Source organism: Peromyscus leucopus, chromosome 12 (assembly GCF_004664715.2).
Source record: "Peromyscus leucopus breed LL Stock chromosome 12, UCI_PerLeu_2.1, whole genome shotgun sequence".
Classification (NCBI taxonomy): domain Eukaryota; kingdom Metazoa; phylum Chordata; class Mammalia; order Rodentia; family Cricetidae; genus Peromyscus; species Peromyscus leucopus.
Window position 1 is genome coordinate 73,952,986 of NC_051073.1, and position 72,089 is coordinate 74,025,074.

Below are 72,089 nucleotides of genomic sequence, written 5' to 3' on the forward strand. Positions count from 1 at the left end.
GGTCCAATTAACTGACTGTGAGCTAGCTGCACCCATTTCAATACAATTCACCTGTACCTTTTTTTCTTTAAAATGCTGGCCAGCCTTCTCAGGTGTCCCTCAGCTTTCTCCCTTCTTTCTCAGATCTCCGTAGGAACCTCCATTTGTAGCGGTAGCGCCCGAGTTACCGATACCCGTTCACCATGTCTGAGCAAGGGGCTGAGGATTAAAAATAGAGAAAAGAGACAGCGAGTCATTCACCATGGCTGAAATGCCAATTGCTTTTTATTGAAAGAAGGCGGAAACCTTAAATATAGGCTTACAGCACAATGGGAGAAACCCAGAGGGCAGAAGTTCGCTATTGATGTTTACAATCTTGCATCTAAGCTGTTAATGCCCAATATGCAAGATACACAAACAAGGAACTTCCCTTAAGCATTCAGAAAGGTGGATACTGGCAGGGAATTATCATAGGGAGGACATCTGGTCAAGGTCGGCAAGCAGGCAATGGCTTTACTCAATAGGGGAGGAGACCAGGGCCCTACACTCAGGAACTAGCAACTGCTTTACTATTGGTGGAGTGGAATATATATATAAAGTTTCAACTGCTTCTAAAATACAGAAGTGACATCACTCCCAAATCAAAAACAGGAGCCATGAAATAGACCCTTAAGATTACGATCTCTTAGGCACCTTCCGAGGATACTGTATCCAGATGTCATCCAGTAAACACTGCAAGAATGATGGTTGAGCTTTTTCTCAAACCCACCCAGCTGAACTTCTCTGTCTCTTTTTCAGTTTCTCAAATGTGCTTCTGCCTGCTTTCTGCTCTGTGGGTCAACTGTTAACTTACCTTTCAGTCATATTCACCACTGCTCCTCAGAAACTCTAGTGAAGCCTATATCACTCCTTCTAAGATTTTGATCCTTGTGGACCATCAGAAAAGATACAGGCTTCAGAATCACATAGGCCACAACTCAAATCTTAGCCTGTGGTATGATGTTGGGTAGTCCACTTTCACATCATTGATACAGGAATTTAATTTTTTTCTTCAAAGAGTTGCTATTTGTATTACACAGTATCAGTCATATTGGAGAGATTCCTTATGTAGAAATTATTATCATTACTATACAATTATGCTATTACAGTTGTTCTCCAATAAATTCAGATTCTCTGACCTTCAAATTCTCTGACCTTCAAAGACTTTCCAAGGGCCACCCACAATGAGCTCATCTATGACTATTGCATGTTGTGGGATAATCTTTTTGTACACTGTAAAGATGTGTCTCTGCCAAGGCACCTTCTGATTGGTTTAATAAAGAGCTGAATGGCCAATAGCTAGGTGGGGAGAATAGGCAGGAAAGAGATATGAACTCTGGGTTACAATTTGGTGCAGGGAATTCACCAGCAAAACACTAGGGAAGTTGGCAGTACAGTAAGGAGAAGAGGTAATGAGCAATGTGGCAGAATGTAGATTAATATAAATGGTTAATTTAAGTTATAAGAGCTAGTTGAGAACAAGCCTAAACTAAAGCCAAGCTTTCATAATTAATAAGAAATCTCCATGTTATTATTTGGGAGTTGGCAGTCCAAAGAAAGTCCAACTATAATTGCATTCTTTAGATAATGTGACTCCAGCAGAAAACTGCTCAGTCATTCTGCCTATTGCATATTATAGATACTGTTTTTCAACTAGACAGCAAACAACTTGAAACCAGATGCCATATATTACGCTTGAACTTTTCTTCAGCAATAGAACAGTCTAGACTCTCAGTCTTGGATTGGTTGCTCAGCATTTTTATTTTTATCTAAATGACCCTGGACAACTCAATTACTTCTTTACAAAATGAGAATAGCATTAATAACAGTAGTGTTCACATAGGGTACTTGTGGTACTCTGCTGGAGTAGGAAGAGCACCCAGAACATACTATTTATTGTCCATTGAAAGAGTTGACGCACAGATTGGAAAGCAGACAGTTATTGAGGCTCAACTGATGGGCACAAAGTTACATTTTCAACCCTAGTGCAAGTTTTGGGACATAAACTTAATTCAGTCTTTTGGCCAACAGAATAAGGTAAATAGTTGTGACAAAAGTTGTGTGCAGAGAATGACTAGTGATTGGGCTAAAAGCTGAACATCAATCATCAGAAGAGTATGTGCATGCTTCTCATCCGGTTCTCAGTCCACAGACAGATCGCCGGCATCTTGTCTAACTAATAGAGAAAGGAAAGATGTCAGGGAAAGGTTGCCTTTCAAAGACTGTGGGTATTTTCTGTGTCCTTGGAATGTTTGTTTTGTAAAACTGAGTGTGACAAGGTGTGCTTACCTTCACCCTACAACACAAGAAACCGAGGCTTAGAGAGTTGAGATCAGGCTGTGCCCTGCTCTAAGCTACTCCACATTGTGTAAAATCGTGGTATTTCAAACTGTGCTTTGCACTTGAGAGACCCCCTTTCATAAGCAGCTTTTGACTCTATTTTCAGGATAGATGGTGATGGCACCACCCATGTGGCACAGAAAGATAAATGACTTATTCCTGGAAATAAAGGGGGGCACTTTATACATTTATTAGGGTGAACTGAGATAATAGGGGAATATGGGTATAGTAGAATCATATCAGAGAAATAATACCCAAGAGCTTATTTTGCACACCAGACCTAGGGAAGAGTTTAGCTTCTTTTCCAAACTCCATAAAGAGGTGAACTTGCAGCTCTGCAAAGGCTCTGTTCCACCAACCTGCCTTGTAGCCCTGCAAAGTCTCTGTCCCACCAACCTGCCTTGTAGATCTGCAAAGGCTCTGTCCCATCAACCTGCCTTGTAGCTCTGCAAAGGCTCTGTCCCACCAACCTGCCTTGTGGATCTGCAAAGGCTCTGTCCCACCAACCTGCCTTGTAGCCCTGCAAAGGCTCTGTCCCACCAACCTGCCTTGTAGCTCTGAAAGGCTCTGTCCCACCAACCTGCCTTGTAGCCCTGCAAAGGCTTTGTCCCATGAACCTGCCTTGTAGCTCTGCAAAGGCTCTGTCCCACCAACCTGCCTTGTAGATCTGCAAAGGCTCTGTCCCACCAACCTGCCTTGTAGCTCTGCAAAGGCTCTGTCCCACCAACCTGCCTTGTAGCTCTGCAAAGGCTCTGTCCCACCAACCTGCCTTGTAGCTCTGCAAAGGCTCTGTCCCACCAACCTGCCTTGTAGATCTGCAAAGGCTCTGTCCCACCAACCTGCATTGTAGCCCTGCAAAGGCTCTGTCCCACCAACCTGCCTTGTAGATCTGCAAAGGCACTCTTGTGCCCACCTGCTGTCTGACAACCTGCTGTGTGTGTGTGAAGGATCTGCAAGCAGAGAACTCCCAAATGTCCCAGGGCTTCTGTTTATCTTAGTCCTCATTGTTGATACGGCTTTCTCACCTCTGTCTGTTCCCCTGTTCACTCATCTGGTTGTGCTCTCCATCGGTCTCCTCATTCCGTTATCTGGATTTGGTCCTGGTCTCTCACTTCAGTAGCTCTGCTCAAGTTTTATCTTCTCTTCCACACCCATGGCACTCACAGCCACCACAACTTCTCTACCTTCCTCCCTATGTCTCAGCAGGTCCCTGTCTTACCAACAGGAACTCTGTTTACATTCCTACAATTTACATTTAGATCTTGTCTCTCCTCTGCCCGAAGGAGTTTACGACTTTGGTCTCTTCCAGGACTAAGCATATTTGTTTGGATCTAGCATTTGAGGCTTCTGCCCTTCACCATGGAGCCATCATAGATGTTTAACCCTACCATGAAACCAGGATCTCTTCATGTGTCCTGAGAACAAAATTCCTCTGAAGGTTCAGAAGGCCCACAGCCAGAAATGTTAGCAAAGGACCCGTGAGCTGATGCTCCGCTCTAGCACCAAGCTTTCTTCCCCTCCACCAGAACAGTGCCAGACTCAGGACAGAGAGAAAGAATTCTGTGTAAGGTTAAAGGTGCCTTTTCCAGGGAAATTACTGGACATTGCTGTCAATGTAAAATCCAAGCAAAGTTGGAAAGATTTTTGTGGGTTGGCAACAAAGAAATGCTGGTCTTAATGGAGACCAGAATGAAGAAAGAAGGGCTCCATCCAGATGTGCCTGTGCTTTTGCTGCTTTTTGAGACTGACCTGCACAGCAGTCATTTTGATAATCCGTGTGTGAGTTCTCTGATGCATTTAGCTTCTTTCAGTCCTCTGGTGCTGGGATCTCTTCCTAATTTGTCCCCAGTGATCTGTATGGAATATGCAGTTTGAAAGCATGTGACTTCATTATACCTTCATGTTTTTATGTAACCCAAAGAAGCACAGGTGAGTCTCAAGTATTTTGTGATTTTAGAAGCCTCAGGTATGAGATGAAATTCAAGAACTTGAAAGAATATAAATGGAATTTAGGGTAAATTGGTTACAGGGTAAAAAGTAGAGTATATCATTGGATTTCTATTTTTTAGATACTTGCAATAAAGGCAATTTTGTCATTTTAATTTTTAGCAATAAACATATAGAACCAATTAAAATGAAAAAAAAAAATTCACTTCCAAAAATTCTTTAACTCTGCTGTGACCTCTTAGCTTTTTATAGATAATCTATAGTCTATGCACACACACACACACACACACACACACACACACACACACACACACACATGCACACACACCCATACACACACAGTGTGGTGTGTGAGTGATCTGAGTTAATATTAATAATTAAGATTGGAATAAAAGAACCCATGTCCCCCTCTGCCAAGCAAAGCAAAAGTATCTAGCAAATAGCTACCATGAACCACTTGTGAATTTATTGTTACCTGATAGATCCTAACATTTTGAGAAAACACAAATTTGTTTGTCTATCTTTTGTTTTGTTTTGGTTGTTTTTTTGAGACAGGGTTTCTCTGTGTAGTTTTGGTGCCTGTCTTGGAGCTCGCTTTGTAGACCAGGCTGGCTTCGAACTCACAGAGATCCGCCTGCCTCTGCCTCCCGAGTGCTGGGATTAAAGGCGTGCGCCACCACTGCCCGGCCGTTTGTCTCTTTTTACATTAGTATACTCACAACAAAAAGTCACCAGTGTAACTCATCTGGTGAATGGCCAGACACAGACTCAACTCCCCATCTCCCTAGTTCCCACAAGATTGCAAGTGAGGTAGCTATGAACATCACACCGGCAAGCCTCATACTCAGAGACAGCTATTCTAGAAGGACTGGCTGACAAGGATTTACAGAAATGGCCTCAAGCTGTTACATAGAGAGGAGACCCAAGTTATAAGGGAAGGAGCTGCCATGGATCTGCCACCCTTTTTGGAGAAATGATTTCTGTTGCCCTTCACCATATCCAGCCCCCACCCACACTTTCACCTCCCACAAACACTCCAGGAAGAGGCAAGTGTTTACATTCCCTCTGTGAGCTGCCTGTGGTTTCTCTCATGGTGCAGCAAATCCTTAGCTCTATTAGCTACTTGTCTTCGTGTAAGTGAGATCAGCTTCTCTGTCACAAGTGGATGAAAGGCAGGGCAGTTGGTGTTCCTGATGTTCTGTGAACCTGCTCTGACTCCTTTCCTGCCGTTCAGAAGGCCCACCTGTGCCCAGCCAAGCACACAGCAGCAGCAGATCAACCTCGCCTGACATGTCTGGGCGGCTCTCTGCAGTGGCCGTGCTCTTCCTGTCCTTAGCTGGTAAGTGGCAGAGCCCACTTTCTGTGGTGCCCAAGCTTTATCTAGTTCTCTTAAATCTAAATGCTCACTTGTGCCCTGGACCTAAGGCGAGGCAGGAAGGGCTATAGATATGACTTCTGTTACTCCAGGTATTTAGTGTGAAGACATTTAAAACCTGTTGTCTTACATAGATAGGGACCACCTTCTATTTTTCCCAAGGACCTTTATGACTTGAGTTGAATTTCTGGAAGTTAGAATGGGTATCAACCCCAGAAGCCATTGCCTCTGGCAACCATGTTAGTCTGAATACTATATATCGATGTGAGTTTGTGAAAATCACCTTAATCTAGGAGAACTGAGCCATGGCTTAGGAATTGGAATTGTTATCTAGTCACATACTGCATTCTCTGTTTCTCTTAAATGTGAGTGGTTTATTTTATGTAAACAGTGATGTTCGAAGATACATCAGCTGTCATCTGACCAGTTAAATCGTCTCACAAAGGTGTAAATTGAGGCATCAAAAAGGTTATTAAAATACTGCTGTTCCACAATCAACTCAGAAAGGTTGCTTAGAATAATTATCGGCTGTCTGAAGTACCTACTCTTACTTGAGTGTTTTTCACATAAGATATTGAGTTCCATAGGGTTGTTGTTCTATTCTGCTAGCAAGTGTACCGGTTAATTTCCAATTCCTTCTAGAACCACTAATTTAGCTCATGAGGCCACTGACTCAGTCTACCCTGCACTGCTGAATACTCTAGTGGAGGACATAGAGGCCTTCATTGTTATATGAATCTTGTGGAAGCTGGGTGAAGGGTCATGCAGCTGCCTTAATCCAAGTAGTTTTTGTTTGTGCTGTTCTTTCAGGATTATAATTTTATGTTCTCAGAAGTACAGAAAAGAAATGATTTGGGGATATAGTGAAATGGTAGTGTTGGCTTGGCATCAGATTTACTCACTAGCACTATAGGAAGAAAAACTCACAACTTATCATTTTAAGCTAACATAAAAAGTAAAAATTGCTGCCTATGCACATACTCTCATCCAGTTGGAAGTGAAAGCAGGATGACTTACTCCCCAAGCACAGGCTCAGTTTACAGTCAAGGTTTCATTGCTGAGGAAGAGGCTGGGCTTTGGAGGCATCACCTTCCCCTCTTTCGTTTTGTGAACACATTAGTAAACATTTTGTCTTTTTAATTACCATTTCATGTTCTCTTTCCTAAGTGTTTCACTGAACACATCTGTTTGCTTACGTGTATACATTATTGGCTAGTACTCACAAATGGGGGATGGATTTTTTTTCTTTCTGAGATAGGGTGCCACCACTTTCTTTTTTTCTTATTTAAAACAGTTTTAAAACTTAAATATATTTTGATCATATTCATCCCCTCTCCCCAGTTATTCCAGATCATCTCCTCCTCCCTACCCACACAAATTTAAGTTCTTTCTCAAAAAACAAAAACCCAATATAACAACAACAACCCCAAAACAAGTAAACAAAATAAAACCACAGCCCAAAAGAAAAGCAAAACAATAAAAACAACAACAAGAAACCCTCCAAACTATAACCAAATGCAAGCACAGTACAACACTGTGCAATCCATGATGTGTTGGTCAACTACTCCTGAACACAGGCCTGTCCTGGAGCGGTTAATATACCCAGTGTCACTCCAGAGAAAGAACCTTTCTTTCCCTTTTCCAGCAGGTATAAGTGACAGTTCAGTTATTAATCTTTACCTCAGTGGCTAGGTTTTCAGTCATTCATTCATTCACTCACTCACTCATTCATTTAAAAATGTGAATATAATATAATTAGAGAAAACAAAGACTACCACAGCAAAGTTGGACAAGGTAAATCAACAGAAGGGAAAAAAAGACCAAGAGAAGATACAAGAACTGGAGAAACTCTCCAGGAATCCAATAAAACTACTAAACTGAAAGCCATAATACATCCTCAAAGGACCTGATACCGACCCATGCAGGCCCTGTGCATGCTGCTTCAGTTTCTGAGTTCATACGAGCTTTGTTTGTGTTGATGCAGAAGGCCTTGTTTCCTTGTCCTTAATCCCTTCTGGCTCTTATATTCTTTCCACCTCCTCTTTCTTTTCTTTTTCTTTTTTTAAAAAGATTTATTTATTTATTTATTTATTTATTTATTTATTTATTTATTTATTTATTTATTTATTTATTATGTATGCAGTGTTCTGTCTCCATGTATCCCTGCAGGCCAGAAGAGGGCACCAGATCTCATTACAGATGGTTGTGAGCCACCATGTGGTTGCTGGGAATTGAACTCAGGACCTTTGGGAGAACAGTCAGTGCAGTCAGTGCTCTTAACCTCTGAGCTATCTCTCCAGCTCTCAACCTCCTCTTTCACAGGGTTCTCAGTGCCCCAGGGAAGGGATTTGATGGAGGCATCACATTTAGGGCTGAGTGTTCCAAGGTCTCTCACTCTTTACAGATAGTCTGGCTGTGGGTCTCTGTATTTGTTTCCATCTGCTGCAGGAAGAAGCTTCTCTGATGATGGTGGGTGAGCAAGGAACAGATTTAAGAGTATAGCAAAATGGCTATTAGGAGGCATTTTTATTGCTACTTTTTTTTAGAACAATAGTATTTGATTTTATCCTAGGTCCCTATGCTGTCTAGTATCTGGCTCTTGGTCACCCAAGCAGTGTTGGGTATGGGTTCTATCTCACGGAGTGGGTCTTTATTATTATTATTATTATTATTATTATTATTATTATTATTATTTATATTATTGTTAAGAGACTTTCTATTCATTTTACATACCAACCACAGATTCCCCTGTCCTTCCTCCTCCCACCCTCCAGCCTTCTCCCCCAACCCACCTCCCATTCCCACCTCCTCCAGGCAAAGTCTCCCATAGGGAGTCAGCAGAACCTGGTACATTCAGTTGAGGCAGGTCCAAGCCCCTCCTCCCTGCATGAAGGCTGCACAAAGTGTCTCACCATAGGCACTAGGCTCCAAAAAGCCGACTCATGCACTAGGGACAGGTCCTGATCCCACTGCCTAGAGGCCCCCTAAACAGTTTAAGCTAAACAGCTGTCTCACCTATCCAGAGGGCCTAGTCCAGTACCATGGGGGCTCCTCAGCTATTGGTCCACAGTTCATGTGTTTCCATTAGTTTGGCCAGCTGTCTCTGTACTTTTGCCCATCATGGTCTTGATGTCCCTTGCTTATAGAATCTCTCCTCTCATTGGTTGGACTCCTGGAGCTCCACCTGGGACCCGGCCGTGGATCTGTGCATCTGCTTCTACCTGTCACTGGATGAGGGCTCTATGATGACCGTTACGGTATTCAGTCATCTGATCACCAGAGTAGGCCAGCTCAGGCATCCTCTCGACCATTGCCAGTAGTCTAAGGTGGGGTCATCCTTGTGGATTCCTGGGAACTTCCCTAGCACCCTGTTTCTCCCTATTCCCATGGTATCTTCATTTATCATGGTATCTCTTTCCTTGCTCTCCCGATGGAGTGGGTCTTTAGTCAAATAAGATGTTGCTTCGTTACTCCCCCACACAAGCTTTGTGCCACCATTGACCTGCATATATTTCAGGAAGGTCAACATTGTTGATCTAAGGATTTGTGGCTGGGTTGGTGTTTATGTTTCTTTTTTAGTTTAGTGTGCAGAGTAGTGTCCTGTACCAAAGATGCTAGCCCATGGGGTGAAGGCTCTGTATATGTACCAGCTTGACTTCTCCATGTTCAATGAGTTGTGTAAGTTTTGTCTTCAGCCATGGGGCTTTACGATCAGTTTGTAGAGAGAAAGCTCTAGTCCTGACAATAGCTTGGATTGTTTGGAGCTTCCCATGGGACCCATTTGGCCAACAGCTCAATTAGATGTAACCCAATCCCAGCACTGGAAACTTCATTTGTGACAATTTCCTTTTGGGGCTCTGTCTCCTGATATCATTTAGATCACCTTCATACATATGTATGTTTTAGGAAGTTTCTACTGTATTAGGTTTCCATCCTACCTCTCAAATTGCCCTTAATTTTAACTGTCTCTCCACAAATTTCCTCCCCTTCTCTCTTTCCCCACGTGATCCTCTTGTTCCAGCCCCAATCCATCCATCCATCCATCCATAACTATCCTATTTACCTTCCCTAATGAAATCTCTCTGCCTACATTAGTCCCTTGTTCTATACATATCCTCTGTGGTTCTATGGGTTGTAGCTTGGTTACCCCTGACTTAACAGCTACTATCCAAATAAATGAACACATACTATATTTGCCTTTCTCGGTCTGAAATACCTCACTCAGGATGTTTTTTTCTAGTTATATCTATATATCTGTGAACTTCATGTTTCTAGTTATATCTATATATATCTGTGAACTTCATGATTTCATGTTTTTCAAAGGAGTAATACTCCTTTGTGTAAATATACCACATTTTCTTTATCTGTTCTTCTGTTGAGGGACATCTAGGTTGTTTCCAGTTTTTGGCTATTATAAATAGAGCAGCAATGAACATGGTTGAGCAAGTGTCTTTGTGGTAGGATGAAGAAGAAATACCTTTGACTCGAAACCACCATGTAGTAAATGTCCAGTAATTAAGAAGTTTTAAGGGTATGTAGTACAGTGCTTGCCTGTGATATACACAGCCTTGAATTTGGTCCTCATAGCATAAACACCAAGGGGTTTGTCGTTACCTATTAACACGGAAAAATTAACCACTCAAAATATACTGAATAGAAGGAGACCTAAAGATATTTATAGACTATATTGACTGTAACAAACCTGAGGATTTCATAAATACTAGGGTAAAGCCATGCCCCTTTTTCTCTTTGCATCTTTTTTCAAGTTTCAGCCCAGAGCCAGCAACTACAGCATAAGTATCTGAGTAACTGCAATAGAACCAAAGAAGCTTGAAGAGACTGAGCTGTTTCCCAGAACACCCCATCAAAGTGTTTCCAAGGGCCAGTTTAAGAATTTTGTCTACTCTTCTGGGTTTATTTGTGCTTAAAAAGAGGCAAGGATAGAATCTGGATGAAAGAGAGACAGAGGTCTTAGACTCTCTAAAGGATATCCTTGGAGAGAATTTGTGACAGCAGCAGACACTATGTACTCAATTGTCCTGAAGGTTTTCAAAGAAATCAACTTATTTGAGTTGTACAGTAAGTCTAGAATGTCTCTAAGGCTATTATCCTCCTTTACTCACTCATCCAACTCAGCTATTGAACACTTTCTATGCACAAGCACTTGTGGTGAAAACTATGCACATAATTCTCAACTTTAGGCTTTTAATCTAGTGAGTGAGATGCATAACAACAAATAAACCAACAAGTAAACATTTCTTCAAGGATGGAATTCTACTCACACCTACTGGCAATGTGATCATTAAATATTTTTGATACTTTTCCCATATGTGAGTACAAGAGTTGATACATGAAGCCAAAACAATGAATATATCACTGAGATGGAGAACCATGGTGATTGGGGAAAAGGGAAGACACTGTGAAGAGCTAGCATTTAAACCAAAACATGAAGGACCAGAGCAATTATACCCTGACTTTTTTCTTAGTTAATAAAGACTGGATTGCTCAAAAGATTAAGAAGATACTAGAAGTTGGTCTATATTTAGAAAAGATAATATGGAAGGGATTATCTTTTGAGAAAGTAGTCTCTCATCACTGGGAGCAATTAAGCATAGATTGCATGAATATATATCAATTAAGCACAATTTACCTATTAGATTACTTGTTAGACTTATTTTAACTTGGAATTACACAATTCCATGAAAAATACAAACATCCATAATTCTAGTGCTGCCTCAATCTATAAAATAATCATAGCCACTGTTCACTCCAGGGTATCTTATGAATTCTTTTTGGTTTCACAGTTGAACATGATCACTTTGGTGTGCATTAGTACCAAAACCTATGTAGATGAAGGGATTACATGCAGAATGCCTGGCATATGGTCATAAACATGTAAAGAACACATGTGCAAACCAAAACATTACAGTGATGGCCTAGTATTCAAGTCTTTGGTGATCTTCACTTCATTATTGCAACTTTTGAAATTTTCCCCAAACATGAAATTGTGCACACCGGTTTACTTATGAGCACATTAAAGTGGGAATAAAAGAGGGACCTTGTAAGCATTTGGTCAGTGGTTGTAACATGTTTGCTTTCTTAATTTGCAGTAATTTTACATAGCCATCAAGTAAGAGAAAAAAAATTTACAAAAACCAGAGACTATCTTCAATATGCCTCAACAGCAACAGGACAGACCACAACAAAACCTCTTCTACAGCTGACTAACCAAACACGCCATGTAACTTTAGCAGCAAGATCAAGGGATGATCACATTCAAATGACTGCTGAAACTTCCACCTCTGAAATCACAGATCACACAACAATCAAAACAATAATCCCAGGAACTACAAAAAGCCTTCTCAGTAGACCAGTTAGCTACACCTTTGTTACACCTAATAACTCACACATGACTGCTTCATCTACTGAAGGTACCATTGGCCCTAGTTCAGTGGCACATTTACCAATTCATACAACTGGAGCGAGTCCATCCACTGTCAATCAAATAACTGGGAGAACTCCCCAACCTGGTGGTCAGACTACCCTCTTCAAAACATTTTTCACAGCATCACACAAAAGCACAATCAATCAGAAGACAACGCCACCCACCCATGTCCCAGGAACATCAGTACCTACACACAAGGACAGCTTGACAACCTCCCCTGCCCCCATGGTTCCTGGGCCCACTCTTGAAACCCGGTCATCACCAGCCAAGACTGGAACTTATGAAGTCCTAAATGGAAGCAGTCTCTGTATAAAAGCAGAGATGGGGATAGAGCTGATCGTTCAAGAAAAGGATTCGGTAAGTTGGAGTCATATGATGATAATGCTATTTTCAACGTCTGACCAGAGTTGTTTTGCTAAGAATGAGCAGTTCTTGCTGGGTGATGGTGGTGCATACCTTTAATCTCAGCACTCACGAGGCAGAAAAGAGCAGTTCTCTACAAACTGTCTAAGTGAGACAGGTAGCTAGCTGTGGGTTCATCTTTCCAGTGTTCTCTCCCATAAAAGAATGTGTTCCAGAAGAAAAGTTAAAATGGGGAAGGCAAAGAGAACTTCTGCATGTATACGTCTCACTTGGAGCCAGCATTGGCAATATTAGGGATGCTGAATGACAATAACAGCCTGGCCTTGTCCTTCTCCATGACTTCTCAGGCCCAGTTCCTCTCTAACTTGAGATGTTGGAACCTGATGTTCCCTATGGTTCCTGTCCGCTGTGACGTTCATAGAAAAATCCAAGTTAACAAGAATATATCTTTATTTTACTTATGAAGGAGCCATAATAAATTATTTTCTTTTTAGTTTTTATCCTACAAAAGAACTCACATATCTGTATTTGAGGCAGAAGTACCTTCAATACAAGCTCCTCCCTCTATCACCTTTCCATACATTGAAATGAACAAAATTGAATTCCATGCAGTTTGCCTCCTATGAGTTACCCATTAAGGAGTCCCTATCATGGGGAATTTCTTCAAAGAAAGCTTTTAGGCACTTGCTTGGGTGTGAGAGGGTGCCATCCACCAGGGGAGTCTGTGGTATTCAAATGAATATCCATTTATTTATTACTCAATTAATAGTTTGTACTTCTGAGTCTCTGGCTTGAGTTTCTTCTGCTCTCTTAATGAATGAATCTATCTTATTTGGTTTAGGATTTTGCAACTCAGAGACACTTCAACATTGACCCCAGCCTAACCCACGCATCTGGGAAATGTGGCTTCCAAAAATCCCACCTCTTCTTGGATTTCCAGGGTGGATCAGTAAACATCACATTTATTAAGGTGAGGCATGAATTTCATCACACTGACTTGTGATGTCACTTGGCCTCTAGTGTCAGTACTTCAGTGCTAAATTTCAAGCTGAGGCCTGGCAGAAGTATCTAAGAACCTCTCGACATCTTTTCAGATAAGAATAAGGAGCTTGGGAGGGAGAGGAAGGAAGTGTTGACAACATGTTTGCCTTCTTCTCCTGCAGCCTCCTCTGAGCAGTCCAAGAAGGGCTTCAGTGCCTCTCAGGAGAGTCGTAGCTTTGTGTGTGTGTGTGTGTATGGTTTAGTCACCAGTGCCCTTTGCAGATTGCTCAAGGAGGAAGTAGCAGGGATGAAAAGATCTGTAGAAATTCCAAGTAGACATCAAATACATTCTAAAACCAACATCAAATACCAGAATGGGTTCCTTCCAATCCCTGAAGGTAAAACTCAAGGACTAGGAAGACTGTGAGTTTTCCTGACAGGAGTTAGAGACAGCTAAGTAGAGTGGAAAAGGCTTGGGGCATTGAGGTCGGAGTCTGCTGTAAATTTGACTCTGTCCCTGATTTGTTTTGTGGCAGCAAGCAGGCAACCTTAATCTGTTTAACTTCTATTTTTATTACTTAAAAAATGAGAAAAGAGATTATTTCCATAAAAGCATATGCATTGTAGAGAAAGCGATGATTATTCAACAGCTACCTACAATGGGCAGATATCTGGAGGCAGGGCAAACAAATGAACTTGGTCATCCCACTGTCTGAAAGGAACTTAGCCCACTGAGGTGCTGAAAGGAACCGGTAGAAACAAATTACTCTGTTGGGAGGATGAGAAGTGTGCATATAAACTATTTAACACAGTATTCATGTGTGCATGGAAATGATTTAGCTTGGAACATAATTGTTAAGGACAAAACTTAATTAACTTTTAGTTGTGATTCTGGATTGACTAACACTTCATTTTATAAGTTGAGGTGGGGGGATGAGCTCAGCCTTGAAGGTTAACTTGATAAAAAAGGAGGTTTCTCAAACTGGTGGGAACTCATGAAGTTTAGATCAACAGCTGTGGAGCCTGCACGGGACTGGACTAGGCCCTCTGCATAAGTGAGACAGTTGTGTAGCTTGTCTGTTTAAGGCACCCCTGGCAGTAGGATCAGGATCTATCTCTGGTGCATGAGCTGGCTTTTTGGAGCCCACTATCTATGGTGGGACAGCCTTAATGCAGAGAGAGGGGCTTGGACCTGCCTCAACTGAATGTATAAAGCTTTGCTGATTCCCCATGGGAGGCCTTACCTTGTTGGAAGAGGGAAATGGGGGGTGGGTTGGGGAGGAAGGCTGGGGGTTGGGAGGAGGGAAGAGAGGGGGATCTGTGGTTGGTATGTAAAATGAATAAAAAATTTCTTAATAATAAAAAAAGAAAATGAGGTTTCTGGGGGAAAGCAGAAATAAAACATGAAATGGATCCTACATTTAAAAGTAATTTTCCTTATAAAGGTTAAAACAGAGGGAGTTTTCATATTGTGCTGGCTAAAAGTGGCTATGTAAGGATTTGACTATTATCTCTTTCCTGATTTCTAGGCAGGTCAGATAAACCAAGCCACAGGACAAGCCACTAGCCTCCTTCCTCTGCATTATGTTTAACAATGTTAATTTGTTCAATAAAATGTGGTGGCTGTAACTGTTGTTATTAACTTGGTCTCAAGGGCTTTGTACTTACTTTTCTCTGTAAGATGGAAATGCATTTGCGAATTATTTTCCTGTCCATATCACAGTGAAATGCATCTTCCTTCTCACTCAAAGCTGCTTAGACTAGAATAAGGACTCTATCCACAAATAACTGACATAAAACCATACAAATGTCAGGAAATCCTGTAAAAGTCACTTTAGAAAATTGAAATATGCAGACTAGGGAGCAATGCCTTGTTATGGACTCAGTGCCTTGGAACTTGTCCATATGCCTGTAGGAATAAGTGCCAGTGGGAAGCAATGAGCAACAGCTTTTGTGAAATGTGATGGCCACTGCCCCAGACCTCAGGGAGAACTGCTGGCATGGGTCTATCCAGTGCTCTCCTGCCCCCCCACCTCTATCTCATGTATGTGTTTATCTATCTCTTTTTTTCTCTCCATCTGTTTCTTGATGCTCCTAACCTCTCTTTTTGATGCCTTTGGGATGGACAACTTGACCAGATTCCACCTAAGTCTTGAAGCCCTGCCTTTCTGAAAACCCTATATGCTCCCAAATTCTGTTTATTCTAGATGAGTGGACAGGTAATCATGATTCAAATGGACTTTCAATTGAATTCAAATGGAGATTGAAATGTCTCCACCCAACATCCCAGAGCAACTTGCCAATGGTGGTCTGAAGCGTGGCTTTGGCTCCTTTGCTGGAGTATGAAAAGCTAAGCATCTTCAGTCACTCAACTCCCCAGCATAAGTTCCTCAAGTAACTGTTGAGGTTCCAGGACAGGAGAGAAGCAAAGAGGCTGCTGTGGGATGGTCTGTATGTCAAATTGTTCTGATTGGTCAATAAATAAAACACTGATTGGCCAGTGGTCAGGCAGAAAGTATAGGCAAGACTAACAGAGAGGAGAATTGAGAGAACAGGAAGGTGGAGGGAGACACTGCCAGCCGCCACCATGACAAACAGCATGTAAAGATGCCGGTAAGCCACGAGCCACGTGGCAAGGTATAGATTTATAGAAATGGATTAATCTAAGATGTAAGAACTAGATAGCTAGAAGCCTGCCATGGCCATACAGTTTGTAAACAATATAAGTCTCTGTGTTTACTTGGTTGGGTCTGAGCGGCTGTGGGACTGGCAGGTGACAGAGATTTGTCCTGACTGTGGGCCAGGCAGGAAAACTCTAGCTACAAGAGGCTCTGAGCCTTTGTCTTCTTGCAGAGTTTCTGCATCTCATAGAAACTGTTTAAGCTAAATGAATGCACTTAAACTCAAAGTTGTAGAAACTAAACATGATATAGTAGAAGCAGACTAGTAGAAATATTTTTTCTCTTTTGATATTTTTAATTTAAAGACACTTTAAATGTTTTGATGAAGATTAAAACTGGCCTTTCCTAGGACTTGGAGAACTTGAGCTGGATCTGACCTGGAAGTCTCTTCCTTGAGGAGCAGATCTCACAGTCCCAGAAGATGCTATGTAAGCAGCCACATGAGAAAAGCAATCAGTAGTCCCACCCGGCTGTGATGCATGAAAACCACATAATGAACAGCATAGCAACACATTCCCAAAGAGGCAATAGTTATGCTTTTGTCTTGGGGTAATTGACAGCCACTTAATTGGATTTAAGGCCTTCTCTGTAGGGAATTCATGTCTGATGCTATAAACCTAGACAGCTACCCATACTGGTAAGGCTGTGGAACTTACTGCCAATTTCTTAAATCAGTATGATTTATTATTCTAAATACTATTCCTTCAGTCCTCATCAAAGAAGAGTATTTTTGCAGCAGAGACCACTACCCAACCACAATTGGTAAAAACACAGAGAACAACTGACCATGGATTTTCCAGCCCCAATCAACACAATTATAACATCCCTTTCATCTAAGGCTTAGGAAGCACCAAGAAAATGGAGAGGGAAGACTTTAAGAGCAGGAGGACCAGGACATCTGCTGTGAGATTGTGTCTTCTGTGTATGACAGGAAACCTGCATCCCAGTGAAATCCCAATAATATATTAGCCTAAGAAAGACCTGAACAGTGACAACATCAGTTGACATGCCAACATAAACCTCACAAGACTATCTCTTTTTGGTGAAGAGCTACAAGCAATTAAGGGCTTCTAAGGGAGGTGGGTTCAGTGTTTTCCATAGAGAATCCCCTAATAGATTATCCAATCTCAGCTGGCCAGGCCTAAACACATCTTCATGCAAGCAACTCAACAACTATCATCTCAATAACAATTAAAGAAAAAGAGCCGCAAATGTGAGGGAGCAAGGTGGGAGGGGGCATGGAAGGATTTGAAGGGAGGAGAGGGAAAGTGGAGATGGTGTAAGTACAGTATTCATATACGATATAGAAAAAAAAGTTACACCCCCTCAGAACTGTACTTCTTAAATATTTGAATACGAAGAGCCATCACTTCTGCCTTTAAGCTAATATGGAAAACATTAAGGTGAGAGTGAACGATAAGGAGCAGGTGACAGAGCTGGTGTCTTGATCTGGGAGTTTCTACTGTGTTTTCTCTTTTTCAGGATGGAGATTGAACCAAGGGCTTCATATGCTAGGCAAGTGCTCTACCACTGAACACTTTTGTTTTATTAATTTGCAACAGGGGCTCACTAAAATTATCCAGGTGGAATCATTTTGTAGGCCTCAATGGCCTTGATTGCTATTCCCTTCCCTCAGCCTCCCCAAGTATCTAGAATTAAAGGCCCATGCCACCAGGCTGTCCAGTCCATCATTCTTTCCTGCAGACCATTCATCCAAGAAGGTCAAATGCACATTCTGAGCACCTGCCAACTATCCCAGTTGTTAAATAGTCTTCATACAGATAAAAACATGATAATCTGTTTTTTAAAAAAGTCAGAAACCTGGGCTTTTTAATGCAACTTTTAATTGCAACTTTAAATGCTGCAATACATTTTTTCAACATTTTAATACCATATCAACACAAATAAGACAGATTCAGGCCAGATTTTGCCTGGTACTGTGATTTTGATGTAACAGATCTGTTTTGTGAAATACATGTTGGAAGTAAAAGTTTGTAGATTTTTTCAAAGCTATAATGGATTCTACCCTTCAGTTTGTCACTCTTTAAATATTGCTTCTGGATGAACTGACATTTCTTAACAACCGTAGCATCAATATATGGGGCTAGATAAACTTTTGGTGTGGGATATGTTCTATGTCTTGTAGGATATGTAACAATATCGCTGGCATCTGTCAGAAGATTTACATGTTTTTAGAAGCTGCTCACACTCAATTTGAGCCCCAAATAACACCATTTATCATCAAATGACTCTTAGAAAACAAAAATCACTCCTGCTTGAGAATGGCTACACAGAGAAAAGGCAAACCCTAGAATCACAAGGAGTTTCCATTCCTTACAGGGTAATAGATGTTATAGCTAGGAGCGGAGTGGTGGACTGGTAAGAGGATAATGATTAACAGGATTCTTGTTGATATTTGCTGAACTGCTGTCTTGTCCTGGAGATTGCTAGTGGGGAAGAAACATAATTTCTCCTTATGACCACAGGCTCCCATGGCAAAGGACATATTCACAAGAGAACAGAGCCAACAGGTTTCTACCTTGTCTTCAAGCCCAGATGTTCTCCACATGCTGCACTCTGTCTCTGTGGCTTTCCACTGAGATGTCAATTAGAGTTACTGAGTTTTTCATTTCCAGTATAATTTACTTTGATTTTTTTCAGTAGTTCTTTTTATTGATTTCTATTTTCTTATTTTGAATAGATTTCCTTATCTCATTCAATGCTTTGTCCTTTTGTTCATTCATGTCTTCTTTGAGTTGTTTGAATATAGTAATAATTATTTTTTTTAGAAGTTTTTCTTACAAATAGTTCTCATTGGGAGTTATCCCTATGAAATGAGGAATTATGGAGGAAGACATGATACTTCAGTGTTTTGTTTCTGTGCCAAGGCTTGCACATCTGGAGTTAGTTTGTTAGTTGAGTCTTTCTTTCTTTTTCCATTTCTTCCTTTCTTCTTCTTTTTTAAAAATCAAGGTAAAAATCTTCTTTCAGTGTCGATGTTTATGATGTTCAGAAGACAAAGTCATATTAGCACCGAAGTCTGCTCAGTGGAATTGGTATTTAGGACCACAGGCTTTATCTCTAGTCTTCTGAGAGTTAGGAATTGTCCTGGGTCATGCCTGCAGCTTTTGCTGGGAGTTGTGAGACTCCCGAGGCCTGTGGGTCTTACTCAAGGACGGACATCTTGGGTTTCCTCCCTGGGTCCACAGCTTCTATCACATCATGTTATGAAACTCCTCTCCAATGCCTGTGGCCTTATGCTGGGTCAGGTCTGGTCCTCTTCCTAGATCTGCAGGTTCCACTGCAGTGATTTTTGAGTTGTGATGCTTCTGTGGGACTTGTCCTTGGGGCTTGGGACTCCTGACTGTGTCTGCAACTTGAACCAGGAGTTATTGAGTTTCACCACTATTCAAGATGGAAATAAATTTTCATTCTCATGAGATGAATGTTCTATTTAATTTTTACATAAAGAACCAAACTTTGGCTTTAATACAAGATACTGCTGGAAATGGAGCATCTCCATAAATGGTTTTTAGAGTTGATCCATATTTTGGTTTTAAAATCATCAGTGCTGAGAATGCTGCTTTGTACATTATATGCAACACAGAATGGCAGAAGTGGAACCAAGGCCACTTCATAAACTGTTAGAAATTCTGTGCTTATCTGTGGTGATTTGAATAAGAATGGCCACCATCAGCTCATATAGGTGTGGCCTTGTTAGAGTAGCTGTGGTCATGTTGGAGGAAGTGTGTCACTGTGAGTGGGCTTTGAAATTTCAAAAAACCACACCAAGCACAGTCTCTTTCTGCTGCCTGTGGATCAGGATGTAGAACTCTTAGCTATTTCTCCAGTGCCACATGTGCCAACCATTCTCCCCACCAGGATGGTAATGAACTAAACCTATGAAACTATAAGCAAACTTCTAGTCAAATGCTTTCTGTCGTAAGAGTTGCTGTGATCATGTGTCTTTTCACAGCAATAAAACACTGACTAGAATATTAGCTGAAGGCAAAATCCATTTGCCACTTTTTCCATGTTTTCATTTTATTTTTTATTATTTATGTGTTTATGTATTTATTTCTGTATTTGTTTATTTGTTTTTTTCAAGACAAGGTTTCTCTGTGTAGCTTTGAAGCGTCTCCTGGAAATTGCTCTGTAGACCAGGCTGGCTTCAAACTCACAGAGATCTGCCTGCCTCTTCCTCTCAAATGCTGGGATTAAAGGTGTGTGCCGCCACTGTCTGGCCATCATTTTATTAAGAAGTTAAAATATGTAAAAATATTTTTCTATACATAATTTAAAAATTATTTTAATTGATTATTTGAGAATTTCTACAATGTATTTTGACCACAATTACCCCCTTCCCCCAACTCTTCCAAGGTCCCCTACCTCCCTAGTGAGCCAAGTGTTGTTGTTTGTCTTTCCTCTTTTGGAGGGCTACCACCAAGCTCCCAAATAAATCACACACAAAGGCTTATTCTTAATTATAAATGACTGGCCTTAGCTTGGCTTGTTTTTTGCCAGCTTTTATTGACTTAAATTATCCCAACTGCCCTTTGCTTCTGGGCTTTTACTTTTTCTTACTTCTATAATCTTACTTTCACTCTTACTCCGTGGCTGCCTGTGTGGCTGGCCCCTTCTTTTCTTTCTCCTTTCCTTGTTCTCTTGCTCTTTTTTTCTCTCCCTAGATTTCTCTTTCTATGTATACTCTCTGTCTGCCAGCCATGTCTATCCTTTCTCCTGCCTTGCTATTGGCTGTTCAGTTCTTTATTAGACCATCAGGTGTGTTAGACAGGCACAGTAACACAGCTTTACAGAGTGAAACAAATGCAACATAAACAAAAGTAACACACCTTAAAACAATATTCTACAACACCCAGGTTTGCATTTTTTTAATTAAAAACACATCAAGTCCAATTTATATTTTCCAAATACTTTTGGGTGTAAGGACAGCCCTCAGAGTATAGTCAACCCTTAAAGAAAACTGACTCTTCCCCTCTCAGCAGCTATCTGTTGCCAATAGCTCTTGACCTAGAGGTAGAACTTTATGTCCACTTCCCCTCTTATGCTGGGACTTTGTCTGGCTTGATCTTGCACAGGTCTTGTGCATGTTGTCACAACTGCTGTGAATACACATGAGCAAGTGACCTGAAATGTCCAGAAAACACTTGCTTTATTGCAGTCATCCATGGCCTCTGGCTCTTACAACCTTTCTGCTCCCTCTTCCACACTGATCCCTGAGCCTTATGGGGAAGGATGAAACACTGATGTCATATTATGGGCTAATTCCTCTGCAGTCTCATATTATCTGCATTTTTACCAGTTGTGGGTCTCTGTGGTAATAACAACCTACTGTATGAAGAATCTTCTCTGATGAGAAGATGTACTAATTTACAGGTCTGCAATAAGTCATTAGAAATCAGTTTAAAAATAGTAGCAGGTTCTCCACTATGATCTATGACCTATCTGCCACAGGTTCTTACCCATGATAACCATGCCAGGTCATCTATATTGTGGCCCAAGCCTTAAATCAAGACAGAAAGTGGTTGGTCACTTCCACAACATTTGTGCTACTAAACCAATGACTTCCCTTGCCCGGCTGGCTATAATTATAGCTCTTTGGGTTCACAGCTGAGTGAGATGGATGATTACTGTTTGCCTCCAGTTGCATTCACAGCAACTTCTAGTACTATGAAAGCTAGTCAGTAAGGATGAAGCTTCCAGGTGAGGACCAGCTTGATCTCTCCATGTTCTATGACTTGAGTATGTGGTAACTTCAGAAATAGGGTCTTACTGTGAAGTCCTTGAGGGTAAGCTAGGGCATTATCCTTAAAGCAGCATCTGCTTCATCTAACCTACAAACTGTGAATCTGAGGGAAATGCATAACTACTCTGAGCTTTCTAATCAGTCAGTCTAAAACTGGCTGATGACATTATTGTGTCTTAGAGGGTTATTGTGAAGACCAAGAAGGGGCAACAGAGAGGAAAGAATGGTAAACTATGACACCCTTCTAGAAATGCCAAACACCTATACCCAAGGTCATGGAGATACCAAGGGTAGGGAAGATTCAGAGTAGTTTTGTAACAATTCTTCTTCTGCTCCTTAAAAGAGTCTAACACCATAGCCTAAGTAATGTGCAAATACAGCATTCAGCATATTATCCAACTTAAAACCCTTCAACATACCCTTTCTTTGCTTTAATATGTGGTAGGAGTCTTTTATTTTGGCAGGGGTTGAGATAGGTTCTCATTATGTATCCCTGGCTGGCCTGGAACTCACTATGTAGACCAGATTGGCCTCAAATTCATAGAGACCTGTCTGCCTCTGCTTCCAAAGTGCTGGGTTTAAAGGTGTGTTCCACCATACCCAGCTGGGACAGGGGGATTTTGTAACCTAGACTGTGGATTTGAAAGTAAAGTTTTCTTTTATACTGAAATAAATCCTAGGTAAAGGATAACTTAAATATATGGCACATGAAAGCAACACAGACAGGACTTAAGCCACAGATACTTTCTCCTAAAGCAAATTTTAAATGGAGGCAGAACTTTTCTGTCCCAATTGTCCAGTCCCAAATAAACACACAAATGCTTATATTAATTACAAAATGTTCAGCTGATAGCTCAGGCTTATTACTAACTAGCTCTTACATTTAAATTAACCCATTTCTATTAAGCTATGTATTGCCACATGGCCCATGGCTTTATTGGTCCTCTGGCATCTTGCTTCTTGGTTGGCTCACTGGATCTCTCTTGATTCTGCTTGCTGTGGGATGTCTTTCTGTGTGCTGGGAATATATGTTGCTAAATAAAGCCGTTTGGCCTATAGCAGGGCAGGATGGAGCCAGGCAGGAAAATCCAAGAGAGACAGTGAATGGAGAAAGGAGAGGCAGAGACCATGCCACCCTGCCATCCAGGGAGCAGCATGTAATGGCACACAGGTAAAACCATGGAACATGTGGCAACATATAGAAATGGGACGAGTTTAGTTAAAAGAGCTGGCTAGCAAGAAGCTTGAGCTATAGGCTGTGGCCATACAGTTTATAATTAATATAGCCTCTGTGTATTTGTTTGGGTTTGAGCGGCTGCGGGACTAGGTAGGACACAGGAAAATTTCCAGCTACATCTGCCTTTCTTCATCCCAATCCTCAGTTTGATTGTCCCACCTAACTTTATGCTGCCTTGCTATAGGCCAAACAGCTCTATTATCAAACAAAGAGAGTAATACATATTCACAGCATACAGAACGATTATCTTGTAGCAACAAATAGATAGCCCAAATGTGCCCTTCCTTTTGCCTCTAAGACTGATAACATTGAGTACTTTGTAGGAGAGCCTGTTCTGCCAGGTCCTTGAACAATGTATTACATGGAGTGGATATTAAAGACAAGTTAATTCTAGTTTGGATTTAGCAGTGGGTGGTGATATCTTACCCTGTCCCCATCGTGCTATGTCCTTGAATAACACTCAATCTTCATTTTTTCTCATAGTTGTGAGAATTAATCAGGACTATGCACGGGGGTGTCTGCTACAGTGTGTGGTACAAACTAAGAAGGCATGATGGTAGGCCAGTCTAGAATTCCTGTATCTTATCATTGGTCTTTCTAAGTAGGTTATACTGTGCAATGAATCATCATTTCATCTATGAATAACAGGGATATGGACTATAATGTAATCATAATTATCAAATTTCTTTCATGATTACAGGTGAAACTTTTAAAAGTAATTTGATTTTATATTCTGATGTTGGTTACATTATCATTATTTTTACACTTTTCTGGTGATAACAATATAAATCACTAACTTTGAAAAACAGAAAGATGTCAAGGATGTAGCTCAGGGGTAGAGTATATGCTTATTATGCATGAGACCATGGATTCAATTCTCATCACCAAATAGATATACAAATTTACTTTTAAATTGACTCCTTCATGCCCAAATTAAATGAACATTCTGTGGCTCCAGTCTTTCAAGATATTGTAGGGCTATTATGTGGTTTATTTGGATTTCCAAAATGAAAACTCCTATATAAAATGTGGGGGTAAGATATGGACTCCAGGAAAAATGGAATCTTCCCATTTTTGGTGGCTCATTTAGCCAATCTGAAAAGTTGAATCTATTTATCCTTCTAGACCAATTGACCTTTTACCAAGGAAAATGCATATACAGTTATTTTATTTTATCTAGAGTGTTGATGAAATCCTCAAACTCCACCCAATGTATTTTGAGAACACATAGTCTAAGTTAATACCATCCACTTCTATTAACCATTCATCTTTGCCTTTCAGATGTAATTCCAATTTGGACATGACAGAATTGAAATTCTTCTGGTAAAATTTTAGTTTCAGGCTCTAGCAACAAGTAAGAAATAGAGAAATCTGGATCCAGGAGTCACTTATTACTTTTTAAAATTTATTGTGTGGTATGTTTACTTTGGTTGAATTTTTCAAATATAATTTTGACTAGCACAAACATATACTTTAGGTCTCATATCAATGATTTAATAGCCGAGATTATAAATATAAAAATGGAGATTACCCAAAGATTAACACATTGCTGTTTTACAGGAAGAAAACACATATTATATCAGTGAAGTGGGAGCCTATTTGACTATCTCAAATACAGGTTAGTAAGAGTTGTTACTGTCATATCACTAATTCCTGGTTCATTCATTTTCTTGTCATTGACTCTGATACTCTTTGATGCTTTTTTTTTTTAAAGAACAAAGTAGTAGTCTACAATGAAACTAAAACTTTGGGGGAATTTACAACATGTATGTACTGCAATTTATCTGATCATGGAGAATGGTGGTCTAGATTATATTGGCAATCATTATCTTTAGAAATTGCAAGTTCAGTACCCTTTTGATTTGTTGTTGGAGTGCAATTTATTCTGTACTCTGAATTGTATTTTATTCTACAAAAATATGATATAGCTAAGTATCAAACTCTGTCTGTGTTAGACACCAAGGAGCCTAATTATCCAAATGGATAAGATTCTGTCATAGTGGAGCTTGCATTCCAGAAGAGAAGAACACTACACACAGGCATGTTAAACTATATTTTTAAGTAGAGCTTGCAATCCAGAAGGGAAGAGTACCATACACAGCTTTGTTAAACTATATTCTTAAGTGGTAATGAGTTCTATGAGTAAACCCCACCAGAATGTCGGAGAATGGAGAGCTATTTCATGTGTCCTTTGAGAAACCTCCAGAGGAGAAAGACTGCTTTGATGATGTGAAGTCTGATCACAGTTTCTCCATTTACAGACATCTGGATTGGGGCAACTTTTACAGATGGCAGCAGTTCATCAGAATCATGGCAGATTAGTGTGGCAGCAGGCAGGCATGGTGACTGGGGCATGGGGCAAGAATCAGAGGACTTACATCTTGATCTGTAAGCCAGGGGACAGAGAGAGAGAGAGAGAGAGAGAGAGAGAGAGAGAGAGAGAGAGAGAGAGAGAGAGAGAGAGAGAGAGAACATTGAGAATGGCCTGAAATTTTGAAATCTCAAAGCCCAACCAGACTTCCTCCAACATGGCCACACCCACAAGCAGTGCTACCAACTGACAAAATATTCAAATATCTGCGCCTATGGAAGGAAATTCTCAATCAAGCCACCACAGCAGCCAAGGAACAGCAGGGTCCTAATGTGCCCTAGAACACACAGTAGAGGAGGTTCCAGAGATGGCCAGTCCAGGGCATGTAGGGCCTGTGGGCAGGTAAGCTAAAGACTTGAGATTCTATTCTAAAGTATATAAATATACCATAGGAAGATTTGAGTTAAGGAAATGGTGTATCAAATGTGCATTTATGAAAGTTCAGTTTGGTTCCCTCATGGAAAACTATCCATAGTGGAACATGTCTAGAAAAAAATTCAATGTTCATGTTTAGAGAGATAATGCTCTTAAATGAACCTAACAAGTCTACAGAGGGCCTCAGATATTTCCCCAGAAAGCCTAGCCTTAGATGACACATTTTTATTGAGCCTCTTTACTGTGCCACTTACTGGCTTTGGAATTTTCTGTTTTTTCCTTTCAACATGTTATCTTTTGATTGGCTTAAACATTACTAATTAATGATCTCTAACTAATGAAATTTGCTAAGAAATGAAACAGTGGGGGCAAAGTCTATTTAAAATATTTGTTAATTTTATTGATGTTATTTAAGAGGATTTTATCAGTGATTCTGGTTCAATGTAAATAAAAATGTCACAACTGACAACTAATTTTCATATATGTTAACTTACACTGTCTTATCTAAGCTAGAGAATAAGTATTATGAGTGCTAATAGAAATTGCTTAATGCTATCACCAGGGATGGACCAGATTTTAGCCAGTAGTAGGGTTGTCAACTCTCGAGAAACGTGGCAAAGGAATATCAGACTAGAAATTAACCTAGAGGGTAACAGATGGGGAAACCAGTTCTAGGTTCATATGATCAAAGGCTAAGCATTACTAGCAGGAAGGACAGTAGACACAGTGATGATGGTTTTCATGTCATTGTGGTGCTGGTGCTAGAATTAGTAACAGTAATTCATTATCACTACAGTAGCGGTGACAGGTTTAAAACAATTTGGATGACAGCAATAGCATACACAGGATAGATAGACAGATGGTGTATAGATAGGTAGATAATATATAAAGAAAGCTACCGATGTATATTACATAATACAACAATGCAAACAGATAAATTAGTACATCATTTTGGGCCAACTTGTTAATTTTATTTTCTTTTTTCCAACCTGTTAATTTTTGTGATATTATTCCTTACTGTAACTGACAAACAGACAAGACACTTTGGCTCTGGTCCATGAAATTTTTTTTGTTATTTATGAAGACAAAGTGTGATTGGAAGAGTGCTTAGTGATTGTCGAATTAGAGCCAATGAAATCTGTCATATGTTAAACTCCAGCTGCCTTAATGATCACCTTTTGGAAAAGATTATATCTAACATAATGAGCAGGTTCCTTTCCTGGACAGCAAACAGAAGGAATGGGATACATTTCCAAGGATGGATGCAATCTCCTTCCTGGTAGGTTCTTCCTCCTGCTGTACTGATCCAGTCCCAGGGCATGCAGCTGCACCATTGTGGACTAGTCTGGTTTTGTACTGATTCATTATCATGCACTATAAGTGTTAGAACAATATCACTCCTCTTTCTAAAGTCTTTAGGAAACTCTCCATAGCTCCAGGAATTGAAAATTGTCTCTAATGATGTGAACGAATCCAGAGGAAAAACACTCAGTTCACTGTTCCCACTTGGGAAACTATGGGAAACATTTACGTAAATTCCAAGCAGAGCCACAGAAAACATTTGCACACCTAGAGTATTTTTTTCATGAAGAGAAGATGGCAAAACTCCAAGGCCACATCTGAATGAAGGCAATGATCTGGACATTAGCAGGCCAGTAGCACTGGAACTTAGTTGATACTGTCAGGATTCTTGCATATCACAGTTTACTCTTTGTCTTCAGAGAAGACGTACCAGGGAATGAAGCGTGCTATGATGATGTTTGAGACAGTAGTCGGACATTCCTTCAAGTGTGTGACTGAGCAGAGCCTCCAGCTGTCAGCTCAGCTTCAAATGAAAACAATAAACATTCGTCTCCAAGCCTTCCAGTTTGAAGGAGACCGCTTTGGAAATGGTAAGTTAACCATCCTTAACTCACAAGCAGCCTTTAGAAACCCAGGGGGCGGTTCCAAGGTGTGTTTATTCTGAAGCTGTTAAGGAGCCAGAGCACATGACTTACTATAATGGAAGAGCCCTGTGAAGTTCTAAGGGCTGTGCTCCCCTACACTCATATGTGAAAACTATATATATGCATGTTCACTGCCTTTTTCCAGCATGATGACTCTTTAACTGACTGAGACAAAAATTTCTCACTCATTTAAACACATAAACACATGAGCGCGCACACACACACACACACACACACACACACACACACACACACACACGCCAGGAAGGGGGGGTTACTGTGGACAGTTCTTGTAAATGCTGTTAAAGAAGACTAAATGACTCCAGCATGTTTAGAGCACATTTTAAATGTCTTAAGTAAGAAGTTTTTTTTTTTTTTTAAGATTTCATTATAGATTCTTCACACCTGCATAGAGGAAAAAGCAGGATGTGCTTTTTCCACATTCAAGAAAGAAATAAGTTCTGTGGTAATCCCTTTTCTGAAATGTAAGGCATTTCATTGGACATTTCCTCAAAGCCATTTTTGTTGACACCTGTCTTTTTCTTTGCATTTGAACCACTACACAGAGCTTGCCTGGTACTTCCTAAGGTGGAAACTAGCCCTTAGATGAAGGCCAGGGAAGGCAAGTCACTTTTTAGAAAAACCCGTGTCTTGTCTTGGTCACTGTTCTTTTGCTATGAAGAGACACCATAACCACAGAAACCCGTAAAAGAAGCCATTTAAGAGTTTCTGAGGGTTAGTCTATTATCATTGTAATGTGGAGCATGGTGGCACGCAGGTAGGCATGGCTCTGGAGCTGAGTGAGAGCTTTACATCCTGGTCCACAGGCAGCAGAGAGAGAAAAAGAGAACCTGGGTCTGGCATGGGCTTTTGAAACCTCAAAGCCCACCCCCAGTGATATACTTCCTCCAACAAGGCAGCACTCACCCCAATAAGTCCACTTCTTCTCCAACAAGACCACATCTCCCAATCCTTTTAATCCTTCTCAAATAGTGCCACTCCCTGATGACTAAACATTCAAATATAAGAGTCTACGGGAGCCATTCTTATTCAATTCACAACCCCTTTCCATGTCTGAAAACAGTGTTACTAGGACTTCTACTTTGACCAGAAGGTTCATAAACTTCACCTAAAATATGTTTCTTGGAGGAACTTAAAAAATATTGTAAAGTACTTTTTAATCATTTTGAATAGAGTCTCCATGTGAACTTCTAATATGAATTTGATTTTACTTTAGATTCTATTATATAACTAAAGATGTGTCTAGCAAAACAAACAAACAAACAAAAAAACAACAAAAAACCACCTCCTCTAATTTGTCAGAGTCCAGGTGTTGTTTGTGTTGGAGCCTGTGCTTTTGAAGGGTTTCTCTGCGTCCTAGCGTTTCTGCTTTTGTAGGTGTCGCTACAGCTAAGCTGCCAAAAGCTGGCCTTAGAGCATCTACCTCCTAGGAAATATGTATTTCTTTGCAAATTTACCATGAAAATTTAAAAACCCACCAACATTAATCACGTGGTTTCAAAATAAGGCACACACTTGCCCACTTGTGAAGACTCTGAAGCAGGGAAGGTAGTGGATAAAACCTTCCCCATGTCTACTTCATTATGAATGATCACAGGCAGATGTATAAAAGAAAATGAAACTTCATTAAAGGAAAAAACATCAGTTAGAGAGACCTCGAGCAAGAGACCAATGTTCCTTCACTATTCTTTCTATTTCACCTTCTTGTCAAATTTGCACACCACTCTTCTGTTCTATAGCCAAAAGACTTTTTGGTCAATGTTTTAGCTCAAGTCCACATTCCTAGATTTTGTAATTCAAAAAAATTTTTAAATAATGCTCAAGTGGAAAGATAAATGTTGTTCTATAAACACTACATTTTTACCAGAAACAGTCATTTAAAGAGGAGAAAGCTATTTATGAATGGAATTTAAGAACATATGTGCAGGGACCATGGGCACTCAAGGAGAGCAAGATTAACACAGTGCTGATGGTGAGGGGTGGATTAAAGAAGAAAACTTTTTTGTATTTTCCACATTTCCACTCATTATTTTTAAAAGGAAGTTCATGCAATTTGGCAACTGCTCCATGGTTACTGCTCATTTATGAAATGCACTTGTTCTTCTTGGAAGTGTCTTAGCTCTTTCCACATTCCTGAGGGGTTGAGGGAAGCATCTAGAAGACTCAAGAGGACCTGAAGAGCCCCAAAACATATCCAGAGTATTCAGAAACACCCATTTCCTCTTAAAGCAGGAGGTGTTGATCGGAAACTGGATGTGAGGGCCTGGCTTTCTCCTAAGTGATCTGGTAATAGCACACACTTGGCTTGGAGAGATGTGATGTCCTTTGTCCTCTGTCAAACACTTCTGCTTTAGGCTCCCAGATATGCAATGTCAAGGGCCCTTGTAAAGCTCTACAGAGCAGAGTGAGAGGTGTTGATTCATGATGCCGCTAGCCATCTTGAAGAACAGTCACATTAAAGTTTAATCTATTGTATGGAAGTGACTTCCATACCAGATGGGAACAAGAGGCAGAAGTTAACATGAAGAACAGAGCAATAAGATGTTTTGTCAAGTTGTACATCTTCCATCTTCAGTGAGTTCTTTCAGCTGATAGACTTCTGTTATCTGTCCCCACCCACATAAACGCTCTCCACGTTAACTTGGATGAACATTCCAGCAGCCATAAGAGCAGTGGTTCTGTTGGAATAGCTAGTAAATCAATACTTGAATATGTTCCTTTCTCACAGCTTTATTTACTTTCTCCAGTGCAGAGTGGAGGGTCAGCTGAGGCAGGCTCCTAACTTTGTCTCTCTCTTCCCATCTACCACACACATAGTCACTCTAAAAACCCTTCAACAAGTGGACAAAATTCTGTAGGTGCCTCCTTCTGTCAGGAATAAATAAGAGCAGTTGCTTCATAGTCTTCCTTTTCTCTCTTCTTCCCTCTCCTCCTCCTCACCCTCGTCCTTCTCCTTCTCCTCCTCCTCTTCTTCTTTTTGTTTTTTTGAGACAGGTTTTCTCAGTGTAGCTTTGGAGCCTGTCCTGGTACTTACTCTGTAGACCAGGCTGGCCTTGAACTCACATAGATAAAACTGTCTCTGCCTCCCGAGTGCTGGGATTAAAGACGTGTGCCACCACTGCCTTGCCGTAGTCTTCCTTTTTAGACCAACGATGGAAAATAGAAAGCGTGAACACAGGGACTGAAGGAAGTGAGCCGAGAGCCATACCAACAACAGGGTAATTCCATCCCATAGCTAGTTCCCAGACTTCATAAAAAAGAATAGATTCCCAAACCTCAAGGAATTCATTTACAGAGTTCCAGTACAACGGGAATAACAAATGTAAGTCACCCTCACATTACCCATGAAAATTGAATTTCTGGACTGACATGTTGAAGTGTGAGCAAGATGAAAATAAAGTGCATGGCCACTGGCAGAAACACTGTAGAAAATATAAGAATACTTTGAAGCTAAGTGGATGAAATATTAGGGTTATTACCTTGCTGGGCATGCCATAGCAAAGTGCTACAGGATGGGCGTTTTAAGTAATAGAAATTTATGTTCTTACAGTTCTGGGAGCTAAGAGTAAAGATTAATATGTTGGCAGCATTAGATTCATCAAAAACGTTATTGAAAATAGATTTTTTTCATACAGTATATTTTGATAATGGTTTCTTCTCCTCCTAATCATCCCAGTTCCTCCTCCTCCTCTCCTCTCTTCCAGATCCACGACCCCTCTCAAAAGTCTTTATATAGAGCTCTTGTAGGTACGGGAGTGGACACGGTGAAGGTGTCAGGTGCCTGCTTCTACCACTACCACCTCGGCCCAGCCACTAAAGTCCACGTCCTTGTGGATCAACACCAGTTTGGGGCTAGGGGCTGGCTCCTCCGGTACCACAAAGCACTTATCCTGGTTCTCAAAGATGGTGACCTCCACAATACCCCCATTTGGGGGCACTTCCTGTTGGTTGCATGTGTCCGACAGCTCTGGATCACTTTGTAGGAGCTCCATGGTGGGCTCAGAGGCAGCGGGAAGCAGAGAAGGGCTGGAGGAAACCCCATGCTGGTGACTCAGCTGGTGTCACTTGAGGCTTTGAGGGAGGGCATAGCCCATGCCACAGATAGGGCATTGGTAGGGCCTGTCTGTCATGTGGGACTTGAGGTGATGGCGCAGCTTGGTGGCCAGTGTGTAAGCTCGGCCACATTGGGGGCACCGAAAGGGCCTCTCCCCCGAGTATAGGCGCTCATGAGCACCGAGTATATGTGGGTCTCAGCGGGCCTTCCCACACACAGGGCAAAGGTAGGCTTCACCAGTGTGGGAGATGAGATGGCGCTGCAGCTCGGGAATCTGGGGGACAGTATTGGCACAGTGTGGACATTGATACGGGCGCTCCCCTGTGTGCAGCCTCAAGTGTCCTCGGAGGTTGCCCCGCTGGCGGGATGCTCTACCACAGTGTTGGCACAGGAAGGGCTTTCCTCCAGTGTAGAGCCTCAAGTGGTTCCATAGTAAACCCTGCTTTGAGCTTTCTACTGGGTCAGGAGGGCTACATAGCAGTACAAGAAAGTTAGGGAGCTGGATTCTCTGAGATCTTTACTGTAGACAGGCATTCATTGCTGGGGATATGTAACTTCTTGGCTGGGCAGGTTTGTACCTGGAGCCCTCTGGGAGTTAATTAACTGACTTCATTGCTCTCTGGACTCTTCTGGGCAGCCTTGCTGCCCTGAAGTTCAGGTGGTGTCTGTGGCAGGCACTCCTTGTCCATGCTGTCATCTTAAAGCAATAAGCCAAGGGGTTGACTATCCTTGAAAGGTTAATCCCCGATTTGGGCCACAGGTCCAGAACCTACCATATTTTCTCCTTGGAGAATACGGGGTGACTCATGACCAGGATGGGTGCAAGACTCTGCAGCATCCTCTCGAGGGGAGGCCACCTCTTCCTGTGTAGCAGACTCCTCGGCTGCCACTACAGCTGCTTCTTTTTCTAGCCCGGGATGCATGACACGTAGGCTCTTGGAAGGAGACTGTGGGCACAACAGCAACTCAGAGCCTGGCAACACAGTCTGGTACACCTGCAGGTGAAGCTTCTCATTGATCCAAACTAAGGACACACTTCCATCACTCTGCAGCCTACATTGCTGCACCAAACTGATCCAAGCAGAACTTGCTTCCAGGTGCATATGGCTCTTGACCAGCTTAGTGTCCGGTCCTCCTTGTGTGGTGGGTGGCTTCACTCCCTCGCTCTTCTCCTCCAAGACGGAGTCCACTTCTAGAGGTCCCCAATGAAGTCCAGGCTTTCCGACACACCAGACCCTCAAGCGCTGTTTCCTGGCGTGGGAGGGGCCCACAGCCAAGCCCTGGGGGAGGCTCTTTAGAGCAAGTATGGCAGGGCTCATACCAGGCAGGAAGTCTTTGAGCAAAGCCTTCTGCAGAAGGGCTCCATCCTGAGTCCTGGCCCAGGCACAGCACTTGTGGGCTGCAGGGTGCCTGGAAGGCAGTGAAGGAGCGGTCCACGAGGGTGTGGCGTTGGGGAAAGATGCAGGAAGAAAGTGCAAGGTCAACTATGTCTCAGGAGTCCGAGGGATCAGCAAGGCTCAACCCCAGCCCCTGAAAGATTGAAAAGGAGTCCAGGCTCTTAAGCCTGAGAGCTTTGGAAGGTATCAGAGTAGGATCCCAGGCTCGAGACAAAAAGGGATGTGTAGGTAAGGCATTGACTAGAAAACGCTGGGGCCATCTAGTTCAGGGCTGAGGGATGCAGACATCGCAGGTCACTCACAGAGCAGCAGTGCCTTTCCCAAGAGCACCTCCGCCACCTCCTTCATCCTGGATCAGAGAGCTCCCTCCACCTCTTTCTGTTTCTCTTTAGAAAAATAAACCAAGCATCTAAGGAATAATAATACAATACAATATGATATGATACAGTGCAATACGATAAACCAAAATCAAACACATCAGTATATGAGAAAACAACCAAACAAGAAAAAGAGACATGGAAAAAGTACAAGAAACACATATAGACACAGACACACACATTCATGTACACAGGAATCCCATAAAAACCCCAAACTGAAAGCCATAATATATACACAAAGGACATGTAAGGTTAAAAAATAGTCCTGATCTAAAATTATGAGACAAAGAACCCCCAAAGATGCTGTTGAGTTCATTTTCTGTCAGGCATCTACTCTTGGGCATGGGGCTTACCCTTAAGAGTGGTTTGTTTCCCCAGTGAAAAATCTAACTTTTCATTTGCAAGTGGCTATTGATTGGAGATAGCTTCTGGCTTAGGGATGGGAGTAGATCCACTTCTTTCAATTCTAGGACAGCATCTGGTCCAGACCCATGCAGGCCCTGTGTATGCTGTCTCAGTCTCTGTGAGTTCATATGTGTATCTGTCCTTGTTTTCTCTATGTTCTCCATCCCTTACGGCTCTTACATTCTTTCTGTCCCTTCTGCAGAGTTCCCTGAGCCCTGAGGGGAGGGATTTGGGGAGATATCTCTTTTAGGGCAAGGTTTTCCCAGGTCTCTCACTCTCTGCATATTGTCTGGCTATGAGTCTCTGTACTCATTTGCATCTGCAGCAGGAGGAAGCATCTCTGGTGATGGTTAAATAAGGCCCGGATCTATGAGTACAGAAGAATGCCATTAGAAGTCAGTTTATTGTTATGTGATTTTGGCGGAACAGCAGTATTTGATTTTCCCCTAGGTTCCGGGGCCATCTAGTTTGATTTCATGGAGTGGGCCTCAACTCGAATCAGATAGTGTTTGGTTACTTCCACAAGTTTTGTGCCACGATTGCACTAGTGTATCTTGCAGACAGGTCTCTCCTGTAGATAGCAGGGTCTGTAACTGGGTTTCCTTTACCTTTCTCCTTTGGTAGCATTCAGAGTACCTTCCAGTACCATGAATATTAATCTGTAGGGGTGAAGGCTCTAGGTAGGCACCAGCTTGACTTCTCTGTGTTCAATGAGCTGTGTAGGTGTTGTGTCTTCAGCAATATGGCCTTATCATTAGTTTGTGGAGAGCCACCAATAGCCTTCGCAATAACCTGAGTGGTGTGGGGGTTTCTGTGGGGCCCCATTGGCCAACAACTCAATTATGTGTAATCCATTCCTGGCATTGGAGTTTTTACTTGGTAGCAAGAGATATCTATTTGGGGATTTGTATCCCCCACTTTTTGGTGTTTCCATGGCTCTCAGTTTGTGGAGATCCACTGTCTTGGTTTCTGTTCTATTGCTGTGAAGAGACCCTGTGACGAAGGCAACTCTTAGAGAAGAAAGCATTTAATTGGGGCCTTACTTACAGTTTCAGAGGCTTAGTTCATTATCATCATGGCAGAGATTATGATGGCAGGCATTAAGGCAATTTCCATAACCCATTTCTTCTATCCTTAATTTTAAGTTCAAAACCACTTAGCCCAAACTACCAAGTTCTGCTGCTTGCTGAGGCTGGAGCATGGCCCCCTTGTTCAATTACATCTTCACCAGATTTCTGTCTTTCACTGCTTAAGTTTGGCTGTCCTAAAACTTGCTCTGTAGACCAGGCTGGCCTTAAACTCAGAGATCCGCCAGCCTCTGCCTCCTGAGTGCTGGCGTTAAAGGTGTGCCACATGACATCTGGCTCCAAACTTTTCTTTAATTCCTTTTCACAAGTTGGAAATTTAGCTGGGTGGGATCTTGCCCCAAGGTCACCACTCCTTTTATTCCTTTTCTTAATCTGTTTATCTTCTTGAACACAGGATTTAGCACCATTCCACTTCCTGGTGCTCTTTTTTTTCCTCAAAATTTACATTTTGTTAATTACCTTGCTCAGCTTGCCCCTCTTCATTATAAAACTTCATTAGAGTTACCACTAATAGCTACAAGGAAGAATCTATACTAGGCTAATCAATTATGAAATTCCACGATTCACTTTTTTTATATTTAGAATTATGACAATAAATGCCAGAGGAAATTTTTTTCCCAGTACTATTCATAAAATATATTTTTTAATTCATCTACAGTCCCTACCCCCCACCCTATGCCCCCCCCACATGACCCAGTCTTACTGCTCTATTGTATTTGTTTTCTTTTCTCTTGTAGTGGATGAGTGCTTGTCTGACTACACAGTTGTGCTTCCTGTGGTCGGGGCCATCGTGGTCATCCTCTGTGTTGTGGGTCTGGGTGTCTACAAAATCCGGCAAAGATATCAATCATCTGGATACCAGAGAATCTAATTTATAGCCAAAGGAAATGCCAATAATGGACTTTAGAAAAAATTTCCATCATTTCTAGAACATTGGAGGCTTCTCTTATTCACTACCAACCTCTAAAACCAATGAGTGATCAGTGATTAAAATTGAAACAGCATATCAATTTTGAATATTTTTGCTCGTCTCATGAAAGACTAAGGAAGATATTTGAGTACTTTCTAGATTTTGTTGGAAAATTTTAACTATTCAAAGGAATATTTGAGAAACATTGAATTAAGGCAGTGTACAAAAGTGACAGGCTCTAAACAAACTATAAACCAAAATAATTGAGTTTAATTGCCCTGCTTGTGTTTGCCTAGAGAAATTTGTTTTAGCATTAATATTTTCATTTCAAAATATTTCACTGGATTTTCTTACCGTCTCTGTTTATTTGATGTATGTGTGTCTGACATGGTACTTACCTTCTTTTCCATTTAAATGTTTTTAGTTATCAAAAAGAACAACATATCTCATATTGTTTTGATTTTTACATGAAAACGACTAAATTTTTTCCTTCATGATTCTTGCTTCAGAATTAATAGAGACTAAGAATTAACTGTCTGTAGACAACACAGCAATAATAAAAAGCATCAATAATCACAGCCTTTAGCTATACAACATTTGTGTTAACTTAAGAAATGTAGTTTCCTTTAATCTTCATAATTTACAGAAAATAAAATCTGCCATCAATCACTTGCACTGGACTCTTTTTTTTCCCATTATCCATTCAACAGAAAGCAAAATGAGAACTGGAACTCATTGTTGTGGTCTTTTCTGTACATCTGGTAGCCAACAAGAATGATACAGGTTTCTACCCATATCTGCTTCATTTCTACAGGAGAACAAACTTATCTGAAACAATCATTGGGTGGATAAAAGGAAGATTGTAGATAATGAAAGCCCCTGCCTTTGACAAATCTTTGACTCTCTTGGAGACTGTGGGGCCCTATATGTTGGGATTTTGTTGCCGCTCCAGCTGCATGACTGCACATACTCAGTTCAGGAGCTAGGCAAGGGGTCTTGCGTCTTATGTCATCAATGTGCACTGGTGATTACATGCGAGCGGTGTGGTCACACAATCAGCACATGCATGGTGTAGCTCTGTAAGCCCACCTGTGGGAACCCTTAAAAAGCCAGACACAGACCCCCCCTCCCTTCTCTATTCTCTCTTTCCCTCACTATCTCTTCTCTGTTCTCTCTCTCTGCACGTGATTTTCCCCAGGCCTGGTTCTTTTGTTTCCCTCCACCTCCCCAATAAAGCCCTGACACTGGGTTTTGTTGTGGCTTGTGACCTTTCCGCATGGTAACCAGTGTCGCTTATCATTTTTAACACTATAAGACATGAGTTAGTTTCTCACTTTAATAAATGTGCTCACCTATAGCTCTAAAGAGAAGAGAAAGAAATATACTTCTCAAGGCACTTTTTATCTTTTTTTTCCTCAGTATTAGTTAGGGTTCTATATATTAGGGTGGCTTATAGGCAGCTGTCTGGGTGGTCCAACAATGGCTGTCCCTTGACAGAAAGGCCAAGAATCTGGTAGTTGTTCATTCTATGAGACTAAATGTCTCATCAGTCCCAGTCTGTTGGTGGAGTCCTGAAGGATTCCTGGAAAGCTGCTTGTCTTCAGTCTACATTGGAATCCTAAGAAGTAGGCTCTAGTATCACTGAAGGGATGCCTCAGCTGCTGGACAGGTGAACTTGCCAGTGAGTGAGGGCAAGCAGACAAAAAGCAAAAGCTTCCTTTTTCCATGTACTTTTATATGCTTTTCTTTACAACCCATGCTGTATTTCATCCACCAGTGGATTTTTTTTTTTTTTGTGGTTCTTGGCAGGCAGCAGAAGTGACTGTGACACTAGACCTGGCTTGAGCATTTGCAGCCTCAAAGTCTGCCCCCTAGTGATGCACTTCCTCCAACAAAGCCACACCTACTTCAACAGGGCAACGCCTCCTATTACTGCCACTCCCCATAGGACTATGATGGGGACTTTTATTCAAACCACCACATTCCACTCCCTGGCCCCCATAGGCCTGTAACCATATCATAACACAAAATGCATTTAGTCCAACTTCAAAAGCCTCTATAGTCTACAATAGTCTTTCAAAGTTCAAAGTCTCTTCTGAGATTCATGTAATCTCTTAACTGTAACCCCCTGTAAAATAAAAAAGCTGATCACATACTTCAAACATACAATGGCACAGGGTATACATCACAATTCCAAAAGGGAGGCAAGGGAGTAGAGTAAGGCAATGCTGGGCCAAAGCAAGACTGAAAACCAGCTGGGCACTTCAAACACTCCGTCTCCATGTCTGATGTCAGAGCACTCTTCAGGTCTCCAACTCCTTTCAGCTTTGTTGACTGCAACATACTCTATTCTCTTGGCTGGTTCCATTTCCAATTAACAGCATCCCTTGACAGGTAATGTTAGAATTCCTAGCCACTCCCCCAGTTACATGACCACATGTGCACTGTCCAGTAGCCAGGCAAGATGCTTAGCCATCCCAGGGCTTTACATCCTACATAATCTGTGCTCTATGTGATCATGCAATTTGTGTGCAGTGTGATCACGTAATCTATGTGCATGTGTGGCATAGCTACATAAGCCCATATGTGCATGTGTGGGGGTGTGGGAACTTATAAAAGAGGGTTCCACTGATTCCCTCCCTCTCTTCCTGCACAATTATTCCATAGGCCTATGCACACTCCCTCTCTACTCCCTTAAAAAACTCTTATAGTGGGTTTTGTTGTACCTTGTGGCTTTTCTCTCACCATAAACAGCAGCACTTAATGAATAACATTGGTGCCAAGATAAAGCAGGCCTTCCCAGTGCCTTGTGTCTGGGAAACAGTACCAAGGTTTGCTCTACCTACAACTGCCCACTTTTCTATTTGCCCAGATGCCGGACCACTTTGCATAGCACCTGCTACTTCAATTAGTGAGTTTTCCCTTTCCAGCCAGTGTAAACAGTCCCCTGGACCTGTGGGAATGATCGTTGATTGTTCAGCATTCTTCTGCTGCCCCCAGGATTGGGGGAATCCTTGTCCATGCCTTCATTGGCTACAGTTGACCCCCATCACAGGCTTAAATGTCTAGCCATTTCCCATGACTGCAGTCTGAGATATTGTTCGTGTTGTCGGACCCTCATCCTCGGGCTATGTATGCCCTGGTTCTCATTCTGTGGCTTGACGAAGCATTGAATGACTTGTGCTAATTGCTGATCCTCACTTGGTTGGGGATGCCTGAGATCGTAGTCTTGGATCATGATTTTTTTTTTAAATTTTTTTTTCTCTCTACCATGGTCATGGGAAATAAGGACCCAACCCTATTAGTTCCACCTCTCCTCTGGGATGTCCTCTAGAAATATTTAAGCCTCCGAGTTTAATGCCTTACTTAAAGACCTCTAAACTTGTCTGCCTGTGCACTAAGAAATAGCCTAAATATCCCTTAGATAACAATAAAAAATGGCCACCTAATGGCTTGTTGGTCCCCAATATTTTATGGTAATTATCTAACTCCTGCCAGCAAATAGGCAAATGGAAAGAGTTACCTTACACCCAATATTACTATTATTATTTTTTAACCTCAGCTCTACACCCTCTTTTCTTGATCCCTTTTCTCCTGCCCATGTGCTCCTAGCCATGCAACCTGAACCTAAGGAATCTCTGACTACTGCTCTGGACCTTGCAAATGAACCTCCACCTATCCAACCTCCCACTCCTGCTCCTCGGGCATCTGCCCCTTCAGCTCCTCCTCTCTGATATCAGGCTGCTCCAGCCACCTGAATCTAGCTCCAACTTTTACCCCTCATATCACTCATTCAAGAGCTGCTAAGGGACTTGACTCCAGTCATGTCAACCTGGCAACTATTCTCCCTTTGCAAGAGGTGGTCAGGGTGAATGGACTGGTTAAGGTTCACGTCCCTTTCTCCCTTGCAGGACTTTCTCAGATAGAAAAAAAAAATGGGCTCTAATACCTCTAATTCTGCTTCCTTTATTAAACAATTCATATATATATATATATATACACACATATATACATATATATATGATACTTGTTAATAACCTACTTCTTGAGGAGTGCAGATGAGTTTGGGAGCAGGCTAGGCCACATGCAGACAAAGTTCATCAAATTAATGCTGCCCATTAATTTGGGGCAGCTGGGGCTGAGGTGGTTCCTGATCAGGACCCACATTGGGTATCGGGGACTATGGGGGTCCAGCCCCTTGATAGTCCTTTCCCAGGGTGGGGGAAGAAACCATAATCAGCTGATAATTAATCTTTGAGGAAAAGAAATGAATCTATGTACACGAAACTCTTAGTCCGTACACTTTATTATTCTGTGTCATTTTTTTCTCTACACAGCTTCTATTCTGCTCTCATGTCTAGCTCCTTTCTTGCTTGATTTCTCCCTACCTTAATCTACTGACCCCTCTAAGTTGTATCTTAATTCTCTCATCTTAGTTCTGCCACATCTAGTTCTTTCCCATCTTAGCTCCTCTCTCATTTCCTTCTTTCTGTCTTGTTCTTCCCCATCTGGCTCTTCCTCATCTTCCATCTCATTCCGCTAGTCCTCTCTTCTCACCCTTCAATCTAGTTCTTCCTTGTCTCAGTTTGTACCTCTCAAGTTTTTACCTATCTAGTTCTCCCATTCTCTTTTCTCTTCTCTGTCTCCTTATTCTCTCAGTTCTCTCTAAGTCTCTCTGGAATCTAGTTATAAACCCAAGCAATAGCAATCCTCTGGCAGAGCAAGGTCACCAGGCTTGAATTATACAAGGTCATAAAGGTAGATAAGAATTTTCCTCAGGTAGTGACTGTCAAGCCTTCTTTTATAACCCCAAATGGGAGTGGTAAAAAAGGTTAACTGAGTGCTAATGATGGGTTAGTATATCAAAAAGGGGATCTATGTGCTCAGTATATATTCCTAGAAGTGGTTGGGTAAGAAGTTAGGGGTCTATTAGTAAGGTTGTATAAGAAAGGAGGGTCTCACCCTGAATTGCATAAGAAATAAAGCTATCCACTTGACCTAGGAGACAGGTGTTGTTTCTAATGGCCTTGGATGCTTGATAGGCATTTTAGATAAATACACTGTTAGGGGTTCTTGGAAGCATGGAAGAAAATCATTTTAGGAACCAGCTAATATATAAAAGCTAAAATATCACCAAGATTTCTTAAGCCATGGCTTGACCTTTGGAGAAGTCCTTGACTTTTCCAAGTAGTAGCTTTTGTGATAGTAGTTGAATTCCATTATGTTTTCCTGTGGCTTGCAGCAATTGGGATTACAATAACCCAGGTGGCTCTCCAGCTAGGGATTGGTTTACCACCTGCCTCCTGGAAGGTCTTCACAAGGCTTGCTTCACACCAGTAAACTATGAAAAGCTAAAAAATGTAATTCAACTCACACTTCATCGCCGATTTGTGCTGCGTGTCTTTTCGCTGCTTCGTCGCCCTGTCCTTTGCCAATCGCAATGGAAGAAGAAATTGCTGCACTCGTCATTGACAATGGCTCCGGCATGTGCAAAGCTGGCTTTGCTGGTGACGATGCCCCCAGGGCCGTGTTTCCTTCGATTGTTGGGTGCCCCCGACACCAGGGCGTCATGGTGGGCATGGGCCAGAAAGACTCCTATGTGGATGACGAGGCCCAGAGCAAGAGAGGTATCCTGACCCTGAAGTATCCTATCGAGCACGGCATTGTCACCAACTGGGATGACATGGAGAAGATCTGGCATCACACTTTCTACAATGAACTGCGTGTGGCCCCTAAGGAGCACACGGTGCTTCTGACAGAGGCACCCCTGAACCCCAAAGCTAACAGAGAGAAGATGACGCAGATAATGTTTGAGACCTTCAACACCCCAGCCATGTACGTGGCCATTCAGGCAGTGCTGTCCCTGTATGCATCTGGGCGCACCACTGGCATTGTCATGGACTCTGGTGACGAGGTCACACACACTGTGACCATCTATGAGGGCTTTGCCCTGCCCCACGCCATCTTGCATCTGGACCTGGCTGGCCGGGACCTGACAGACTACCTCATGAAGATCCTGACTGAGAGGGGCTATAGCTTCACCACCACGGCTGAGCGAGAAATTGTGCGCGACATTAAGGAGAAGCTGTGCTACGTTGCCCTGGATTTTGAACAAGAAATGGCTACTGCTGCATCGTCCTCTTCCTTGGGGAAGAACTAGGAGCTGCCTGATGAGCAGGTGATTACCATCGGCAATGAGCACTTCTGGCGTCCAGAGGCACTCTTCCAGCCTTCCTTCCTGGGCATTGAGTTCTGTGGCATTCACGAGACCACCTTCAACTCTATCATGAAGTGTGATGTGGACATCCCCAAGGACCTGTATGGCAACACAGTGCTGTCTGGTGGAACCACCATGTATCCAGGCATTGCTGACAGGATGCAGAAGGAGATCATGGCCCTAGCACCCAGCACAATGAAGATTAAGATCATTGCTCCCCCTGAGCGCAAGTACTCAGTCTGGATTGGCGGCTCCATTCTGGCCTCACTGTCCACCTTCCAGCAGATGTGGATCAGCAAGCAGGAGTATGACGAGTTGGGCCCCTCCATCGTCCACCGCAAATGCTTCTAGATGGACTGAGCAGGTGCCAGGCATCTGCTGCATGAGCTAATTCTGAAGTATCAATTTTGCCCTGGCAAATGTACACGCCTTATGCTAGCCTCATGAAACTGGAATAAGCCTTTGAAAAGAAATTTGTCCGTGAAGCTTGTATCCAATATCAGCACTGGATCGTAGAACTTGTTGTTGATTTTTGACCTTGTATTCAAGTTAACTGTTCCCTTGGTATATATTTAATACCCTGTGCACATCTTGATTTAGTCCTTAGTCATGTGGCTCGGTCACTTGATGGCTGGGGAGAGCACAGCTGTGGAGGAGAACCCCAGCCTGGTGGATCTGTGAATCACCATGCAGTGATCTGTGCAGGGTATTAAAACCAACAGCTGACTTCCAGGATTTCTCGAGGCTGGCAAGGGTTCCTGAACCAGTTACCACTTTCGTCTTGCCGGTCTAATGGTGGGAAACTCAGAGCCTTAGGACCCGGTTTCTGTTCTGGTGTTTCCCTCCTGACCGCCGTGGGTTGTTACTTGCCTTGAGCTGGGAAAGTTTGCATTGACACCTGTAAATGTATTCATCCTTTTAATTTATGTAAGGTTTTTTGTACTCAATTCTTTTAAGAAATGACAAATTTTGGTTTTCTACTGTTCAGTGAGAACATTAGGCCCCAGCAACACGTCATTGTGTAAAGGAAAATAAAAGTGCTGCAGTAAAAAAAAAATGTAATTCAAGATAAGGGAGAAAATCCATCTCATTTTTTAGAACGGCTTTCAAAGGCTGTCTTACAATATGCTAGTCTGGATCCCGAAAGCCCAGAGGGCAGACAGCTCCTTATGACCCACTTTGTCTTGCAGAGCTCCCCTGATATCAGGGCTAAACTTCAGCATCTGGAGAGAGGGCCTCTGACCTCACAGGCAGAAGTCTTAGCATTGGCTTTTAAGGTGTACCATGGGAGAGATGAGAAAGCCCATAGACAGAACTACCAAATGCTGGCACAAGCTATCCAACCAGCCACCTGAAGGCCTCCAGGTCCCTGTTTTAAGTATGGTAGAGAAGGCCACTGGGCTCGTGCCTGCCCTGCCCCGCGTGGGCCACCATCTGGGCCTTGTCCAAAGTGCCATCAGGAGGGACACTTGGCTACTTGTCCTGGTGCACAAAAACAAAACAAAACAAAACAAAACAAAACAAAACAAAACAAAACAAAACAAAACAAAACAAATACATTTCCTCCAAAAAACCCACAGTATACTGATGAGGGGCAGAATGAATACCTCATAGTGTGACCACACTCAGGGAGAGAATACAGGAGTCTGCAGAGCGTAGATTTTTCATTGCATACCTGTTAAGAGCTCTAGTTTAAAGTGTATTCTTAGGACAAAAGATGAGGTATATGAACAATTCTAGTCAGTGTATTATTACATTAATCCTTGTCTCAATTCTCAGTTTACAAGTGGGTTCAAGAAGTTCCTCAAGGACTTTTTAAGGGGACAGACTGCCATTCAAGAGATGGTTATTCCTACTCTAGGGTGCAACTTCCTTCTCCTAAATGGATAATTGCTTTCATCTGGAAAATGAATCTTCTAAATTCCCTATTCCAAGTATTAAATGGATGACTTAGCTCCAGACTTAGAACAGGATGCACATCTTACCTCAACTCACTCCCCTCTGTTGATCATATTTTATCCAGTCACACCCAATGCTAAATCTGTCCTATGATCCAGCCTGGCCAGCATATCCGGTGCTCAGGACATGTCTTGACTCTGTCATTTAATTCTAACTCATTTGTACTCACCTCAATCCTCAGTCTGAGCCTGGGTCCTACATCCAGTCCCTGGCCTAGCCCGAGGATCTCCACCTATACCTTCACAATCTTCAGGCTTTTCCAGTATTTATACCTTGCTGAGTCCATATCAGATACACAACCAATAAAAGAAGTCCATCTGTCTAGGTCTTATCATCAAAAGAAAAACAATACGAAATGTCAAACAGTATGCCTACCCATAAATCCACCGATCCTATATAAAACTGTCTAATGAGAATTGTTTAGTTGAATCCATACAAGTTCTTAAAAATAACAATCATAAACTGCACTAAAGATTTCAAGATGTTTAAAGGAGACAGAAACAAACATATAACGAACTTAAAGAGAATAGCAATAAATGCCTGAGTGATGCCCAAGAAAACACAAAACTGAATTAAATTATGTTGATCCAGAATTAAAGATTGAAATAGGAAACTTGTAGAAAATTAAAGTTGAATTGAAGAAGAAATTTTAAAGCTCAATAACATAATTAAAAAACTCAGGAGAGATTCTTATATATAGGATGCCTCAGGTAGAAGATCAGGTCTTAAAGATAAAGTATCATCATTAGATCACAGAAGGAAAGACTATGAAAATTAAAAAAAAAAACCCACAAACTCACATACAGGAAAGGAACATTCAGGGATTGTGGAACATCGTGAAAAGAACATATCTTTTAAATGTAGAAGCAGCTAAGGGAGAAGAATCTTAGGTCAATAGCATGGAACAGGTCTTCAGCAAGGTTGTAGAAGACTTTCCCAATTAAGGAAACACATACCTATACAGATACAAGAAGTGCACAAAACACCAAATAGACAGGATGAGAAAAGAAATTCCCCATGGAATATTATAGTTAAAACACTAAGTAGAAAGAACAAAAAAGTATTGAAAGCTCCAAGAGGAAAAACATAAGTGACATATAAAGAAAACCCATCAAAATAACATCTTTCTCAATGATGACTTAAACACTAGAAAGGTCAACAATGTACTTCACATACTAAAAGACCACACATGCCAACCTGGACTACTGTAGCAGCAACACTATCTGCCATTGTTATGGGAGAAAGAAAAACTTTCTGTAATACATTCAGGCTAAAGTAATTCATATTCACCAAACCAGCCCCATGAACAACACTGGAGGCAATGTGACAGAGTAGAGAAATAATAAGCATAGCTGAGATACTTCAGAAAGAAAGTAAATGAAGGTATAATTACTGAAACACAAATACCACTAAGAAGACAAACTGCAATAAAAATCATGGCAATCATTGCATAGTTTTCAAAAATAATTTTAAGTATTATTGTCCCAAACTCTGGATTCAATCAACAGACACAGGGTAGGCAAATGGATGAGGAAACAAAAGCCATCTTTCTATTATACACAAGAAACTTATCTTAACTTTAACAACAGGCACCTCCTTAAAGTTAAAGAATGGATAAACGTATTCCAAGAAAATGGAAAAAGGAATCAAGTAGGCATTCATATCCAAACATCTGAGAAATATATGTCAAACTGAAACTGATTATAAGAGATGAAGAAGTCACTTTATTCTAATAAAACGAACAATTAAGAAGACATTACGACCCTCCGAGACCACACTGCTCCCTGAGACAGAGCCTGTCAGTGTCGATTAGACTAAGAGGTGAGTCTTTGTTCTCCTAGCAGATCACCCCAGCCTCTAGGCCTTGGGCCCAGGGGCACAATCCCATGCCCCCACACCACCACCCATTGCAGACCTAGTCTCAGGCCAACAGGCAGGTCTCTTGCAGGCAGGCCAGACTTCCACCATCTCCCACCAGACTCTATAACTTACAAGACCTCCCCCAACCCTCCCAGACTGCACTGATCCCTGAGACAGAGCTCACCAGCACTGATTGGACTAAGAGAGTCTGCCAGAACTGATTTCCAGAGGACCAAGAGCTCAGATTGGACCAAGAAAGGCTCCCCTCAGACACAGACACCACTTGCACCAAGTGGAGAAAGAGATGGGTAGGTGCCAGTGCAAAAATACAGTTAGAAAAATAAAGACCAATAATGGCACCACCTGAACCTAGTAGTTCTACATCAGCAAGACCTGAACATCCCAAAGCAGAAGAAGCAGAAGAAATTGACCTTAAAAATGACTTTAAGTAGATGATAGAGGCCTTCAAAGATGAAAAGATAAACAAAAAATGAAAAAAAAAATCAATAAATCCCTTAAAAAAGCCAAGAAAACCAAGAAAAAGCAATTATACAGGTGAAGGAAACAGTTCAAGATTTGAAAACTGACATAGAGATAATAAAGAAGACACAAACTGAGGGAATACTGGAAATGGGAAATCTGAGTAAATGAACAGGAACTACAGACGCAAGCATAACCAACAGTGGTATTAGGGTGAGCCTAGCTGCGCAATGTTTCCTGGTGGGAATTTAGATCTTCCACTGCCCTTTCCCATCTTTCACGCTGCACAGCTACATTAATGCTGTCACATGAAGCAGCATTTTTATCATAATGATGAAAAGAATGAGTGACATCACTAGCAAGCAGAATATAAGCCACATGTTGCTGCTACTCATGCATAGACCATGGCCAGTGTTCACTGTGAAGGAGCAGTACATCTAACTTTGTAACTGGAGGTGGAGACGGCTGTAACAGTGTGGCTGTTCCATGTCTTTCCTCTTCACCAGCTGACAGACGCTTGGTGGTTCCCGTTTCTTGGCTATTGTGAACGGCACTGCTGTGAGCATGTGAGCAAACCTCTGACACACTGGCTGTGTCCTCTGGATCTGTACCCAGGAGTGATTGCTGGATCTCATGGTGGCCTTGACACTGTTTCATGAATAGCCTCCTTTTATATTTCTGTAATATTAGAATATTTATGTGCATAATTTTTGTTACTATTTAATCAGTAAAAATTAATCTAACTTTTAAAAAGTACTGTAAATCTGGCCATGACCCCAGCCACATGGTTGGGGAGCTCATTGGTCCCATGGGTGTACCTATAATTATTATGCTAAATAAACTAAGTATGAAAATGTCTCTGTATTCCTGTTTGTTCCCATAGATTAGTTCAGCTCTCTGACCTCATCAGTTTCATGTTTAGTTTAGTGTGGTTTATAGAGAAACTCACAATTGTTCAAAATGCAGAGAGTGAATGCCAATGGAGTGCTCAGTCACTAATGGGACATCTGTATCACCCTCTTCCCCTTGATCAGGGAACACTATGAAAGAAGAGCAGAGAGGACCAGAGTGAAACAGTGTGCTCTGGACAAGAGCAGACCGCTGCACTCAGGAACTCACAGCATCTTTGGCTGCTGCTATGAGACCTGAACAAGATCAGGCCCATCACATTCTAGCACAGAGGGTCGAGGGGCTCATGAGCCCTCATCACTAGCTGAGGAGCTGTGGGGAGTTGATGGTTTCTGCTGAAGGAGTCTGTTTTCTCTACAGGCATGGATCCTGCTGTTTCCTGTGCTCCAGTGGGTGGATACATCCTCTGCAATATATGTACAGTTCCAATCAGTATATGCACATCTCCAATCAGAGTAGGTTTATTTTATTTTGATGAATAACAAAGCTGACAAATTGGTAGCTGATGGTTGATCTGGAAGGACATAGAGGAAGGATCTGTGGTAAATATGATCAGAATACATCATGAAATTCTCATGGAATTCATAAAAATGTTTTTAAAAATTCAGTTAAACTGAGAGATGAAAAGGAGACATGTTCAGATTCCTTACTGCTAATAAGTATAACCAAGTCCCCTGTGGTTGTTCCCGCATCCACAGGCTTTAGGTGTAAACTGCAGCCTAATAATCCAGAGGCTGTGAGAAGCCACTAGGACATGTTTTGGTAATCAGCTGGTGGACCAGAGCTAGTCCATCTGAGGCCCCAGTGTGCAGGAAGCCTGCTGCCACACCTCACTTCCCCCTTTACCCCTGGCTGCTGTTCTGCTCACTGCAGGCCGGGGTCCAGGCCCTGCTCTGAAGGTTTTCCAGTTTGTGAGCAGATCAGTGCTCTGACTCTTTCAAGTTAAAGTTGTTGGTTCTTCACTGGACTGTGAAGATCACCCATAATATGATGTATCTTATCTTTGGGCCCAGTGTGTTCGAGGTCCCAGTATTGACCACTGGACTGTGAAGATCACCCATACTATGACATATTTTGTCTTTGGCCTAGTGTGTCTGAGGTCTCAGTATTGACCATGTTGAGGAACCTGGGATTTCTCTGGAATGTGGAAAGTCTGGCCATTCTTGTGAGCCACGTTCACTTCCCAGGCAGAAGTCCTTCATATTTGACTGATATCATCAATGAGACATTTATTTGCCCTGTAGTCTTTCCTAGCTATTCAGGAATTTTGTGTATTGTAACTAAACCTCTGTGTGCTGATGGTCAACCTATGTGTCTGTACACACAAGTGTATCTCTGGGAGCACTTATGAGGAAGGATTCTAAAGCCAGTCCTGGAGTCTGCACGTTTTCCTGGCTTATATGAGACCAAAGCCAGGGTAATTTGAGGGGCTTGAAGTTTGTTGTATGTAGCTCCTCCTTATCTGACTCTGTAGTGTTAGAGGTCATAGTGGCTGTAGCTACCTTCACATCTCTGTGGTTTGAGGAGGCTATCTTTTCCTACTTGTGCAGAATATTCTGTTAATGACAGATGGAGGTTTGGAGGTTGGAGTAAGCAGGCAGAAGAGCAAAAGGCATGTTTCTGGTTTTGAAGACATGGACCCTTGCTCTATTTGACAATGTTGGACCCCAAATTCCTATGCTGTGAGGTACAACAAAACCCACCATAAGAGTTTATTAAGGGAAGGGAAGAGAAGGGATGTGATAGGCCTATGGGGGATGACTGTGCAGGAAGAGGGAGGAGGGATAAGTGGAACCTGCTTCTATAGGTTCCCCCCCCACATGCACATATGGGCTTATGTAGCTACGCCACACATGCACATATATTACATGATCATGCTGCGCCCAAATTACATGATCACACAGCACACAGATTACGTAGGACATAAGGCTCTGGGATGACTAAGCATCTTGCCAGTGCACGTGAGGGCATCAGCTGGCAGAGTGGCTAGGAATTCTAACATTCCAGACTCTTTTTCTTTTCTTTCTTTCTTTTTTTTTTTTAATAAAAAATGGTGGGTGAACGGAAATGGGGGTATCATGTCTCCCAAAACTGCTTCTAGCTGACTTGGTGGGCATCAGTTAACTTTTGGGGGTAGGGAAGGGGGCTTTTGGGGTAGCCAGACATCCTGAGGTCATGGATTGTCCTCCACTGCTTTGGGCTCTGTGACTGTTTGGGTCTGACAAGGTGCTGGTGAGGCAGAAGAGGGAGTTTATAAAAAAATAATTTACCTTGGAGGGGGGTCTCCCAGGAGTCCCAGGGTGAGAGAGGGGGATCCTGGGATCAGGAAAGTTGGAATTATACTTATTTAAAATGGATCGGACCTGTCCAGGTGGATTTAAGCTAGCTCTGGAGCTTGAAAGAATTTTTAAATATTAAGAAGCTGCCACAGAGAATTTAAAATCTTGAGCTGGAAGCCACGATATCATAATGTTTAGTACTCTGATATCAGAATTTTATTGGTTAATGTGAGAGAGAGAGAGAGAGAGAGAGAGAGAGAGAGAGAGAGAGAGAGAGAGAGAGAGAGAGAGACCTGGAACATGTTTTTAATTTTCACCTGAAATAAGTCTTATCTGAGATAAACCTCAAGGCACCTGCTTTCTTTGTTAGTTTAGCATCCAGGAGACACAGGTGGTCAATTGCTGAGGGCATTTAACAGTGATAGATTGTTATATTAAAGTCTGTTTTTTATTTTATAATTTAATTTAATTTTACATACCAGCCATGGATTTCTTGTCCTCCCCATTCCCTCCCCCACCTTCCCCCAACCCACCTCCCATTCCCATCTCCTACAGGGCAATCCCAGCTGGATCAGGAGCAGAGAGGGAGAACAAGGAATAGGAGACCATGGTAAATGAAGACCACATGAGAATAGGAAGAAGCAAAGTGCTAGAGAGGCCCACAGAAATCCACAAAGATACCCCCACAATAGACTACTGGCAATGGTTGAGAGACAGCCCGAACTGACCTACTCTCATGATAGGATGGCCAAACACCCTAATTGTCATGCTAGAAATCTCATCCAATGACTAAAGTATGTTTTTTGCAGAGTCCAGACCCTTTTGAGTATGGGGGTGTAAACACCTCTGGACTGTTATTGTTCCTTGCTACCTGGGTATACTTGATGGTCCCTGGCCTCTGGCTCTATGGTGGTCCTGTAACAATTAGCTGAGTAGTTAATTAGAAGTTTGACTATGTTATTAGAGACACAGAGGGAAATGATGAAGCAAAATATGGTCAGTAGAGACAGGAGAGGGAACCAGGAAGGAAAAACTTGTGAGGTGAAACCTCATTCTTCTGGAATTGGTGACAAGTCAGTGGATCCTGGTGTCCTCTGGAACTTGAGAGAGCAGGGCCCTGTCTGTGTCACTGTGTATGAGGAGGAAATCTCCTGATGTGAGGGTAAGATAAAAGGTTTCCGGTGAGACAGGTGAATCCAGTGGGGAGAGAATTCGAGCTTAGAAGCTGTGGGGGTTACAAGGATTACCTTGAAGCATCCCTGCCATTTAGGGGAAAGGGGTGCAGAGCACTGGCCTAGAGGGGAAAGAAGGACCTGATCCCCAGTGTGGATTTGGGGTGGACATGGGTTATCACGTGGCTGGGGTAAGGAATGGTCGGTGAATTCCACTCCAGGAGAGAACGAAGATGACAGGGTAAGGGAGTTAAGAGGTGGTCAGGAGAGGTGAAGGTTTGGATAGGAGGCCTGGTGTTAGAGCTGGTCTCCCATACATGAGTTCAGATGGGGAGATTGACAGGGCCCACTCGGGAAGGGCCTGGAGCCTGAAAAGAGATAGAGGCAATAATTTTACCCAGTCAAGGTGAAGCTCCTGTGACATCTTAGTATTTTAAAGACTGGTTGGTATGCTCCACCTTCCCTGAGGACTGAGGATGGTACAGGGCATGAAAATGTCAAAAAATATTAAGAGTCTTAGCTAGTATCTGGGAAATCTGGGAGGTGAACTCTGGACCATTGTCAGACTGGAGAGAGGCAGGAATCCCAAACAGGGGAATAATTTTCCAGAGAAGGAGATCTGCAAGCGTCTGAGCCCACTTATTAGAAACCAGATATGCCTCCACCCAATTTGAAAATGAGTCTACCATCACAAGAAGATGTTTAATTCACCTGACAGTGGGCATATGGGTAAAATTGAGATGCCAGTCAGTCCCTGGAAGGGAACCTCTAGTCTTGTGGGTGGGAAAAGGTTGGCTCTGATATTTGGAGTTGGGATCTGACTTTTGGCAAAATTTCACAGGAGGCAGTAATAGTTCTTAAGAACTGTAAGTCCTCAGAGGTGGGCTGAGGTGGGCTTTTACAAATTGAGACAGAGCGAGACTGTGAAGGAGCTGATGTAAATAGGCAGAATTTGCCAGACAAAAACTAAACAGAAATGAGAGATCTTCCTGAAATTATAAAACATATGGACCGAACAGATAGTAACAGAACATTTCACCCAATCACTAAAGAATATACCTTCTCAGCACTTCATGGAACTTCCTCCAAAACTGACCACATACTCAGAGACAAACCAAGTCTCAACAGACACAAGAAAATTGAAATAAAAACCTGCATCTTATCTGACCATCATGGATTAAAGTTGTTTATCAGCATCAAGAGAAACAAAAGAAAGTCTATAAACTCATGGAAACTGTATGAAAAATGACTCAAGACAGAAAATAAGAAAAAAAAAAACATAGGCTTTCTAGAATTGAATGAAAATGAATGCACAGCATACCCAAACTTGTGGGACACAATGATACTGTCCTAACAGGCAAATTTCTAGCATTAATTGCATACAAAAAAAAAAGAAAGAAAAAAAGAAAATGGAGAGATCTCATATTAGCAACCTAATTGCACACCTGAATGCTCTGAAACAAAGGAATAAATCAAACCTCAAAGAAGTAAAGAGCAAGAAATACTCAAACTCAGGGGTGAAATAAATAAAATAGAAACAACAAGAAAAGGAATTCAAAAATCAATGAAACTAAGTGTGGTGGTTTGAAAGAAAATGGCCGCCAAAGGGAGTGGCACTTTGAGGAGGCATGGCCTTGTTTGAGTAGGTGTGGTCTTGTTGGAGGAAGTGTGCCACTGTGGAGGCTGGATTTGAAGTCTCATATATGCTCAAGATACTGCCCAGTGTATCAGACCACTTCCTGTTGTCTGCATGTCAAGATGTAGGACATGTAGCTACTACTCCAGCATGCCACCAGGTCGCACCATGATGGTAATGGACTAAACCTCTGAAAATGTAAGCCACCCCAACTCAGTGTTTTTCCTTTATAAGTGTAGCTGTGGTCATGGTGTCTCTTCACAACAATAGAAATGCTAACTAAGGCAGAAAGTTGGTAACAGGGACTAGGGTTTTGCTGTGATAGGCCTGACCATGCTTTTGTTTGAAGGAATATAAACATTGGGACTATGGATTAGAAAAGCAGTTGACTGTATAAAGTGCTGGTTAATGGGACATCCTACTAGGAACATGGAAGACAGTGGTGCTGAGTTTGATTTGAATTCTGGGGGCTGGCTCAAGAGCTCTCAGAGGAGAAGAATTTTAATGTATTGTCTAGAGATCATTCTTGTGACATTTTGGTGAAGAAAGTGACTGTTTTTTTTTCTCTCTTGTCTGGGGACTGCCTGAGGCTAAAGTGAAAATATTTGTATTAATGCCATTGCTGGAGGAAATCTCAAAATAGCCTAGTATAGATTGCCTAGGAGACTCCAAGATTTTAGAGATGTCAGAGTCATGGGACATCTTCTGAGGAAATCTACTAACAGGGAATGGAAATAGCCCAAGAGAAAAAAGTATGTTGTAGGCAATAAAGACTAAAGGAATTGGAGAGGAATCTGAAGAATGTTCTGACCTCAGACATGGAGATGTAGAGTTTGGAGTTTTCCAAGTGGGTTTTTGGTCTTGCTTTGGTTGGTATTTCTTCATTATGTCCCCTTCCCTATGTTTTAGAATAATAATGTGTATTCTGTGTCATAGTATGTTGGAAGTATTTGATCTGCTTTTTGATTTTGATTTTACAGGTGATTACAGTTAAAAGATTGCATGAATCTCAGAAGAGACTTTGAACTTTGGACTTTTAAATAAGTTTGGGACTGTGGTAGACTATGGGAACTTTTGAAGTTGGACTAAATGCATTTTTTTGCATTATAATATGGCTACAAGCCTTTAGGGGTTAGGGAATGGAATATGGTGGTTTCAAAGAAAATGGCCCCCAAAGCAAGTGGCACTATTAAGAGGTGTGGTCTTATTAGAGGAACTGTGGAGACTGGCTTTGGGGTCTCATAAATGCTCAAGATACAGTCTAGTGTCTCAGACAACTTCCTGATGTCTGTAATTCAAGATGTAGGATACTTGGCTACTTCTCTAGAACCATGTCTACCTACATGCTATCATGTCGCACCATGTTGATAATGGACTAAATGTCTGAAAATGTTAACTACCCCAATTTAAATGCTTTTTTTAAATAGGAATTACTGTGGTGACAGTGTCTCTGCATAGCAATAGAAACCCTAACTAAGGCACAAAGAGTTGGTTCTTTGAGAAAAACGGCAAGAGTGACAAAACATTATTCAAATTAAGTAAAAGGCAAAGAGTCAAGATTCTAATTAACAAAATTAGAAATGAAAAAGAGGACATAATGAAAGACATCAAGGGAATCCAGAGAATAAGGACATATGTTAACAACCTGAACTCTTGCAAATTAGAAAACCTAAAAGAAATGGATAATTTTTTTCAGTATATGCCACCTACCAAAGTTAAATCAAGATCAGATAAACAATTTATCAGACCCTGTAACACTTAATGAAATTGAAGCAGTCCTTAAATTTTCCTAACCAAAATCATCCATCCAACCAACCACCCAACCAACCAACCACCCAACCAACCAACCACCCAACCAACCAACCAACCAAACAACCAACCAAACAAATAAACAGAAAACAACAGCAATAACAACAAAAAACTCAGAGCCAGGTTCTTTCCAGATTTTATTTTATTTTTTAACAGATTTAATTCACTTTATTTTTCTTGTATAAAAACCCTTATGTCATGGCCACAGCTGAAGCCCGGGTTCTCTGAACAGACACTCTGGTGTGGGTTTTCACAAGATGGTCAGTGAATTCCTGATAAGGAGATTTGGTGAACACAGTCTCTTTCCAGAGGTCGGGGGTCAGGTAGCTGTAGGTCTTGGAGATGGCATCAAAGGTGGCCTTGGCAAAGTTGCCCAGGGTGGCAGTGCAGCCCCTGGCTGACGTGTAGCAGTCATCAATACCGGCCACCATCAGTAACTTCTTAGGCACAGGAGCAGAGACGATGCCAGTGCCTCTGGGGGCAGGGATGAGACGCACCAACACAGAGCCACAGCAGCCTGTCACTTTGCACGGGACAGTGTGGGGCTTGCCAATCTTGTTCCCCCAGTAGCCTCTCCGCACAGGGACAATGGACAGCTTGGCCAAGATGATGGCCCCTCAGATGGCAGTGGCTACCTCCTTGGAGCACTTCACACCAAGACCAACATGACCATTGTAGTCACCAATAGCGACAAAAGCCTTGAACCTGGTCCGCTGGCCAGCCGGAGTCTGCTTCTGCACTGGCATGATCTTTAGGACCTCATCCTTTAGGGATGCACCCAGGAAAAAGTCAATGATCTCGGATTCTTTAGTGGGAAGGGAGAACAGGGACTTGCTTTTCATGTCCTTAACCAGGCGGCCCAGCTTGGTTACGGGGATCCACTCCTTGTCTTCAGCTTTACCTCCACGAGCCCCGCGGCCTCGACCACCGCCACGGCCTCGACCACGACCGCAGCCCCTAAGACCACTGCCGAATCCTCCACAGAAGCCGCCGTGGCCTCCTAGTCCTGGGCCCCCGGGTCCTCCTGGACCTCCCGCTGCACCGGCGTTGTCTGCCATTTGGTGTTTTCCCAAAGAAGAAGAAGCGCTTTCCAGATTATAAAATAATAGCTAATGCCAATACTCCTCAAAATAGAAACAGAAGGAATTTTGACCAGTCACTTTATGAGGGAGGCCACAGTCACCCTGATTCTCAAACCACATACTGACTCAACAAAGAAAAACAATTACAGACCAAATTCCTACATGAACATAGATGCAAAAATACTCAATAAAATACTTGCAAACTGAATCAAAGAACACATCAAAAAGATCATCCACTATGATCAAGTACATTTCATCCCAGAGATGCAGGGATAGTTCAACACATGTAAATTAATAAATATAATCTGCCATATAAACAAACTGAAAGACAAAAAACCACATGATTACCTCATTAGATGCAATACCTCTTACAATAGTTTGAATAATGTAAAATATCCTGGGGTAACTCTAACCAAGGAAGTGAAAGCCTTGTATAATAAAAACTTTAAAACACTGAAGAGAGAACCTGAGTTAGATCTCTGAAGATGTAAAGATCTCCCTCACTCATGGATCAGTAGGATTAACACAGTGAAAATGGCCACCCTACCAAAAGATATCTACAGATTAATTTCAATTCCCACCAAAATTCCAACACCGTTTCTCACAGGTATTGAAAGGATAATTTTCAGTTTCATATGGAAACATGAAAAGCATAGGATAGCAGAAACAATCCCAAGTAATGAAAGAACTGATAGAAGTGTCACCACCCCGATAACATATTTTACGATAAAGCAATAGTTATAAACACAGCATGATATGGGCATAAAGCAGACACGTTCATAAATGGAATCATATAGAAGACCTAGACATAAATCCATACACCTTTGGAACCTAATTTTGATAAAGAGGCCAGAGATCTACACTGTAAAAAGGATAGAATGTCTAACAATTATTGCTGGTCAAACTGGGTATCTGCATGTAGAAGAATCCAGACAGATCCATACTTACCTTGCATAAAACTCATAAAAAACTCAACTCTGAACAGATCAAAAATATTAACATAAAATCGAATCTGATAGAAGAGAAAGTGAGGAATAGCCTTCAACTCATTGGTACAGTAAAAGACTTTCTGAACAGAACACCATTAGCATAGGCACAAAAATCAATAATTAATAATTTTAGAATTTCAAGAAACTGAGAAGCCTCTGTATGACAAGGGATACCATCATTCAGACAAATCAGCAGCTGAAAGAATGAAAAATATATATTGACAAACTACACATTTGATAAGGGATAATACCTAAAATATATGAAGAATAAAAAACTAGATATGTATTTGTAATAGCCAGAACCTGGAAACAACCTAGATGCCCATCAACGGAAGAATGGATGAAAAAAATGTGGTACATATACACAATGGAGTACTACTCATCAGAGAAAAACAATGAAAGCATGAAATTTGCAGGCAAATGGATGGAACTAGAAAAAAATCATCCTGAGTGAGGTAACCCAAACCCAGAAAGACAGTCATGGTATATACTCACTCATAGGTAGATTCTAGATATAAAATAAAGAACAATCAGATCACAACCCATAGAACCATAGAGGCTATATATATAGCATGGAGGTCCCTAGGACGACTGTGGCTTATAATAAATTTCAGTTTTACTCAATTATTGAAAAAAAATACCCAAATGAATGGAAACACATGAACTATGAACCAAAGGCTGAGGGGCCCCCAGCTGGATCAGGCCCTCTGAATAGGTGAGACAGTCGATTGGCTTGATCAGTTTGGGAGGCAACTAGGCAGTGGGACCAAGTCCTGTGCTCATTGCATGAGTTGGCTGTTTGAAACCTGGAGCTTATGCAGGGACACTTGGCTCAGGCTGGAGGAAGAGACTGGACCTGCCTGGACTGAGTCTACCAGGTTGATTGCAGTCCTTGGGAAGGTCTTGTCCTGGAGGAGGTGGGAATTGGGGTAGGCTGGGGGTAAGGGGAGGGGGTGGGAGGGGGAGAATAGGGGAACCCATGGCTGATATGTAGAACTGAATGGTATTGTAAAATTATATATATATATATATATATATATATATATATATATATATATATGAAGAAAAAAAAAGAAAATCATTCTTTAGGCTGGAGAGATGGCTCAGAGGTTAAGAGCACTGGCTACTCTTTTAGAGGTCCTGAGTTCAATTCCCATCAACCCATGATGGCTCACAACCATCTACAATGTGATTTGGTTCCTTCTTCTGACATGCAGGCATACATGCAGACAGAATACTGTATATGTAATAAATAAATAAATACATAAAAAACTAGATATGAAAAAAAGCCCAATTAAAAATGGGATACTGATCTAAACAGAATTCTCAATAGAAAAAATTCAAGTTACCAAGAAACACTTAATGTTCAACATCCTTAGCTATCATTGAAATGCAAACCAAAACTACTTTGAAATTTCATCTTACACTTATCAGAGTGGCTAATATCACCAAAACAAGTGACATCTCATGCTGGCAAGGATGTAGAGTAAGGGGAACACTCTTCCGTTGGTAGTGGGAGTGCAAACTTGTACAGCCAGTATGGATATCAGTGTGAAGGTTCCTCAGGAAGATCGGACTTGACTTACCTCAGGATCCATCTTTATTACTCTTGGTATATACCCAAAAGATGCTTCATCCTACTACAAAGACACTTGCTCAACCATGTTCATTTCTAGGAATAAACCTAACTAAGGAAGTGGAGGATCTCCACAATGAAAATTTTAAACCTCTGATGAAAGAGATAGAGAAAGACACTAGAAAATGAAATGACTTCCTATGCTCATGGATTGGTAGTATTGAAATTGTAAAAATGATTATTCTACCAAAGCTATTTTCTTTATCAGTGTGATCCCAATCAAATTCCTGGTCTCATTTTTTACAGTGATGGAAAAATACTATCCTAAAATTTATATGGAACCACTAACTGCCACAGATAACCAAAACAATCTTGAACAAAATGAACATCTTATTTGATTTATGGCCCACTTCACAAGATGGAACCCATATTCAACACTATTTTAGTGAACAAGAAACAGACCAGACATCCCATGGACCTAGTATAAAATTAAATACTACTTTCTACTAAAAGAACTTAGGTATAAAATGACTTCTAATGACATTCTGCTATACTCGTAGATCAATGCCTTTCTCAGCCATCATCAGAGAAGCTTCCTCTTGCAGTAGACGGGAACAAATACAGAGACTTACACCCAGCAATTGTGCATAGAGTGAGAGAAGTTAGAACACCCACACCTTAATAGTATGTCTCAATCAAATTTCTCCCTTCATGGTTCAGGGAACTCTGTGGGAGAGAAGGCAGAGATAGATGGCTGAAAGAAAATGGACTCAAAGGTAGCTTTTGAGGCTCCTTGTTTCATAATGTTGTGTCAGGGTTTTATTTTCCTTTCTTTTTTCTTTTACTGTATTTGTATATCTTTCTTTCCTTTTTTTCCACTACAGGTCATATATATATATAGTGATTTCTAGTTTTGTGTTTTTATGGGATTCCAGAATGTCAATCAATGCGTGAATGCCTGAAAATATAGTGGACTGAGATGAAGCACCAAGGTATGACATCTGCGGAACATTCAGAATTCCCTTGGTTCCATCCCCAGGAAAGAAAACAAACAAACTAAAAATGTGGCATTTATTGAGAATGAAATTTTAGTCAGTCATGAAACGAATGAGATTTGATTTAGCATGATTGGCATGGATAAATTCTGTTAGGAGAAATAACCCAGAAACAGAAAATCAGTATCATATGCTCTCACTCATTTGTGCAAATTAAAAGGGAAATTACAGAGGAACACAGTAGACAGTGCTCATGGGATTGTGAAGGAAAATGAGGAATCAGGACAGTGAGAAAGAGGAGAAACAGGAGGAAACAAAGTATAGAGAGAAGAGACCAGTTTGGGTTTTCTATGGCACAAGGAGGTAAACACTGGATAAAATGATATGACATATTTAAAAAAAATAGAGTATTATGAAGGTTCCTAACATAGAGAAATGTTTAAGAGAATAAAATTGCTGCTTTCCTGATTTGATAATTACAAATCATGAATGTATATCAGAGCATCACATAAAAACCATGTACACATCTGTTTATATGTCTATACAATAATAATGGTAATGCTTTAACAAACTGTGTCTGAGCTGATCATCTTGATGTTTGGGACTACCCCATTCTCATAACAATTGTTTTTGAGACAAGGTCTTACTCTGCAGCTTTGGATTGCCTGGATCTTGCTATGTAGACCAGGCTAGCCTCAAACTTACAGATTCACCTGCCTCTTCCTCTTGAATGCTAGGTTTAAAGGCTTGTGTCATCACTCCAAGGTCCCACAAGCAATTGCATAAAGGAACACATGAAGTAAGCATGGAGTGAGAGACTGGCATATTCAGGGAGGAGAACTAGTCTATGTTTCTTTCTTTTGCTGTGATAAAGATCCTGACCAAAAGCAACTTATGTCTTGATTACAGTTATCATCATATGAACTCAAAGTAGGAACTAAAGGTAGAAACGAAGACTCAGCAACTGATGAAGAAGACATGCAGGGGTGTTGCTTACATGCTTGTTCTCCATGGCTTGCTCAGTTTACTTTCTAATACATCCCAGGACCACTTCTAGAAAAGTGACATTACCAACAGTGGCTGTGCCTTCCTACACAAATTATAGATCAAAAAAAATACCCCACAAGGACCTATAGACTAAGCTGGTGGGGGCCTTTCTCAATTGAAGTTCCCAAATCTCAAGTAACAACAGCTTGTGTAAAGTTGAAAAAAAGTCAAACTAGCATTAAAATTATCTGCACTGGAATACTGATGACTATCAAAAATTATACCACACAATGAAAAATATGGATCTAAACTTATGATCCCAGACATTTGGAGGCAGGGATACATCAAGTAAAATGCATAACAGAATATACTAAGAAAAAAAATGAAGAATAAAAAATTTTGTTGTTAATAAAGTGAGCATTTATAGTAAATTTTTGTGTGCTTATTAAAAAGTCACTTTTTAAATTTTTCTCTCAAATTTTCAACCAATCATCTAGTAAACTATTTGAAATTGATATTTAAATCACATATGTTTGTAGTATCACTTAGGCCCCTACTCTGCCCTCTAAGGCTCCAAGATCATCAGTATCATCTCTTAACCAGGATCTGGCATGTGGAGACTCCTTGTGCTGATAAAGTCTTTTCAGAAGGGCCACTTTACCCTGAATACCAAAACACAGTTATCCTTAAGCCACTGCAAAGAATCTCTGCCTCATTAGGCCCCTAAGACTATGGAAATCCCAAGTCAGAACAATTTGTCACCTCTCTTTACTTATTTCATACATCACATCTCTTCAAATTACTTATCTATAATCCTCCAACCACTGCAACTTACTCACGAGCAGTTTCAATCTCTATAGAGAAAAAGCGCACACTCATTCATTAGAGACTCAACATTAATATACCTGTTTCACCTAAAATATCTAATGTCCATATGCTATGAAGATGGTACAATTTCAGGGAAGACAGAAAAAGGCAAGGATGAGAAGAGATGAGGCCAATGTAAAAGTGGGAGGGTGTGGATTTAGGCTCCAGCAGCATAGTATTGTGTGCTGCTAGTACATGCAATGCTGAGCACGCAGGAAACAGGCTGATACACCTACTATAGCAGAATGAAGATTATCCCTGGCCATTTTTTTTTTTTTGAAATACCAAATTTACTCCTTTCTGGGTTAACAAAGGGATAAGGAAGTGCACTGATGTGTAGAAGTGATAAGAATTTCAATAATTTAAATAAAAGCCTTCAGAGACTAAAGAAATGCTGACATGTCAAAAACTACCTTAGACTACAAACTTGAAGTAAGGTCTGTCATCATGGTTTGATCTTTTCTTCAGTGTTACATATAAACTAGGCATGCATGGTAAGAAACTGAGAGGGTGATTGCACTTTCTAGGCAATACAATGGGTACCACTCAGCAGAGAAGTTATCAATAAAAGACAATAATATGCATCTAAATGCATTTACTGCTTCTGTACTAGTAACATTAAAGGGGTGGACTTAATTGGTAAAAGATTATACCCCATCACTCCCATGACTAATATTTATTGAGTACAATCTCATTCAATAACAAACTTGCATCTATTTCTATAATGACATCCAGGGCACAGATAAATATCTTAAATGCCATAAATGTTCATTAATCTCCTTATTGTGGATTGAGTAGGACAGTAAGATTGTAAGTCTCCTCATTTTTACTTCTGCAAATTGTAAAAATGAAATTCCACAGACAAATAGCATACATCGCCCTGGCTAGTTCCTGGAACATCTCTCAAATCGCAGAAAATTTAGATTAGGCTACAATCTTTCATTTGTTTTGAAGTTTGATCTACTTGTTTTTCTAATTAGTGGTGGATCTGTCAATCTGGATGACCCTGAGTCTGAGGATCCACTTAACCACAAGACCTCTGCATCAACCTATGACTAAAGTAGAATTTCTGTCTAGCTCAGTGTTTCAGTATATGTGTGTAGCTGGAGTTTTCTCCAGTCCTGCCTGGCCCACGGTCAGGACAAATCTCTCTCACCCACCAGTCCTGCAGCCACTCAGACCCAACCAAGTAAACACACAGAGACTTATATTATTTACAAACTGTATGGCCGTGGCAGGTTTTTTGTTATCTAGTTCTTTTATCTTAAATTAAGCCATTTTTTTTATTAATCTATACCTTGCCACATGGCTTCTGTCTTACCAGTATCTTTACATGTTGTTTGTTATGGCAGCGGCTGGCAATGTCTCTCCGACTCAGCCTTCCACTTCCCAGAATTTTCCTCTCTCCTTGTCCTGTCTATATTTCCTGCCTGGCTACTGGCCAATCAGTGTTTTATTTATTAACCAATCAAAGCAACACATTTAACATACATCCCATAGCATATGTGTACTCCTCTGGGGCCCAGCTTTTAAAAATGAGGGACATTAATACCTATTGACTAACACCACTTACAGGTTTCAAGTCATATTCTGGAATAATGAAGTCTATTTTCTGGAATTCCATTTCTGGAATAATGCAGACTCCTTAGTCTATATTCAGACTTACTATGATTACAGGAGTGGCAATTGTCATGTATTTATTTCTCTAAGTTCAAAACTGATCTACCTCAGAGCTACCAAGTCAAGAGAAATGGCCAAGGCTATGTCTCTGTAGATTTAGACATGAGGGATCAATTAGAAGAAAAAGAGGAATATCTAAAGGCTTGGTGATCCAAGGTTGTGCATATAAAATACAGCATTTGCCATTCTGTCTTTCACCAATATAGTGTGTGGGAAATGTATCTAAAATGTCTTATGTTTCATTTAAAAATAGTAAGAAATGATGTTTTACCTGAGCAATAAGCTTGTACATATTTCATGAGGATTAATGATGTTCTCTTGGTTTCATCATAAATAAGATAATAGGCAATTTTTGAAAATTTCTTTCCTGATATTTTGGTGGAAGAAGGGGTTCTTGTATAAGAAGCAGATTTTCAGCCTCCAAGTGAGGCTGCTGCAAAGGGTGATGATCTTCTTGAGTACTTGGCAAGGGATGTGAACAAGAGATGAAGACTTCTTAAGACCCCCAGAGAGTCCGCAGGGAATGGCGTTATTGTAAAGGTACATTTTTTCACAAATCCAAACACAAGTGTAAGATATTTGAGTAAACTAAGTCCAGAAGACATTACTGAGCATAGTTGATTTAGGTTAGAATAACTAGGGGAAATTTTAGAGGTATGATTTTCTTATTAGTTTAAAATACTAAGAGAATTGATGTAAATATACCTGAATCCTACAATGTGTCATTGTTGAAGGTTGTGACCATAAATAAGAGGCTGAATTTTTCTGGTCTTGAGGCTTCTCAAGAGCCAAGATGTGGAATGGAGGAAAGAAATGGGTACTTCTTGAGGACCTAATATAGTTGAATGCAGACAGCTCATTGAGGTTCATGTTCTCGAGATTCCCATGGAGTTTTTAAGACTAAGCAGAGACTGATATTCAATTTCATGTTTGGTCTTTGTTCTATAGATTTCTTGCTGTGTGTCTCTATTGTGTTTACATACCTGTGACTTTGGCAAAATTAATCCACCATCATGCATTTGTACCACTCCTGTATAATAAGAATCTTTACAACAGAACATTAAATAACTCTGTGTTTTTCATGTCCTTTGAAATAATCAAGGGACACACTAGCATTACATTTGCCTTGCAGCCACTGGAAGACTTAAAGTTAAAACCTAATCAAAATGCAATTCTTTCTGAGACTCTGTATTAAATAAAGTCCATACCAAATACTGAAATTGTCTAAGTATCAATGTAGAGATTGTTGGCTCTGGCCTCCTGAAAATTATCTGTCAAAATGATTGTTTCTAAGCATTGGAAACAAAATAATTTCTGCTGTAACTGTTCCCAAAGCATGTTTATGAGCTAGTGAGAAGTGATCTGAGTATATACATATGTATGTTCCCTTTATAGAAATCAAATGTGTAAAATGTAAGTTTAGTGCAGACTCCATATGCAAAGATGGGTATTAGAAACACCTCCTGTGAGACCATATGGAATGTTTCTTCCTCTATAGTTAAATCTTTGTTCAAGGATGTAAAAGAAAATGCCTTTAAGAGATTCTTCTTTATTCACAAGGCATGATGTAGAAGACTGATTTTTCAAAACGATGTCAGTATGAGCAATTGTAATCTATCACCTCTAAGGACAATGTTTTATTCATTTCAACAGGCACACAGGTTGAGAACCTACTGTAAGTAAGTGCTGTGCCAGGGAGCAGACATCAGTGAATCCTCAGGAAGGAGCCAATGTCTAGGTAGGCAACCTACTGTCCTAAAGTGCCCATGTGTCAGTGGTTTTGTGGGATGTGTGGTTCTGTTTTTAAATATTGATCACTAATCAGATATTCTTATTCTATCTAATTAGTGTTCCTTTCTATAGTCTGCATCTCAGCTCCTTTCTGAATAAGAGCATCCTGAATAGGGTTGAGAAATGTGCCTAAGAGCACATCACTCTCCTTGTTCTAGCATCTTATTCAGATCAGATCCCAAGTCCTTTCCCCCTACACAATTGCCCTGGCACCTGCCCTTCACATTCAATAGTCTCATTGTTTTTGTTCTCCTTGACTTTCCCTCCCAGTCCTCTTCTTTGTTCATCATTTAGAAGTGGACTTCACAAGACCTGCTTATGCAGGGCTGACACCTAGTGGCTTGGGGCAGGCTCCAATCAAGCTGTCTTTTGTATACCATGTTTTTCTCATATGAGGATTTACTATGTAACATCAGGTTATATATTTTAGTTTGTTTGTCTATTATTGTTATCACCGTCTTAAATTGTGCTACAGATTGCATGATATTGCATGACTTAATGAACAGAGCATGCAGGCATTTAGGAGCAGGGAAGATGTTTTGAAGGTATATAATAAAGTTGGTGATTGTGGTTTTTACTTATACTTCATGTTTTTCAGTCCGTTTATAAGCATTTATATTGAAAGGTAATAAGGAAGCACAGGATTCTTCTGGTCTCATATTTGCTCTATGCCAAGTGGTCCTGTGCAGCTGCCATGTTCTTGTTTATGTTTTCCTCGTTGTCAGTATCTCTTGATCTGACAACTATAAAGTTGTATTCCCATCCTATGTGACAAGCTCTATTTTACATCTTTTTTGTGCTCACCACAGTCATTTAGAATGCCAAGTGATTTATTACCACATGTGAATAATTTTCAAAAAGTACCATTTGCTGTTCTTTAGTGTTGAAAATTATCAGTAATTCAACATCAGTATCCAGGCCATGTCTTCAGTATTTCTCTCTGATATAAGGGCACACTCATGTAAAACATGAATGCTTATACTGAGGACAGGTAAGAGATGAAAGAAAATGTGTTGGAGAGATAATAAATCATAATTATGGATTCTGAATGCTTGAGAGTGAGTGGAGAAGAATCAAATGACACAGACCAGCAGTAGGAGACACCATTACTGAGGTAAGTCCTATACTGAGAGAGGCTATAGAAAAGTAGGAATCATCCTAGCAGGAACATTTATTCATTTTAGATAACACTTTTATATTTCAGATTATAATATAGTCATATCAGATCCATTTTTTTCATTTCCTCTATCCAGGCTCTACCATGTACTTTTCTTGCTCTGTTGCAATTCAATTTGTTATTCAGTATGGAATGATCATTCTTCCCAACATATACATACCTGTACATATAGACTGAAGATGTTGTATTTATACATTTAGGAATATATAACTACATACATACATATATGCACCAAACAATTATTTATTTTATTCTTGTTTTAATTGATTTATTCTAAATATGGCTAATAACTTTTTATTAGCCATATTTATTTATTATCTCAGTTGAATAAGTCTAATGTGTGCAAGGAAAATATATATGACACAAACAATAAAAAAGAGCGAGGCATTACTTTGTTATTTGGGCTGCTGAGATGTCTCAGCAAATGAAGACATTTGCCTCTAACATTATGATCTGAATTTGATATTCAGGATGGAGAAAGGAAACTGACTCTCCTAATCGTAATCTATCTTCCATACAAGTACCATGGCATGCAATACTCCACAAATACACATAAACAATGAATACAAATGCAAAGTCAAGAATTTACTTCTGCACATTTTCTTCCAAATCAAAAGGTTTTTAAGGGCTTCTTACTCCTGCCAACAGAATACAAAAACCAGAATTTCAGAGTAAGAGGAGAAAGCAATGCATATAAGCAACATTTATACTATTTGGACATATTTGTACATTATTCTTAATTGTAAAATATAATACAAGTACATATTATTCAATGTGTGACATTTATTATGTTTTACTGTATAAATACTTTGTGAACATGTATTCAGTTGATAACAGTAAAATTGACACAAACCAAAGCATCCATTATGGATGTGAGGACACACAAATAGCATCTGATGATTAGTGTGGATCTGAGCACACAGAAATCCTGTTAGTTCCAGAACAGTGAATTGGGAGAGGAGATTATCTTCAGGAAAGGCAAAGATTCATTAGAGAATGTGAGAGGCAGAGCACAAGGAGCAGGTCTCTGGGATCTGTCTGCAGTGCGGTCAGTTATGGGAACAGGACCAGGAAGTAAGTGATGCAGAAGATAGAGGCTTTCTTAGTTTTGTAATGCGGCTTGATGATCTTGAGTAATGGTCTTGCATGGAGTTATCTAGGAGGAAATGTGTGAGCTATCTTACTCATGTTGATACCCTTGGTCTTAAAATGACCATACAGGTATCTCTGAACTGAGAACTTGGCCAGAGGCAAGACAGAAGAAACATTCAGCTCAGATTTCAAAATAAGTTCAGCAGAAGAACGGTGCTGGAGGAAGAACAATTCAGTGCAAGCATTCATGACAGGCCAGTTCCTCTTTATTCTGTCATTCTATTTGCTGTGATAGGTGTATGTTGCTTGTGAGTTTCTTTTTCAAGAAGGATAAAGCAATACGTCTTCATGGAGAAATGGAATCAGAGCTCAAGTGATTTCATTTTGTTAGGGTTGTTTCCACAAAACCAAACAGGCCTTCTGCTTTTGCTGCTCATCATTTCCGTATTCTCTGTGGCCTTGCTTGGCAACTCAACAATGATCCACCTCATTTGTGTGGATCCCAGGCTCCACACCCCCATGTACTTTCTCCTCAGTCAGCTCTCTCTCATGGACCTGATGGATGTCTCTGCCACTGTTCCCAAGATGACATTCAACTTCCTCTCTGGCCAGAAAAGCATTACCTTCCTGGGCTGTGCAGTTCAATCCTTTTTCTTTATGACCATGGCAGGTTCTGAGGGCTTGCTCCTGGCCTCCATGGCCTATGACCGTTTTGTGGCCATCTGCCACCCTCTTCATTATCCTATTCGCATGAGCAAAATGATGTGTCTGAAGATGATCATAGGATCCTGGACACTGGGCTCCATTAACTCTTTAGCCCATACAGTCTATGCCTTTCACATCCCTTACTGCCATTCTCGGTCCATTAACCATTTCTTCTGTGATGTTCCTGCCATGCTGCCCCTGGCCTGTATGGACACTTGGGTTTATGAGTACATGGTATTTGTGAGCACAATCCTGTTTCTACCACTTCCTTTCCTTGGCATCACAGCTTCCTATGGACGGGTCCTTTTTGCTGTCTTCCACATGCGCTCAAAAGAGGGAAAGAAAAAGGCCTTCACTACGTGTTCAACTCACTTAACTGTAGTGACATTTTACTATGTACCTTTTGCCTATACTTATCTTCGACCTAGGAGTCTCCGTACACCCACAGAAGATAAGATTCTGGCTGTGTTCTATACTATCCTCACCCCCATGCTCAACCCTATCATCTACAGCCTGAGAAATAATGAGGTCCTGGGGGCCATGACAAGAGTCTTTGGAACATTCTCCTTCACGAAAACTTGATCTTTTCCTCACTGCTCCTCTTTGACTTCTCCTGGGGAATGTCATAAAGCAGTGCCCTGTATTGGAAATGTAATGTGTGCCACACACATGCCATAAGTTTCTGGTGATTCATTAATAGTTAAGATTAAACAATATGTTCATCATTGTATAACTAGTATAATTATTCACATGTTTAATTCACAACATTACAGTCAATGTTTTTAATGACAGATATTAAACAATGGATTACTATACTAATACAACCTGAGATATACTTTATGAATGTTCTGTGATATGGATATGACTAAAATTAACCTGAATTAATTGCTTTACTCAAGAATTTTGTTTTAATTCTTTTCATTATTAAAAGTCAGTGTATATTGAATATTTACAACACATTTCAGTTTGGACCTTGCTCATACAAGTGACCAATACTCACATGAAGCCAGTGTCTACTGTATAGGAAAATAAAGCAATCTCACAGTCTTGAAATATTTTAAAAACATTCAATTTTACCACAACACAGTAGAACCATTATCACCCCAGGTAGAATAGCTGTAAAAAGCAAAGAAGGAAAAAGTTCCAGGTATAAATTGACCAATTACCCTGTTTCCATCCATATGCAATGCTCACATGTATGAAATACCACATTGTACCTCTAAATAAGTATAATTATCTTCAGCTGAAACCTTTATCGTATAGACCACATATTCTGACCATCTTTTCTTTTCTTTTCTTTTTTTTTTTTTTTTTTTTTTTCGAGACAGGGTTTCTTTGTGTAGCTTTGCACCTTTCCTGGAACTCACTTTGGAGACCAGGCTGGCCTCGAACTCACAAAGATCCGCCTGCCTCTGCCTCCCGAGTGCTGGGATTAAAGGCGTGCGCCACCACCGCCCGGCTCCATCTTTTCTTTATGTCTTTGTATAAGACCATTCTAGAGGGACTTAATTGGTTAAGAAATTTTCTTGTTTCCATACAGAAATGAAATGATGATCAACAGTATATGCTATTTATCACCTTTTAGTTAATTAAAACTTGTTTTGTTCATTGTGGATAATCTTTTTGATATATGTTCAAATACACTTTGCATATATTTTATTGAATATTTTAAAATGTATATTTACCAGGCTATTGGTCAGTTTTTTTTTGTATCTTTACTTTCTTTTGGTAGTAGAGTAGTACTAGTGCTATAGAAGATGTTTAGAAATGTTTCTTTCTGGTCCTGACCAGTTGGTTTGTTTTTTTTTTTTTTTTTTTTTTTTTTTTGTTGCAAGGATTTGTTGCTATTTGAATTTCCTCATTTGTTACAGGTCTGTTTAAAATTTGGTGGATTCTTAGTTTAACTTTTGGTACATTGCATGTACCTAGAAAATTATCTGTCTCTTCTATGTATTTTCAACTTAACAGGCTGCAGTTTATTCAAATATTTTCTTATAATATATTGGATTACTGTGTTATATTTTGTGATGCTTCCCAGTACAGTACTAATTCTGTTAATTTGAGTGGTATCTTTTTTTTCTTTTGGCTACTTGTGCCTAGGCCTTTTCTTTATTTTGGAAAATGTGGGAATGCATCAACATTCCCAAATTAATGAATGTAATAAATCACATAATTAAACCTAAAAGCAAAAATCACACAATCATTTCAATACATATAGAAAGCACTTTGACAAAATTCAACATGTGTTCATGATGAAAGTCATGAGTAAGACTAGAGCAAATGTACCTTGATACAGAAAAGGCTATGCATGTCAGTCCCACAGAAAAACTCATCTTCAATCAACTAAAAATCTTGACATTATCCATTGAAATCATGAACAACACAGCCGTCTGATATGTGATGAAGATTCCAAAAATATGCACTGTAGAAAAGACTACATTTTCCACAAATGGTGCTGGGAAAACTGCATGTCTATATGCAGAAGAATGTAATTAGACACTTATCTATCACATTGAATATAAAATAATTCTAAATGGATCAAAGGTCTCATTGTGAAACCTGAAACATTAAAACTGGTAGAAGAAAACATAGGTAGTACCCTACAATATATATGTGCATAGGAAAGGAATTCCTGAATAGGACCTCATTTGCCCAAAAATTCAGACCTACAACTGACAAGTGGGACCTTATAAATCTAGTAAACTTTTGCATAGTCAAGGAAATAACCAAATGAAGAGAATGCCCACAGACAGGAGTGGATTGTGTTCTGTTATATATCTAATAAAGGATTGATATCCAAATATATAAAGAATTAAAAAGACAAAGAGAAAAGAAAAGAAAGAATCAGAAAAAGAAATGACCAATTCAAACATGGATTATGGATATGAAAAGAGAATTTCCAAAGGTCAACATAAAATTTTCTTAAAAAAGATATGTTAAGAAGTTCTCGTCATCCAACCAATTAGGGTAATACAAGTAAAACAAAGAACAACCCCCTAAAACAAGCAATAACCTGCCATGTGTGCATGCACACACACACACACACACACAGACACACACACACACACACAGAGTCACACACACACACACAAACACACACAAAACCCACTGAAATTTCATCTTATGCTATTCAGAATTGCAATGATCAATAAAACATAAAATTCTGGGGAGAATCTGTGGAAAGGAGACACCTTATCCATTGTTGGTGGAAATCCAAACTATTTTAACCATTCAGGAAATCAGTGTGGAAAATTCTCCAACAACAAAAAATCTATTATTTGACTCATTTTACTACTCCTTGGCATCTGCCCAAAGAACTTGATATCCTAGTCCACAGTTACTTGCTCACCCATGTTCATTGCCACTCTAGTCACAACAGATAGAAAATTGAAACAACTTAAATATCCTTTTACTGGTGAATGGACAATACAATAAGAATGTGTCACATATACTGTAGAATAATATATGGGTATAAAGATAATTGAAATCATGAAATCTGTAAGTAAGTGAATGATATAGATAAGATTATATAGAATGAGGCAACCCAGACGTAGAAGAAACATCTCACGTTTTCTGTCATTCATGATATTTAGCTCTGATCTTCACATGTGAATATATAACCTGAAGTAAACATATAATCAAGGAACAAAAAGTAAAAAGGTCCCATGTGGGAAGTGCTACAGAGGGCAGGATACCAGTTCAGTGAAGAGGAAAATAGGGAAAATTTGAGAGAGTCTTTAACTGGGGAGAAGAGGAAGTCAATACAGAAAGAGAAAGAGTGAAAAATAACATTAAAGATATTTGAAAAAATTATAAGGAATCATATTATTTTCATTTTATCCAAAACTACAGATAATACATATAAGTATATTTATATGCATATATACACAAAGTTTAAATGAAGTTAGGTCACTTAGGCTGAAAATGCCCCTCCAAAATCCGCAGATTGTTTAATAAAAATCCTGGTATCAGACATGAGAAATCCTATTGTGAGTTGTTGATCAGAGGAATGCCAGAAATTTCCTACATAGCACAGGCTATTGCTATTGCTGTTTGTTGTCTTTCAGGTATAGAAGATATGTTATTATTGCTGAGTACACCATGCACTTAAGACACTCAACTTCCAGGATTTGAGTTGTACCTGACCTGGAAGCCTTCTCTCTGAGGACTAGCTTCCAAGGAATCAGAAGTTTCTGTGCGTGCACCTAAGGATGGGAAGCATCCAGTAGTCCTCCCTTGCTGTGAAGCCTATGAACCACAACAAAGACCAATATGACAAGAAATCCCTAAACATGCAGTAGTGGCAATCATCTTTGTGGAAACCAAGAACTGTCTAATTGGACTTAAGACAAGCTCAACAGGAGGGAAATCATGCCTGGTTCTGGAAATCTACCCAAATTCCTGGAGCTAGTGATAGTGAAGTTATGGATCTTAGGGGAGAACCTACTACAGCTACTTTAATAAACCAGTATCATTTCTAACTGCATTATAAAACTTGTCTTTATACTCAGATTTAGGTCTTGTTCCCAACACCTCCCAAGGGAGTTTTTCTATGCAGCAGAAACCCTTAAAAAAACCACAAGTGGTCCAAATGCAGAGATCACCTGATAGTGGTGTGCCCAGCCCTAATGAATATATGTGCAATAGAACTCCTGAGCATAAGACTCAGGGCAGAACAAAGAGAGGGTAGAATGACTATAAGTGGCAGAGTACCAGGAAATCTGTGAAA

At 40.7% G+C, this 72,089-nt stretch overlaps 3 protein-coding genes and 1 pseudogene across 3 annotated transcripts; 3 read left to right on the forward strand and 1 right to left on the reverse strand.

The window, feature by feature from the left end:
- The first annotated feature begins 5,404 nt into the window (after positions 1–5,404).
- Positions 5,405–36,771, forward strand: Lamp3 (lysosomal associated membrane protein 3). Its single transcript, XM_028858764.2, has 6 exons — positions 5,405–5,644; positions 11,791–12,482; positions 13,330–13,458; positions 24,715–24,772; positions 27,622–27,792; positions 35,926–36,771. The coding sequence occupies exons 1-6, from the start codon at positions 5,596–5,598 to the stop codon at positions 36,057–36,059; spliced, it is 1,233 nt and encodes a 410-aa protein (XP_028714597.1). The 5' UTR covers positions 5,405–5,595; the 3' UTR covers positions 36,060–36,771.
- A 4,756-nt stretch (positions 36,772–41,527) lies between these two features.
- Positions 41,528–43,039, forward strand: LOC114684256 (actin, cytoplasmic 2-like). The gene has a single exon (XM_037209841.1). It carries the CDS (start codon positions 41,539–41,541, stop codon positions 42,256–42,258), a length of 720 nt encoding a protein of 239 aa, XP_037065736.1. The 5' UTR covers positions 41,528–41,538; the 3' UTR covers positions 42,259–43,039.
- Positions 43,040–54,591: 11,552 nt separating this feature from the next.
- Positions 54,592–55,477, reverse strand: LOC114684257 (annotated as a pseudogene).
- A 10,409-nt stretch (positions 55,478–65,886) lies between these two features.
- LOC114684260 (olfactory receptor 2L13-like) lies at positions 65,887–68,085 on the forward strand. Its single transcript, XM_028858774.2, has one exon. It carries the CDS (start codon positions 67,004–67,006, stop codon positions 67,940–67,942), a length of 939 nt encoding a protein of 312 aa, XP_028714607.1. The 5' UTR covers positions 65,887–67,003; the 3' UTR covers positions 67,943–68,085.
- Positions 68,086–72,089: the final 4,004 nt, after the last annotated feature.

Coding starts and splice junctions, on each gene's coding strand:
- Lamp3 (XM_028858764.2), top strand. CDS start 5,596: ATGTCTGGGCGGCTCTCTGCAGTGGCCGTGCTCTTCCTGTCCTTAGCT. Junction 5,645..11,790: donor GCTCTTCCTGTCCTTAGCTG/GTAAGTGGCAGA, acceptor CTTAATTTGCAG/TAATTTTACATAGCCATCAA. Junction 27,793..35,925: donor AGGAGACCGCTTTGGAAATG/GTAAGTTAACCA, acceptor TTTCTCTTGTAG/TGGATGAGTGCTTGTCTGAC.
- LOC114684256 (XM_037209841.1), top strand. CDS start 41,539: ATGGAAGAAGAAATTGCTGCACTCGTCATTGACAATGGCTCCGGCATG.
- LOC114684260 (XM_028858774.2), top strand. CDS start 67,004: ATGGAGAAATGGAATCAGAGCTCAAGTGATTTCATTTTGTTAGGGTTG.